General features: G+C 39.4%; 1 protein-coding gene across 1 annotated transcript; it reads left to right on the top strand.

Annotated features, from left to right (window-relative positions):
- Positions 1-2,675: 2,675 nt before the first annotated feature.
- CACUL1 (CDK2 associated cullin domain 1) lies at positions 2,676-38,210 on the top strand. Its single transcript, XM_010714910.3, has 8 exons — positions 2,676-2,822; positions 6,993-7,095; positions 16,841-16,936; positions 21,402-21,504; positions 31,036-31,125; positions 32,424-32,562; positions 34,593-34,636; positions 35,238-38,210. The coding sequence occupies exons 1-8, from the start codon at positions 2,698-2,700 to the stop codon at positions 35,276-35,278; spliced, it is 741 nt and encodes a 246-aa protein (XP_010713212.1). The 5' UTR covers positions 2,676-2,697; the 3' UTR covers positions 35,279-38,210.
- The last annotated feature ends 23,194 nt before the right edge of the window (positions 38,211-61,404 follow it).

Here is a 61,404-nt window from a genome sequence, read left to right as displayed (position 1 = left end):
AAAAAAATCTATTACCTGTCTTTTAGTGTGTAACTACTTGCAGCTTATGGCTTTTGTTTATGGTTTTAGTTGCAGACTGATGTGGTCTAGTGGGCCCTTTTTGGTCTGATTCATCTTGTAGATTAATGGAGGAAGAAGGTTAGAAAGATTTAGAAGTTTCCATCTAGAAGGTGCAAGTAAATTCTCCTTCTTTTAGATTTGGATAAGGCTGAGAACTGAGATGTGGTAATGTGTTATCTCCTTTAATAGCTTTTATTCAAGTTAGAGCAACATAAGAAAATCTTCCACGTTGTGGTGAACTTATAAGTAAACCTATTTCCAATTGATTAGATTCAATCCTAGCTAATGATTCGTAAAGCAATACTGCTATGAAAAATGTTTCCTCGTTGTCATAAAGGAGGAAGTAAGAAATTTTATTGCTTTAAGAGAAACCTCTTCCACACTGGTAACTGGGGGCATACTCTGGTTGTGGGGAGAACATACAGTCTTCTTTTTTCATCCTTTTCAAACGAGGGTGAATATGAATGTGTGTAATCCCAGTCCCATTTTGGGTGGGCACGTGGGGCTGTGAGTGTCAGCATATCCACTAAACCTCTGCCTGCCCTGTTGCATAATGTACAGTGCTTTGCACGTGGCTGCATCCACAAATAGTATGATGAGAGGAAAAAAGGAGTTTAACATTACATTTCCTAACCAGTCTTAGTGCAGATAGAGAAACCTGTCATTAAATACAAACGAATTGAAAGCTGCTATGATGCAGATCCATGCACTTGGCATATCCCCTGCCCAAGCTGTTGTGCTGTAGCTCAGCAAGTCTCTTGTCAGGCTGTGTGAGTACAGGAGAAAAGGGAGAAAAAGAAAGACATGGGTCTACAGCAATGGCTGCATGTCTGCCCAGCACTCTCAGGCGTCTGTCTGATGTTCTTATGCTTGCACAAAATGTTTTGGAGTAGTAGTGCACATTGCTTAACGTATTTTACTTCTGAGATGAAATAATCAAAGCTTCTTCAAGATGTCTTGCTTCTTTCTCACTTAAATTTTTCTTGACTCAGTAAACGACAGATGATGGACAGAGCACGAACTGCCTAGCTGGCAGCAGGTTGGGTTCCTTTATGCCTTCATCCCTTCCGTTTTCAGCCATGGCTTTAAAAGAAGGGTAGCTTTTCTGTGTTACTGTAGTAAAGTTTTTGGAGTGCTTTTCAGGTAAAGTTACCTTGCATAAATAATCCACAGGATCATTGATTGTTACTAATATTGTTCTCACTGTTCTGTGTATATGACCTTCCTAGCCCCCTTCCTGGGCTATACAGAAAATTCTTATGTTTTTCCTATCACTTAGGTGGGTGATAAATGCCTACTTTGGGATTTTCTTCTTTTTATAATTCTAGTGTTTTTTTTGTTTTTTTTTTGCCATCCTTCTGATAGATGGTTTGGAGAAGGCTGTATTTAGGTTCTGGTATGGTACCAAAATATTTAGGTTATGCTATGAAGCTCATGCATATTCTTTTTCACTTACATGATTTCACTGCTGCATTTGACTTGCACAGTTTTTCTTTTGAACTTCTCAGTGTGTGGAAAAGCAGCAGTTGCTTTTCTAGCTTTGCTTGTGAAATACAATTTGTGGAGAGTACCAGTGTCCATTGAATCAGATTTGGGTGGAGCAGGGAGAGAAATGGAATGTGTGTGTTGTTACAGAACCCACCACTTCCTACAAATTCGACCAATCTCAAGAAAATCAAGCTTGTCTTCTAGAATTACCCTGCAGGTTGGAAATGGAGACAGTTGGATGCATATTCTTTGAAATCTTGGATGCCTGTTCTAGGGATAGACCGTTAAGAACAGCATCCTGAAAAGATGGGGAAAAAGGGTTATAGGTGGTTTTAGAAGGGTTGTTGTAGTTTTTGTAAGGTGAGTGTGGTTCCTTTGCTTCCTGGTCCTGAGGTTGTTCTCGCAGAGCTTGCAGTAGCAGGATACTGCCTTCAGAAAGGCTGTTGCTGACTTGAGACAGTTGCTGAAACCTGAAAGTAATCTGGTTTCTGGATTAGAAGAACAAAAATAGTGATTGTTTGATGGGTTGGCCTTGGGCTCTTAGCGATGTAAATGTTGTGCCTGGCCTGTCTTCAGAACTGAAGTGTGGGAATCAAAATGCTTTTAGGAAGTTAGGTGGAACCCATGAATGTTTCTTATGCAAATCTGATGGGGCTTTTTTAGAAAGCATTTTATGCTTTAGCTGAGTAGTGTTTCTAATGGGTATGCCTCGATGCTGCTGCTTTCTCCTTCTGTTTGTATGCATTTATGGAATATATATATTATATAGGAAACATATAGATTAGAAATATATATTAGGAAAAGATCTTAACTATGACTGAAGACAAAGGAAACTGTCTTCAGTATGAAGGTTTAAGCTAGGTGAGGTGCTGGCCTCCTCTGGGGTGGTGCATAACAGCTGCTGGGAAGGGCACTGGAAGAGGCAATCTATCCAGGTACCAGTTGGCAGATTTTTTTTTTATTTTAAATAAAAATATGCAAACAGAAGTATGGGCTTTATTTGTAGATGAGGTTATCTTAGCAGAACTGGTGTTCCTTTTTTTTTTCTTTCTGCAAGCGAGAGGTATGATTTGAAATCACACCTCACTCATTTGCTTCTGATTGTTTAGCTAAAAGTCACTAAATATAATTTTCCTCTTCCTTGTAGTAATGAATGTTATAACGATTGAAGACTATAAGAGCACATATTGGCCAAAGCTGGACAGTGCCATAGATCAGCTTTTAACTCAGAGTCCTGGTGACTACATCCCTATCTCCTATGAACAAATATACAGGTAAGGAAATCTTTCAAGTGTTTTGTGACTTCCTTTTTGTATGTTAATGTTTGTTCTGTCATGCAGCCTTTGCATTTGTCATATTTTGTATTTATGTGGAAGGAAGGGAAGGTTATATAAAGTAGAACATTGTTTAAATCATTTGAATGGGTAAATATCAGATAAATAACTTGATATATTCGTATTGTCAGAAGTAAATACTGAAGGGGAGAAAATACATGAAATGTTGATGCAAGAGCAGTCTCCACCACAGCTGCTTAGTGTAATGCATTACGAAATGTGTTGAAGTCTCAACATCCCTTTCTGAAAGGGGAAGAGGAGAAGGGCATGGTAGGTGTCTGACTTAGTATTTCAAAAGGATTTTATGTCACAGCTAGCAGGAGTCAACCTGGTGCAATAGAAGTGCAGGAGTAAATTGAAGCAATTGGTGCTGAGGTCCTTTCAGATAAGGTGTCACTTGTGTGCTTCACATGAGATTGGGTCTGATTCCTTTTTGACCGGCCATCCTGCTGCTGCATGTTTGGTAGAGGCTGACATGGTTCAGTCCCTTATCTCTGTTTTCTTGTCTGGAGAACACCTGACATGTGCCTGGCCTGGAGATTTGCCTTGCTTTGCTCAGAAAGAAATCTTGTCACTCAGCAGCACTGTGCTGCAGACACAGTTAATGCTCGGTTGGTTACAGCAGGAAGGTTTGCTTCAAAGCCGTGCTACAGCTCCAGACAAAAATACTAAATGCTTTTTCATGCTAAATGTCAGTTTCTGAGGAGATTGACCAAAATGGATGTTTTTGTTCTGTAGGTGACAAGTATCCAGGTGTGGGCAAATAGGGCAGAAACTGGGGGGCTGCTGCTGTTTGCTGGTCCTTGCCTGCAGCACAACTAGTAGTGTAGTGTTGTACACTGAGGAATAACACAGGCATTTCAGTCAATGCTTGCTCTTTTCAGAAAGTTTCAGCTCTGTCTCCAACTCACTTGTTCTTAGCTGTTGGTCCATCTAGTTTGAAACTCTGGATTAAAGAGCCAGATACCAGATTGGCAGACCTTCAGTCTTCCATCTTAACTCCGTTAAGAACTTCAGTAAAATTCCTCTTTCCTCTTCAAGCTTCTGGAGCTGCTTTTGTCAGGATTCAGATATCAGCACATGTATAAATAATAATGATAGTCAATTTGACTTGGGGTGGGTTTTGCAACTGTAGTGTGGGTAATGAAACTCCTTTCCCCAGCTTGAAATTACATATGTGCAAACAGCCATCAGGAATAGTGAACTCATCATCTGCTGGCAGTCCTGTGTAATTGACATGATCCATACCTGGTTAAGATTCTCTTTAAAATTATCTATTAAAGGGATAATAGGTTTTAAGTTAATCCTATTGAACCCTTAGACATCAGAGTGAAATTTAATGCAGTATTTTAGTGATACACAGATGTCTGAAGCATGTATTTTTAGTATTATCGAAACAAGTCTGTAACATAGCATTGCTGAGAAAGCTGGCATGCCACTTCTGGAGTTTTCTTTTAAAGCTCCCTATGGATGTATTTACACTGACACAGCCTTTTCCAGCCTGGGGATTTATTTATTGTTTCCCTTTGCCTGAATTACAATCTAGACAAGATAGATTGAGGATGGAAGACAGCTCCTTTTTGTTGAATTTATTGATGATGTTTCCATGGAGTATCACAGAAACTAAGTAGCAGACTTAGGATGTAGATTCTCTCTCCTTCTCTATGCTAGTTCTTTGCTTTGAAAATTAAGGTGGTTGTTTTTTTTTCTTTTAGTCTCAAGCAGCTAGATATCTTTTTTTTTTTTTGCAGTGAAATTGAGCTGAAAATAGGCTTGTCTGTTTTGATCATCTTTGTGCTGAATAAAGGTATTGAGGTTTCTTTATTGCAAACTTGAAATGTCTTATTAGATACACAAGCTAGAGTATTTTCTGCAGTCAGTAACTGTAGGTGAATGCTCCACAGCAGTGAAAGCTAGGAGATAACTTCAGAGGTGTGTATGCTGATATTTGCTGTGGATCAGTTTACATATAAGCTACCAAAGTGTGATCAGTGACTGCTCTCATCTTTGAGTCCAAAGCTTGCCTGTTTATAGTTGCTTCCTCTTAAAGGAATGAAGTTAAATACTGAAGTTAGAGTTGTAACAAAGTGAGATGAGGAAAATGCGGGCAACCATGTTGTGTTTCTGACAATCCTTACAAGTGTTTCTTAAGGCTAATGCAAGTAGGTCACTGTTCCCCAAGACACCTTACAATCTCAAAACTTCATTCCTCCCACTAACTGTCCCACTTGAGTGGTGCTGAGCTATGCTAACGGACTAACAAGCCAGTGGCTTCTTTGGGGGTAATAGAAGGGCAAGGATGATTCACAGAGTCAGCCTACATCGGGAAGTGAAAACAGGATCTGCAAATGGGGAAGTAACATCTAAATATAAATGTTCAGATAAAGTATAAACATTTCCTACATGTGCTTATTAAAAACTGGTGGTTGACTACAGGATATGTTGCAGAAGTAAGTACAGTGATAGTGCATGTAGCAATAAGCAGACCTGCTTTAAAATTCAGTGTACTTATGAAGTTATAAATGAAGGTGTCAGCTTGAGGAAGCAGCTGAATACCCATTGGTGATGCAGCAAACAAACATCAGGCCGTTGCTGTTGCTGTTGTGCTGGCTGGTTTGTAAGAGATCACAGGAGTCATTCTGGCTTTTCTTACCAATGTTTCTTTCTTTGATCTAAATTAAATTGGTGTGTTTGCTGTTGCAGCACCATAACGAAATATCTTCTGCTCCTGATTGTTCCAGAATAGGACCTGCTATTGGTAGATTTCATGTGAAAGAATTAGGTTTTTTGACTTTTTTTTTAAACAATACCAAACCACCCACTATTTTCAAAATATAAGAGAGGGAGTGGTGTAGGGTATCTTTATTTCTTCAAAAAAACAACAGCAGTGGCTTTACTAAGGGTGAACAAAGTATTTTGGTGCATTTGAAGTTATCAAAGGGAATAAATATAAACTTGTAAAAGGTAAAGGAATATTAGATCTGCTACTGGTAATCTGCTTGTCAAACCTTCTTCCAGAAGGATTTGAGAGTGGCAGTTACTGAAGTAGAGTACTGTCTTGGCCCCTGAAGTCACAAGTGTTGGTGCTTTACCTCTCCTTTGCATTACAAAATTAGAGTAGCCCTGAGCTGTGTCAGTGCCACCTTTTCAGGTTTTTTTTTTTTCCTGGAATCACTTGCTGAGTTAGGAATCACATGTGATTATTCCCTTGGAGGGATGTGTTGCTTTTCTTTTGCCTGTAGGAACCATTAAGAACATACTAGAATTGTAGTCTGGGTTCTGGATGTCTCTGTATTTAATTTCTGGGCATGTTCTAAGGAACAGTTTTTGGCCTAAAGTACTTGTTCTTGCAGTACTCCACGTAGTCAGGGTGAGAGGGCAGGAAAGAGGCATGGGGAGGAGGTTTGGTCTGACCAAGGACCAGTTGAAGGCTTCATGTGCCTCTCAGTTTTTGGCAGCTATCTTTCAGGGGCTGACTTCAGAGAATGTAAGCACTGTAGTGAGGCAGAAGTTACTTGGTGCTAATAATGCCCTGAAGATGATTGCCTTAATGCTACTTGCTGCTTAAAATAGTGCGTGTATGTGTATTTGTCTTATAACCATTGTAAATGTGTTTTAAGTACTTAGACCTACTGCAGATACGCTGTTATTGCAAAATGGGAGCAGTAAAATGTTCTTAAAAAGCAAAAGTGACATTGAAGAGCAGAATTAATACAGCCAATCCATGAAGTGAGAACAAAAGTTGTGTTGCTCTTTGCACATCTTTGTTTATTGTGAAATATAGTTGTTGGTGGTTTTTTTTTTAAGGTTTTAAGTCACAGAATGACGTGCATAGGGCTTTATTTTCAGAACTTCTGCTGGTCTGTTCAGAAGTGCACTGTTAGGAGAGTTCATTGTAGGTTAAGCTGTAGTTAGGTGGGGGTGAAGGGTGATGAAGGCATGGCTGACTTAAGAGTCTACTGGAGTAGGGCTGCATTTAGAAGTTCAGCAGTCATTCAGTTAAGTCTGTTAGCATCTGAATTGAGACTTGAACGAAATATTTTGAAGTCTGTTACCCTTCATTGCAAACTGTTGTAAGTTCATTGTTTGTTCCTATATTTGTTTCTGCAGTTGTGTGTATAAGTGTGTATGCCAGCAGCATTCGGAACAGATGTATAGTGACCTAATAAAAAAGATAACTAACCACTTAGAGAGAGTCTCAAAGGAGCTGCAGGTAAGAAGCTGCACAATCTAATTCTATCTTTCCTGGGATCTGTGCTTATACTGGAGCAGCATGTAGATGGCCTATGGAGGGTGTTGCTGTTAATTCTAATTTACACCAGTTTACTAAATTGAGAACTGCCTCACTCAGTGACAGAATACCAACTACTAGGTCTGATTGGCTGGCACCAATTAGCCTTAGAGATACTGTGTGGACAGCAGTGCCTAAAACTTAATATAATACAGAATCAAAGATTTGAGAAGGGGAAATCTAAAGTGTAACCTGGTATGTAAACACTTCAGTCAAATATAATCTGAGCATGACATGGATATCTGCCATTGCTTTGTTAATCTTTATAAACTGCTTTATAGGCTTTGTGCTTCATAAGCAGTGCAAAAATAAAGGAAGAAATTAAAGTGAATTAAGTATGCAATAATTTATAACTGGTATTTCATAATCCATGTGAAGATTGCGTGCTACAGTTTATTCTGCATTTTCTCGCCTATCTCTAGATGTCAGTGGTTTACAGCAGTCCTAATACAACTTGTATATACACCTATCTTCTTTACATCTTATTTGTGCATCCATGTTTGTTTTCATGTGTCTTCCTCACTGAAAATCCCTTTAGGTTAGAATCTCCAGGCACGTGCTTGACACTGTCATCACTAGCAGCAACGCTAATTTTCTTAGTTTTTGTCATATTTTGACTGATTTTTGAGTTCTGTACTGACTTGTGTTGAGTCAAGCAGAGATGCCAAATGCATAAGAACCCTAAATTGTAGCAGTTATTTCAGTGCTTCTAATAACTGGTAGATAATTTCAGTCAGTCGTGAGCAGTCTTACTGCTAAGTGCATGAGGTACTTCTGGCTAAACTTGCATATCCATCAAAATATACCTCACTGTAATCATTCTGATGTTCTGCTCTCATGTCAAGCTTTTCCTCTTGTTGCTTTCCTTAAAAACACAGAACAAAAACCAAAAGAAGACAGGACCACACAATGTGGTGGATGTAATGTCTGGGACGGTCTTTAACTATGAAATATCTAGGTCATCTTGAATTAGATTTTTTGCTGCTTTTGTTTTATGATTTCTTTATTCCTCATACAGAGACAGTGTCAGCTGTTCTGTAACTGCATGTCAGTGCAGATAAACATAATGTTTAGATTGAAGTTTTCCCTGGGTCCCGCTGAACTGGTGCAGCCTGTACATTTTTTCCTCTGATTGTGAGAAGTAAGAATCATTGCAGCTGTACAGGTTTGGCCAGTTCTTCTGATACATTCCGCAGTAGAGTACTACACTGCTTTGAATTTGGAACTACCCCAAATTTTTTTCTTTGTAGCAGTCCTTGATGGCTTCCTCAGTTCTGAAACTGCAGGTTTTGATGTTTCCCTTGGCAAATACATGCATTCAATTCTTCTGCCTAAAAACAAAGTTGTCTTCTGAACCTGAGTTGAGGAAGGAATAATTGACAGCTATGTAATGCAACCTTTGTCTTGCAAAAGTTTTCATACGTAGGGTAGACGCACCTTATGGCAGGTGGCAGGAGAGTGGTAATATAACACTGTACCACCTTCAGGTGACTGTTTTTGGGTAAATGGTAAATACATCTTTTTGAGCTGCTTGAAGAAAAACCTGTATGCCTTAAAAAAAAATTGTTCTGTAAAGAAACTGTATTAGTTATGGATTGTGGCATTACTACAGTGCATTTTTATTATCCTGTGTCTTTGCTATTTGTACCTGTTGGTGACATGTAGTCACTTGGGTTTAGGGCTGAAGCATGGTGCTAGATCTTTACCCTACTATCACCAACAAAAAATGACTTTGTCAGTGTTGGAAGTTTCCAATTCACACAATATAAATAAGATGTATGCAAATCCTTTCAATGCACAGTATGTGATATTTCACTTTCTCTGATGTAAACTCATTCCAGTGGCCGACAATATTCAATTGAATTGTGGAGCTCTCTTGAGTTGGTGAGGTGTGGGTTTAATGTGAGGTAATATTTTTATGTATAGAGAGGCCAAGGTTGCTCAGGGCAAGCCAGGGTTTCTTTTTGTGTGAGAAAGCAGATCATCACAACAACTGAAATGGGGGGCAGTTGCAATGTCTTGTTCTGGACAAACTGAACAACTTCTTTGCATAGAAGTGCAATGGTTTCATGGCAGGTGGATTGCAGATTATCTACGTGTAACCAACATGCCAGAGCAAGCCATTCCATATTAGGAGGGCTCATCAGCAGCAGAAGCAATAAAGCTGTCAGATACCAAATGGTGGAAGTGGAGCATCTAAAGAGACCAGTCCGACCTGCTTTTGCTACTTTCTCACCATACTGAAGTTTATCCTCTTTCCTTGCTGCATTTATTGCAGCAACTCCCTGTGCATTTTTTTTTTTCCTTTACTTGTCTGGTAAGCCTGCCTTTGGCTGAAGTTGGTGAACGGATGGAGATGGGCAAGGTTGGTCTGGGTGCCCCAGGTACTGCTGAGGATGCACTGGGATACATGCACCTTCCCAGGCCGTCATCTGCTGACTTCTGCTCTTGCTGACTGAATGCTGTGTTGGGTGCACTGGTGTTTGTTACCCTGAGCACACCTGAAGGGCTGCCCCACACATTTTTCGGCTCGAGAAATTAATTTGTGGTGCTGAGGGAGGAGTTAGGAAAATATGAGTGGGCTGAATGCACACTCATCGTGTTTGGCATTGGGTGAAAAGCCATGAACATTGCCTCTGAGAAGTACATTGAAATAAGATGAATTTCTTGTTGCATCATCACTCTTTAGAGATGGAGGCTTGTATATCTCAAGACATGTCTAGCTCCCTTCTGGCTGTGCAGGTCAATGATCCTCTCCTCTGGCTGTTTCACTTAGGGAGAGGCTTTGAGCAAGGATTGCCTTCCTTTCTCCCAGCTGATGTTGGACCAGCTTTTCTGCATTAGTACAATTGAGTTTTGTTAGGAAAATGAAGGCTCCCTAACTCTTAGTTTGTCAGAATTCTGGTTTGTGTTTTAAAAAGAGTGATGGCAGAACACGCAAATGGATGTACTTGCTGTTGTCCTAAGGCCTATTACACCTGTATGCCTACTGATGATTCTTTTTTTCAAGATGCTTTATTTGGAAACTTTTTATTGGTAATGGACATAGCCCATTATGCTGTGGTTTAAAATAATGACAGCTGTTTTAGTGGGTAAGTGCTGAGTCATTCAGATGTATGAGGTGGAGTGAATATGCAGACATAATTTCAATTTAAATACATTTCCTTTTAAAAATAGTATAACTATAAAACTGTATTTGCATTAATGATGAGTGTTTAGCCTAAACATGTCTCTTATGCTTTGATAAAGTCATTTGAAATTAATTGCTCTGTCCATTATGTATCTCTTTAGGAAGTGACACTGGGAAGGATTTTGAGAATTGGCAATCAAAATGTACCCAGGCATTGAGCAGGCCCATGACAAAGTGCAAGTACAGTTAACCTATTATTGGTTTGGTGTGAAAACTCTCAGTTATTCGCTTAGGAAATGACAGTGAGGTGAAAAGCAATAGTTTGTTGTGTTCACAAGGCTTTTATTTTAGAGCAAAAGAGAAAAAGGGTTCTCTTGATTCTAAGTCTTTATCAGAAACAGTTCAGTTCACTGACTGTAATTCTTGTGTTCAGTGAAGTCCTGTCTTTCTCTATGTAAATAAACACTAGTTTGCTTGCATGCTGTTTATTTTAAACCAAACAGAGCTAAAATAGCAGAATTTCTTGCGTAGATTCCACCTGTCTAAAAGCACCATGCTGAGTTTGGAGCCAGTTGCTGATAGCCTCTTTACCCTCTTGGATGCTCTTGAGAGCTCAAGGTGTTTCTCCTTTATTATATGAGGAGAGGAGTGTGTTTATTACAAACAACACTATTTTCTTATGAATACAAGGGAGCTTAGCAGTCTGGTGTTGGTGGATGCTGTACACAATTGTTGCATCGTCCCCATGACCTGCAGGTTGAGTCTTTGCTGTGCAATGGCAGAGAGCTTTCCTGCCTAATATTAACCCTTACAGCTTCTGAGCTTTCTTTGTTGCCAGCTCTCAAACCGACTGGGGCTGCATGTGAAAAAATCTTTTCTCATCGTCCAATCTATTGATTACTTGGAAGAATATGTATTAGCATCTGGTTACTGTCAAAGTCATTCTGCTGTCTTAAGGACTGTCATCTCTAGGAACTGAGTGCTGTGCGTTGTGCTGGTGTCTGTCATCTCCTGTCCTTAGAAGTGTGTCAGCAGTATCCTTTGTAGATGGCCTGTTCCTTCCTTGCCTCTTCCTTTCTTTACTGTGTTTGTCTCCTGCTTGTTCCCTGTGATTTCAGGGAATTTTGTCTTCCATTGATGAGCGGGCTGTCACTTCCTTCCCCAGTTTTTTCTGAAAAACTAAGTTGATGATTACTAATCTGATAAACATGGCAAGGCTGTCAGATGCCTGATCTGGAACTTCAGATTATGTTCTGAACTTTGTTTTTGTTTTAGAAACTGTTGTGTAACTCAGTATTTCTGCTGATTACAGGAGTAGACTGCAAAGCTTTAGGTGGCTTGTTGTGTTTTGCTTATGAACTTTACTATAGTCACCACGGTGTTATAAAGTGCAAGCAGGTAGTGCTTTGAGTGCATGGTGAAACTGAACTGGGCAGTGTTAGGTACACAACAGTTCTTCTTAGTATACTTTAGTATACTAAATATACTTTAAGTTTTAGCGCAAACTGTTTTGTAGATGCTTTGCTTTCCTTCCAAGGTATGTTGAAGGTGACGTGTGTCAGAAGTTCCATCATACAGCCTGACAACACCATCTCTGCCTATTTTTTGTATGTAAGGTCAGGCTGTGCACAACACCCATGTGAAGAATCCCGTTCTTGTTCCACTGTTTGTATGGGTACTGCTTGGCTTGTTGGCGGAATGAGACGTAGCAAGCCTTCTTGGTTGCTACAAGAGATGAAACATCAGAAGAGTAACACTCAAAGTAGCTCATGTTATTTTAAAATATTTGATTCCATGGAATGCTTACCATAGTTACTAGCACTGATTTAGGAAAGAAATCTGCCATCTCTATGTTCTGCTTGTAGAAAAGAGCATAAATTGTGCTGGAAAACAAAGTGAGAACTTGCATTTCTTAAGTCCTCTTATGTATGCTGGTGTTTCTCAGCATTCTTCTGGGTCAGGTAATATATACGTATTTTTAAGAGGAAACTCAAACTGGCCATTTATCTGGTCAATGATATTTAAGGGGCAGAAGAATACCATTCTGCTGCTGTAGGTGTTCATCCAGCAGTTTTACCAAGGAACATTACTTAATTGCCTGTAAAACAGGCTGTTAATGCTCTGATCACACGGAACTGAATCAGATCAAATGAGTAGTGCTAGAACTTTGTCAGAAACCAGATGTGGTAGAAATATGTGCATCTTGGTGTGTGGATGTCAAAAAGATGAAGACAGTTATGACTATTTCATGATGTACAGCTCGAGGGCAGACTTTTTAATGGTATGACAGTCTTTGAATGAATTGTACTTTGGCTTGATAAGTGTCTTTCATAAGAAGTTTTGATAGTGTGTTTGGCTGGTGAGATAGACCTGGGAATTGCCTATGTCTGCAGGGCAAAGTAAGCAAATGATGCTTTACTGAGGAAGAACAAAAGCTGCTTTAAAAGAGTCAGAGTGCTTACACAAATAACGAGTTGGTTCATGTAGTTATAGCTGCACTCTCTTCTCACTTGGCAGGCATGGGAGAGATGCTGCAGCATGTGTGCTGGCATCCTGGCAGTGAGTGTTTCCAGGAAATTGGAACTATGCACCAGTGTAAGAATGCAAGCTTTACTGAGCATGTTGCTGATGGTGCCAGATGAATGTTCATAAACAGATGAGTTCTGTGTTCTGAAACCAAGATCTGTTGTCATTGTTTCTCTCTTATGAGCAGTTTTGTCTTGAGCCAGCAGCCTGCCTTCTGCTGCTTGTTCTTTTGTGTGTTTAGTCAAAGTATGATATTCAGATTGGAGAGAAAAAAAAGGTAACCCGTATTCACATATGTGCAAGTTCATGCAAATGACTAGCTATCAGAATAGATGTTAAAGTTTTAGGGAAGGGCACTTTAGTATACTGGATGTCATTGCTTGTTAGATGATGTCTACATCTTACGTGATGTAAGGACGTCATCCTTTCTCAAATGTGCTTTTAATTCTCATATCTCTTGGTGCTGAGATGTCTGTTATGTGGAAGGAGGTTTAACGATGTCCTTAGCATCAGTCTTTAACAACAGCCACAGTATTTTATGCTAGGAAAGTCTTCAAAAACAAGTTGAAGATGTTAAATGAATGCATCTCCATTTCAGAAATCTGACCTCAGTTAACATCTTCAACTTGTTTTTGAATACAACTCAATCACAGTTTGAGAAATCTGACCTCACTTTCTCTTTTGAACAGACGCATTAAATGGTTGCTGCTGGAAACAGTTCTTAACTCTGAGTGGTAGATGAGAGCTTTTGTAGGAGAGGATTTAAGCTGTTTTTCCATATGGAGCCTCTTGAAAGGGGAAATGAGTTGTCAGATTGATGGGTTTCGGAATGAGGAGTGGAGGAATGAGGGTTCCTCTTTTGGGAAATCCTTAGGCTAGCAGTACGTTTTTTTTCTTTCTCTATATGAGCAGCTGCTTTAATACATCCCTCAGGTATGATAGGAATGGTTTTTAAAGACTTAGTATTTTCTTGAGGGTTGTGAGGAATAAATATTCTTATCATTTTTCTCCCCGTGTAATTAAAACAGCTGAATGGATGTGTTACTGTTTCTGGACTAAGACCAAGAATAAAAAATCCCAGTTCAAGCAGTTTCTTTATTTTTTTTTTAATAAAATTACAGCAGACTGCATTGATTTTTAAATGCTGGCCATTTAATAGAAGAATCTTAGTAGCCTCTATTTATTCACAAATGCTTATGTTTGGTTGACTTAGTGCAGTGCTTTTTTTAATATAAAATTCTTGTTTATATGAAGCTAATCCCAATCCAGTTATTGTCATACTAACATGAATGTAAGTACATGGAGAAAGTTCCTATGCTCAGACAAATAATTGCTATCAGTCTGGCTGTTTTGAGCAGCTGTGCAACAACACAGGGAGCAGAAGAGACAGAGCTGGTTCTGTTTTCCCTGCACAGATTGCAGTGACTCATGGATGATCTGTGAAAATACTGTTTTTGAGTTCCTTGGCCTCTGCTCGTGAGTGGTTTTCTTTAAGTTTGCAAATCAAGCAATAATTCAGGAGAGTTTGGTTGTTGAGCTCTTTTTTTTTTTTCTTCTTTCTTTTCTTTTTTGAAACAAGTGGGATCAGGTTGTTGGTGCTCTTCTGTTTGCATCTCCAGCGCTGTAATGCTACCAGGAGAATAAAACTCAGTGGTAATGAGATGTTAATGCCATGATTTTGCTTTCCAGAGGTTAAGAACAAAACTGAATGCTTGCCTAGTGATTGCTTCCAGTGAAACTCTTAGGGCTTCTCTCACCCTCTTTTGTTCTGATCTGTAACCCTCATTTTCTGCTTGGTTATAGGGCAGTGGTAGCCAACAACTTCCTGGTATTTTCTGATTGAAGACTTGAGGTTGTTCTTGCAAGGCAGCTGGGTGTGCATTTTGATTCCTTCTTAACGTTCCTCTCTGTATGTCACAGGCTTTGCATGGTGAGCAAATGGTGTTTTCTTCTTCGGTGCAGCAAAAAGGTATCAAACCTTCGTGGCTCCTGTAAACAGGAGTGGCAAACTGTCATCCAGATGCTTTCTGTATTTTGTTTTAAGTGGAAAGTGTGGACTGTCAGTGTGAGAAAAGCAGTGCCCTGTGTAAGCTGTTGTTGTCTGCTGTTTGACATGCTCTTTGAAGTAGAATTTTCCTTCTTCTTTAATCTTAGAAGTTGCCTACCAAGCCTTTATGAACCAGGGAGTCTTAACCATATTTAAAGTTGAGGTTAAAAAGGACTGAAGCAGGAATGCATTTTGCTTAGAAATACAGATTTCATTGCATGTATGTTATTTGCAATAAATTATATAACTTCACACACACGTGTGTGTGTGTGTGTGTGTATATATGTATGCACATACATGAAAAGGAGTCCCTGGGGTTTGTCAACACTTCTATACGTTGTTGGCATTTTGCACTAATTTGTTTGGCTGTCCCTGAGAACGGAATCTGCAATAAGGTTAATAACATATATGGTTATTCCTCATTTTGATCGTAACCTTTGGCAACAGCAGTATAGAATAACAGTCTTTATTCCTCTGCCAAGTTTACTTTCCTTCCTGAAACGTGTGTTCTGTATCAGAGTTAGCTGTGAAAATTATTCATGTATTCATTAAATATATTAAGAAGGGGAGCTAAGGAAGCCAGCATAAAGAAAAAAAGTTTTGTAAATGGAGACCACTTAATAGAGCAAAACACCAATGTGAATTCTTACTGTTCTTTGGAGGTCTCTGCTGAATGTTTGTGCAAAGGTTGAAAAATCTGCTGCTTAAAGATAAGAGCTGTAAGTTGTGATAAGGTAGTCGTGTAGTCAGTCTTGAGCATTTCTCACATCGCAGATGCTTTGTGTAAGATATTAGAGCTTGTTTTCTTGCAAGCTTTTTGTTGCTGCTGCATTTTTCACCCTCTCGCATAGAGCTGTAGGACAGGAAGGTGATGCAAGAGAAAAGAAGCTGCGCTTCTTGTAAGCGGGCAACACTTTATCCTTGGCTGTGTGGCAGCAGAAGCTCAGGCAGCCAGCCCTACTCTAGTGAAGGGAGCACAGGAGGAGAGCAGGAGGTGGCCAGTGGTGGGGGCACTGGGTTTGCATGGTCAGGATGGAGTGCAGATGAGTGGAGGAATGCTTTATCCCAGCTCTGCAGATATATCCATCTTTGGCTTAGTGCACTCCTAAGCGCTCTGATGTGGCTCCCTGAATCTCCTCAAGTATCTGTAAAGCAAGCAGTGGTTAGTATTTCCCATTTTCTTGTTTCCTCTCACAACTTAGGTAAAAAAGCCTGTTTTGCAGTGAATTCCATGTTTTTCCTTTGGGAAAGATGGTGTTTTACACAGAAAAAATCAGCGCTGTCACAGTGGTGCTGCAAGGCCTGTCAGGGAGATGGCACTTCCAGTTTTTGTATGGCAGTTTTGCCTGGGGCTACAAGGTTGTGCAGTAGACTTTTGTGCAGGTTCCATATGCAGAGCTCTCTGAAGATTTTACTTCACAGTCCTTCTGACTCAACACCCTGAATATTAGCCCTGCTCTGTGTGACCAGCTGAAACAAAAAATGCTTTCTGGGAAGGACAGTGCTCTCAGAAGCTGGATGATCTGCTCCATGCCCACTCAAGTGCCAGGCAGCTGCTCAGCATCACTTTTCTGTCTTGAGGCAGCAGGATCAGTGCACATACTGCAATGCTGTGAAATCTGGTTGTGGATCGTAGACTTGATAGAGAGCGTTTTCAAAAAGAATATGTACTTTTTAATAAGTGTTTTTATTTGCATATGCTAAATATTATTTTGCTACAGGCATGATCTTACTGAATGCACCTGTTCTGACACATAGTCCTAAGCAAAATCACTTAGTGGTGAAAACTCTTCTTGCCAGAGGGAGTGATAGTAGAAACTCTGGAAAGATGTGTGGCTTGCTTTGTACAGACTTAGTGGATCACATACTGTGTAGTTTTTGAGTTTGCTGTGAAAGCGTAGCCCATGCTGTTCCAGATCTTTCTCTTGTTCAAATTACAACGTGACTTTTATGGTTTCTTGCAGGCCAGCCCTCCAGATCTCTATATTGAAAGATTTAACGTAGCTCTTGGACAATATATGGGAGCATTGCAGAGCATTGTGCCTCTTTTCATATATATGGTAAGTTTTAGAAAATTATTTTCAAATAAGATATGTCCATGCACAAGATTGTGACTAAAAGCTGAAAGGAGTAAAATGCAGCTCTAACAATTTTTCCATTCAGGTCTGGTTTTGCTATCTGTATAGCAGTTCTGATAAAGATATGTGGGAAGTAGAAGGGGAAGCTGTGCTTCTTAATGCAGACTTCTGGAATTGATTTTCTGCCCTAGTATTCTATTATTAGAAATAGGAGGAATTACTTTTATTTTGACTTGAAAGCAGCCTTATCAAATAGGCCATTATTTATATCTTTTTTTTTTTATATGGTTTATTGACTTGTTATGTATTGGCTTGGTAGTTTGGGCAGGTTACAAGGAGTATTTTATTGCTTTTAAATTGCACAAATTAAGACAAGGTGGACACTTTGTGCCTGAAAGAAAAATTTCTTTCAAAAGTTTGTATTGGTTGATAAAGCAACTCTGACTCCTGACTGGGAGTGGGCAAACTTTCATAGTTCTGTCAGGCATGCTTGTAGAGGTTCAGGAGGCATTGACTGTAACTGTTGTGCAGATTATGTATTTTATGATGTCTTCTGTATCTCTGAGAAAGTCTGCAATTTGCATAACTTTAGTCAAAATGCCAAGATTCTTATTGCTTTTTTTAATGGTAAGGAATAATTAAAGCTTGGTGTTGCCTTCCTCCCAGAAATTATCCTTACATTGATGTTGCTTAGAAATAAAAAATTTTTAGAAAAGAAATGCATTAAAAATCACATTGCTTTAGATTACATAACATTACTTCAAACTCCTCAGAAGTTATTTTCATTGGTAGCATCCCAATGTTTGGGAAGCAAAGACCTACATTTTAGTGGGTTTACCTAAAACCAAATAGTTTGCTACAGTCCTTTGGCATAATTTCACCATGTAGATTTGTTGCATTACAAAAGGAAGTTGTCTTTCTTGAACTGGGTTTCTTCTGATCTACTCTTCACCTAGTTCATACAAAATGAAATTCAGTTGCTACAGCGTCACGTGTAAGCCAAGAAATGTGTTCGTGGTGATAATTTCTGTTTTTCTCTCAGTTCTTGTCATGAATTAATATCACAACTTAGTACCTGCTTACAAATGGAGATAAGTTGCTCAGGTCTGTACTTGATTGAATGCTCAGCTCTGTCTTGGAGGCTCTTCAATCACAGAGGTCAAAATCTTCAAAATTAAGACTGCAGTACCTGTAGCATCCAATAATGTTCATGGTAGACACAGACTATCTTTAGCATTATATGCCTTGCCTATATAACTAAGTTAGAATTGAATAGATTTCCATATCCTTCTTTGTACACCTTCTTAATTTTTACAGATTGAGTCTAACTGATAGGTGAACATAGACAAAATCACTAAAGAGTAATAAACAAATCTCTAAAATGAATACTTGCATAGTAATTGTAAAATATAATATTTAAAAAAAAGTAAGTACACAATTGATATTTTAAAGGAGCAATGTCTTTGAAGCAAGAGTAGAGATTTGTTCAGGCAGTAAAACTCTGTTCCTGCAAATGAGAATAGACCTGAGAGCAACTTCTGTGCTTGTTCCTCTATCTGGCAATTGCAGTCCTGTTGTATCAGTTCTATAGTTATTTTGAAGGATAATATCAACTTAAGACTCAAACTTGTTCCCTGATATCTTAATCAGTTGCACGTGATGTGGAAGATGCTGCTAGAAAAGTCAGGATGGAAAACATTCTCTTCTTAGTTTGTGTATATTTGGAAGTATTTATATGTACACCCATTTCTGCAGTCTTACATTATTGCATCTCATTGCGTTTTCTGTCATGCAGCAGCAACTTCCTTTATTTAGACAAGAAAATAAGATTACAAAACAATTGCAGGAGCTGAAAGCCTAGTTATTTTCCAGTATAAATTCCAGCTTTGCAGTTGGTTTAATAGGTACTTCCAAGGAGCATTTAATGGAAGTGGACTAAGTTGTTGGATTCTGCCTTTTTATTCACAATGCCAGTGCTTTACTTTTTTGATAGTGATGTAATTGTTTTAATCAGGAGTTTCTGAAGCTGCTGATTTGCACTAATAAGCTTTGTTCTGAAAGGATGGTTATATTAATGCTTGGGAAAACTTCAGACATGCATTTACATGTTTAAAAATCTAGGAAGCCAAGGAAAATATAAAGGTTTTTAATACAGCTGGAATGTGTTTTTGTCTCTTGTTGGCTACGAGAGATGTAATTAGCCTTAGGACTCAGTGCTGTGCATTTGAAATCAACAGCAGTACTTCTCTTTGCTGGTCTGTACCAAACCATGTTCTTGTGTGAATGGTGGAAACACAGGACGGGGGTTTTCTTAGTGTGCTTTTATGTGGTGGCCGAGCCCTTGGGTGACAATTAAGAGGGCTGACTTTGCAACTGGGGAATTGTTCGTTCTTTCTTTGCTAGGAACATTAGTGGTTTTCTAATGGTGATGCTACATCCGTTGCTACGTTGAACATTTCAAGAAAGCATGGAGAACTAACTTCTGACTCTAAATTCAGTGGGTTTAATCTCCTTCAGAAGTTCTGGTACAGAAATGCAGATGAAGCAAATGAAGCTAGAAGTCAGCTTAGCACAAAAGTCAAATAATTGTATTTTGTATGATCAATAAGTCTAAATGAAGTTATTCTAGATGCTTGCAGCCCTTACATATGACAGTACACTGCACAGGTGAATGAATAAGGATATGTATTCAAAGAAAAATTAAAATCAGTGTTTAGAAGATAAGTTCTTGCTGGCTAATTACAGTTAGGTAGATAAAAATCTATTCTAATTCTTGTGAACCCTGTGGATTTGGATTAGTTGAGATTAGAACCTTATTTATCATTTTCTAAAATGTTCTTATGGGTGGCTTTGCACTTATCAGCTGGGGGCATTTTGTGTGTGTATACATACATGAATGAGGTAATAAACACCCATGTACTGTTTGTTTTTTTTCTTTCTGAAGTGTGTTTTACTCTCCTTTTAATGATATTAACGGAATTGTCTTCTAATGTTAGTCAAGATGATTTCTAGAAGAAATGCTTGCATTATATCAGAGTTTCTCAGGTGCTGGTATCTATTTGCTGTTTATTTATCTGTCTGCTAAATCTTGAAGTTAAATCACTTTTCAATAAATACTGATAGAGCCAAAGTAGTGACATCTTATGTGAAAGGTGTTCCTGGTTTTCCACTAACAAGAGTGAGACATTTATTCTGATATCTCCTTTCAGCACTCTGGACTGGAAATGAAGTACTTGCTCTAGGTTTTTCAAGTGCTGAATAAGAAAATAACATCACTTTTTGCATGTCTTTGTCAGCTGCATTTAATATAAGACAGCTTTGAGGCTATGAAAATAAAGAAGGTAGCATCTCCTCTCTCGGCTCTTAGGAGGATGTGGTTAGCTTGACATCGTCCTGTGTTGGTTGAGTCAGTGTGTGTCGTAGAGGAGCCTTAAGAAATCAGACTGATAGAAGTACAGTGTGTAGGCTGGTACTTCCTAGTAGTAGAGCTGCTTCTATTACTGTGAATTTCTGTTAATGACAGTTAACCATCAGTGGAAAAAGTAGTATCATGTAAGTGTTCTACTGTGTACCTTAATCCTAAGTTGATTTTCTAATAGCATGGCTGCATAATACTATGCAAGTTGTCCAGATGAGTTCAGTTGGCCTATTTCCAAGTTAGTACTGAAGTGATAGATTTTTTTTTTTTCATGGAACAACTACACTTTTAGGTATTTAATGCCCACGCATAAAATACAGTCAGGAAATCTTGCTATTAATTGCAGTTTTGGAACTGGAGAGTAACGCCAAGTGGTACGTTGGGTTTAAAGTCCCTCAGGGAAATCATGAGTAGAATTTTTTTCTGAGGGCTGAGGAGACAAAATTATTAATTCTGAGTGGATCAAGCTAATTGAATCCTGAAATTTTTAATGTAATTTAGTTTAATACAGGTTTGTATATATCACTTATTTTCACAGTACGTTAATTTTGAATATCTGTCCTCTGAGACTATCAATGAACTGCAGGAGTGAATAGCTCCACTGGTAATTTATTACTATAATATACCTATTTTAATGGTTTAATCACAACTAGATATTTTAAATGTGATATCCAGCGCTATTTTACTACTTACGGTGTTTATAATGCTCTAAAACACACTGGGTTTTTTCTACAGATTCTCATCTGGATCAATATGGTAGATGTATCTGTAGATGCATTAAAAACTAAACATCTACATCAGTAGATATTTAACTTTATTAGTGCTGTAGTACCACATGCAGACTCAATTTTAAATACGTCTTTTTGTTGTACAGGACTGTTCTATATAATATAAAAACGAGCAACAAGGAAGCATTTTGGAGGTTAAATATTCTACAGTTCTAAAAACATAAACTATTTCATTCAGAATTAAAAAGGGTTTTATTTCCTATCATGAAAACCAAGCACTAATATTTGTCTTATTTTCCAGAATAAATTTTACATAGAAACCAAGCTTAACAGAGACTTAAAAGATGACCTTATAAAGCTGTTTACGGAACATGTTGCAGAAAAGCACATTTACAACCTAATGCGTAAGTACCCTATTGACTTTTTCTTATAGTGGGAGTCTGGAAAACTGCAGTGCTTTCAGTATTGCAGAAATTCACAGTAAATAGAAAATGGTAAATGGTTGAGAGGGCTCAAATACAAATTCCATTTGAAGGCATAGGAAAGACTGTTGTTTCTTCTGTGTTGTTTTGCATTTCTGGTTGAAAATTAAGTGTATTAAAATTAAGTTTTTGTTACAAAATTTGTGATTTCTGATATACCACATCAATGAATACAAGTCAACAGTTATTTTCAAATGTTTTTTTTTTTGTATGAAGTAATGGTTGGTCTGGTATTTACCTTGATGCAATTGGTGTGTGTATGCTGCACCCAGATGATGAGTGCTAAGGGTTGGGTTTTCTTTCTCATTTCTCCTGGTTAGTAATGCCCTTCTCCTTTGACTGAAGGGTTTGAGGTACACCAGAATAATGGGAGATCATCAGTTTAATTTCATCTTTTTCTTGCTGCCTGGAAAAGTCTGTGATACAAAGCTTTTAGGCATCATCAGATCACCTAGGAAATGTGAGGGCCGTGAGGAAGGTCCATCCATCACCTAACATTTTATTTTGGGCCAAAGACATTTAATGAAATGTGGTACGATGATTCCTCCAACAAGATCATGGAAAATTCAACTGCTGTTAGATTTAAGTGTGTGCATGTTTCAAGCAATGAAAATACGAATGTGATTTTTTTCAATGCTTTTAGTCAAATCTTCAGAGTAAGTAATGTCAAATGTGTTGCTGTGCAGTTTTCTGTGAATTGACACAGGAGAATTAAGTAGAACCTACAGATAATGTATTGCAATGGAAGGGCTCTGTGGTAGTTACAGAAGTGAAATGGAAGGAAAACACTGAAAAATCATCTGCCACCTGTCTTGCTCTATATGGAGAGTGTTGTTTATGAGTACCTTTCTTGGATTTTAATTCAGTCTACTTCCAGTTTAGCAAAGCTAAGTCGTTTCATTACTGTTTTTCTCCTAAGACTTGCATAAACTCTTAACTGATCTGACTGGTTAAATCTTGAATAGTGGGATCTTTAAATTGAGATAAAGTATGCAAAATAAAATTCCAAACTTATGAACAAATTTTGAGACAATTACTGAATATGCACAGTATATGTAATACAGTTGAGGTACAGAGAAATTCTAGTGCTGTATTTTCCTAGCTGTTGTAGATTGCTGATTTTTCATATCAGATTGATATTTCCTTAATTTTCAGAAATACGACAACTCTGAAAATAAGATATATGTATATACGGGTTTTGTGACTTTGAAACATCATTTTCAATATGTGATACTGTTTATTCTAAAGTTTTATACAGATTTGGTTCAATAGAGAAGTGTTGATGTGTTATGAAGGAAAAAAATAACATTTTGAGTGGGCATACATAAATCAAATTCAATGATTTCTGACCTGTACTGAAAAAATTGAGTTCTGGTTGTGCTTAGCATGAAGAATTGTGTCCTCCACAAAAGAAGAACCAAAACACTTGTTGAATCAGCTTGTGATTTAGACTCAAGGAAAATAGTAACACCTGCTCTCGAATTTGTTGCTGTGTTTTTCACAGGCAGGCATTTCTGTTTGTAGTGCCTTGTCATTCCATCAGAGCCTGGCAGCTGGCACTTCCATCCAAGGCTGTGCTCGGGAAGCAACTCTAGGGAAACTGCAGTTCCATTTACAAGTTCCTTCTCTATTTCAAATTAAAAGAGAGAAAAAAAAAGTGTCAGGAAATGAGTGTAACATACATCTGTTTCTCAGTGTTTGCTCAGGCTGCCAGGGGCTCCTAGTCCTCGTGCTGTGGTTGAAAGCAGGAGGATGCAGAAGGGGCTTCTGACAGAATGGAGAGTGTGTCTGAGTGCTTAGTTGCAGAAAATAAAATCCTTATTAGGTGAGAATTCTTTATTTGCAGAAAAAAAATGCAGGGTAAGTGACAAGATCTTGCTTGCAAAGCTTGGGCTTCGTAGCACTTCTGAGCTCATTTACAATTTATGTAAATTACATAAAAACATGGTTGTGTTTTTGTGAAGTATGTTTACACTGGCACTTGTTTATCAAGTCAGTGCTTTTCAAATTAAAGTGATGCATACAAACTACGTGAAAATAACCTGGTGATTTTCCTTATGAGGCCTAAAGCTGGCTCTTGCTGATAAGGGTACTATATAAAATGGCTTGGGAGAAGTTGTCATGTGCAGAACTACTTAAGTGAATGTAACAAAGATAAAGCATCTTATTTACAAGAAGCCTCAGAAGTAAATAATGCAGAGGATACCTACTTGTCAGTAGGAGAATGTTGCCTTTACTCATTCTGGGTTCCTGCAGTCACTGTCACCTCTGGTGGCTCTTTGGGTTGTAATTGCAGTGCCCTGGAAGCACCCTGCCTTGTGTACTAAAAAAAAATAAAAAATGAAAAAAATAATAAAAAAAGCCATTACTGAAGTCTTTAAATGTCTTCAGTTGTGGAAGTGGCTAACAGCTCCTCATGCTCCCTAATTTTACTACTTGACATAGGTAAAAATCAGTGGGGGGTGTGTGGTTTTAACTAACTGCTGTTATTATTCCATTTTAAGAGTTTTGTGAGCTTGGTACCAAAAGCAGGGTTGCTCTATAATAGCTCTTTTTGTTTGTTCCATTTGCAGTGTACTGTTGTTTCTGCTTGGTGGATAGATCAGTTGGCTTTAATTGCCCCTGTTATCCTTACGGAACCTAAATGAAGGGAGCTTTGGGCTGGAATCCTGCTGTGGAAGTTGACAAGATCCCAGCTTTTCAGTGTTGAGAGGAAAAGAAATAGTAGCTTAAACAAGTCATAGAGAAGAAAGTAGCTTCAGAAAGATCTGTCATTTGGATTCAGTGAAGGTGAAGGGATTTTGTTGTTTCATCTCTTAAATTTATTTTTTGTTGTGGAGATATACTTCAAGAGAAAAGTCATTTATGTTACAAAAGGTTCATCCTTTCAAGTGACAGGAAAGGTATTTCCTGTGTGCGTGGTTTCTGCAAGATACTACGAAAGCTGACCTGGAAGCTGAAGAACAGCTGCTAACAGCTTCTGGTGATGTGCTTGTGAAGTCTGCTTTTTGATTGCAGCAGAAACAAATGTAATAGAAAATGACAGAAAATGAATGAAGCTATGGCTGCTGTTCTCTGCTGCAATTATCAGTGTCTGTGTTTGCCTTGCAGAGGTGTGTGTTGTTTAGGCTGTGGTTAAGCAGGGAAAGTGTGCTGGCATGTACATCCCTACGTTGCTAGCAGCTGATTCTTACTGACCTCCAGAAACACCATAATGGCAATGAAGCAAGGGGCCCTCATCTCTTTGGCTGCTTACTGCTATGGCATAACTTCTTTAGCAACAACATTCCAAATCAGGCTTTCCTTTGTGAATACTCCAGAACAGTGGTACTGCAAAAGGTCGAGAGAAAGACTTTGAGCCAGGTTTGTAGCCTGAGAGTACAGCTGTGACACATAACATGGGCTTCAGGTTGGTGTGTTGGTTTTTCCTTTGCTCCCCATGCTTCACCCTTTGGTAGTTGGATAAGAAGATGCAAATTGACTTCTTCCCTCCTTAGGGTGGTGTTTATTTTTTCTCCATTCTAACATTGATCTCAAACAACCCGCTTAAGAGCGGCAGCTTATCATCATCTTGACTCTCAGACAGCAGAGAAAATCCCCTGGGAGGAGAGAAGCACTCTACTTTTGTGTTTTTGTTTTTTTTTTTTCCAGAAAGCATTGCCCACAGCCTGGACTTACTCTGAAGAAGTCTTTCTCCTTTCACTATTTAAGCTACATCTGCATCATCAGGTGATGATCTAGAGTGTAAACAGCCAATATTCTGCTGTTGAGAACCTGGTGTTGGTTCACATTTATGTGCATTTTGGGGAGTTTTACTTCACATGGTTATATCTGTTCCCATGGATGCAGTGTTATTTGAGTGCTTGAGCACAACTGGTTTAAGTTTACACCAAAAGAGTTGAATTTGTGCTCCGAGGCACCTCTGTCATATGAACCGAAGTGCAGTAAATGGGATGATCAGTGAGTTTGCTTCGAAAGTATGTTTCTAATCTGAACAAAAGCATTAATGTAGAATAAGCCCTTAAGGTTTTGAAATCACTATATTTTTCTTTCAGAGAGACACAGCAACAGCTGTAATGGCAGAAGCAGTGTGGTACAATAAGGAAAAGATGCAGCTCCATTGCTGAGGCACTTTCCTTCTGTAACACTGCATGTTGCTCTGCCCCATGATGCTGCTTTCCTTTTCCTTTGTGTGCAAAATCAATAGCAGAAGAGAATCTGCAACTTCACCACGTTCATACAATTTTCTTGTTTTTTTTTTTTTTAAGTTTGATACGGAAAAATAAATGGTAGGTTTCTTAAAAGGAAGTTTAAAAAGGAAAAAGGGAGAATAAGTCTCTTGTGATGTGACTTGTTGTGTCTGAAGACTCAGAGTAGGTGTCTCTAAGTTAAACGGGATTAAATGGGATGAGGAGATTCCTTTCTAAGGGTCTTAAAAATAAGGTGAGGTAACACAGATGAGGAGAAAACACTGACCCTTTCCAGTGTGTTTGAACCTAACAATAGTTGACAGTAAATTCTATGGGAGTTGCAGGGATTCTATTGTATAAAACTTAAGGTCCTTCTCAAGATGTGTGGGAAGAATGCATATGTTGACAAGTTATTTGCTGGAAGTCACAGAACTGATTTGGTTTGCAGTGTTTGATTTCTAGGTTAAGATATGTAGGCAAGCAGTATCATCCTATCACCTCAATTTCAAATTTCCATTCTAAACCATCAAACAGTATCTTTTTTATTCAGAGGCAACCTATTTTTGAGTTCTTCATTAAAAATCTCATGTTCTTCTTTCCAAATATTGGAAGACACAAGTGATTGCTAATGGCCACCAATTGCAGTTATGCTCCATTTCTTTTCCAAGTGTGCTGGGGCACTGCTACTGCAGGATAATCAGCCATTCCTTCCTTAAGACATTGAACTGACACATTTATGTCAGCCTGTTCTTAGACTCAGAGGGTACTTCTGCACTCGCAAGGGCAATACAGAATACTTGTTCAGCTGCCAGTATTCTTTGTACTTTGTGCTCTACAGACCTGATGGAATAATCAAGAGGGACACCCACCAGTTTAAGAGTGGTAACAGCGGTGTTGAAATGGTAGTTGTGATTTGGCAGGGCTCAGTAACTGTAGAGAAATCATACTGGTAGCAGTGCTGTTAGCAGGTACTATGCACTCATGTTTTCTAAACAACACTTAAATTACTCACAAATTTTGTCACTGAAGTAAACTTTTAATTAAAAAAAAAAGTTCCTTTGGAAAGTTGCAGTTGTTCCTTATTTTTCTTGTTTCGTGTTGCAGCACCACAAAGCAAGGAAATTTTTTAATCAGAAATGTTATTCCCAAGTAATGACTGTTGTGTTTAACCTGTCTTATTGTAAGGGGATAACAAAAATGTTCCCATTTGATAAACCTTCATAAAACTGTAAACGTGAAAAAAACTCTTCTCCAGTTCCAGAATTCCCAAAGTCCTTATTTTTCCATTTTGTTTTTCATACTTATTTTTTAACAGCACTGAATATTTTCCATGTGATTAAGACTTGAAAGCTTTAGTTTGTAGCATTTTTATTAGATATTTAATAAAGCTCCTGGGCTATAGTATGAATATTTTAAAGTAATCTGTGGCCTCATTAGAATGCCTAGTGGCAAATGCTTAGTAATAGAGGAAAACATGAAGAAGTTGGATCTAACTTAGTTTTAGCTTATTTCAGGCTTCTGAAGAATTTAAATGACCAAAAACTATTTTGATTTAATTTCAGGAAATACAAATGCAGTATCATGAGGGATTTGGTGTAACTGCCACAGTGAGGGTTAAGCCAGAAGGAAGGTGCTTTCATGCAGAAGGCTTTTAAAGATCTAAATCAACGATTAATGTGTACAAATATGTTAATACTGAAGAGATGATATTTCTCTAATATGATTATAAGGGCACATGACAATGCCCTTAATAGCAGGTATAGTATTTGGTTACCCTTGAGGGGGTCAGAGAGTTGGACTCCTATCTTTGTGGCCCTTTCCAACTGAGCTGTTCTATTCAATTATACCCGGGTTCAAGTAATGAACAAGTAATAAGTGGTCAAGCTTCATTAGATAATTTAGTAGCAAAACAGGCAGCAGGCTTGTGAAACAAAACCAAAAATCCAATCAACCAAATACAAAACAATCTAACAACCCACATTTTGTGGACTTGTTCATAGCATTCCCTTTCTATTTTGTTCTGCTGGGTGGGATGCTCTGCGTGGACTGGGTTTGAGAGTAAGGACTGAGATTTGAAACCAAGGTGAATCTGACATCGTGAAGGAGAAGGGTGTTTGGGATCAGATGGATCCACTTGGACTCAGCTGGGAGAGGTAATTTGTTATACTGTTGAGTTGACTGTGTGAGAAGTGATGATATTTTGAAAGGGTGAAAGTGCCAGGTAAGCCTCTGCTAGTAAGCTTTGTTTAAACTGTGCAATAGCAGTAACTCCCTTTCTGTTGCTCTGTGTCTCTGTATTTCTCACTGATTTCTCACTTAGAGCAGTGGGAGGGCTCTAACTCTGTGGGAATATCAATTTCTATTCTGCAATGTCAAAGATTGTATACATTACTAAATTTAAGTACTAAATAGTATACTTTGCATGATGGAATAAGAAACCTCATTAATACACTTATTTTGTAGCTTAGATAAGCACTCAGTTCTGTTTAAGAATTTATAATTTTTAGAGCACTATTGAGTAATTACAACTTTGAACACATCTACCTAAGCCAGACTTAAACATGATTCCTTAGAATATCTTATTAATGAAAGTTCTAAAGATTTCATGTGCTAACATACAAAGCCACACTGTTTTCCTAGAAAAATTACATCTGCCAAGCAAAATCAGTATTTTGAAGAAATGTTGAAGGACACAGATTTTTTTTTTTGAGTGGTTAACTCTTAACTTTTGATAAGTAAATCTTGAGTTGCGTACAGTTGAGTGTGAAATTGCAATGTATCATCTACTACTCATTTAATCCTTGGGTCCTTGGTCTTGCCTCAGGTGCCCCCTGTAATTACAAAGTAACTTGAACCTTTGTTAAGGAACAGGCTGTGTGAGCACTGCTATGGAGAGGTGGGGAAACTTGATCGCTGCAGAGTACCTGAAGGGCTGTGGGATCAGTGACAAAAGTCCCAAGGTCCTTACAGGTACTGGCTTCCCTCAGGTTAGCGGTGTTCCAAAGCATCTCATATCTCTCCCTCAAAGCATTTCATCATGGGAACCCACACTCCACTTCTTTGATTCTGCTGCGAGTTATTTTCAAGACTATTTGCAGGTTAATTAACTTCTTTACATGTTGGTTACTTAGTCTGTAAGATGCAGTATTAGTTCAAAGGTGCTGGGGAGGTAGTCAGATGGTATCATGGAGTCATTACTGCTGTCACTCACGCAAGGCTTTACCTTGTCCTACTCTGTATGCGTGCCACCTCCTGGCACTGGGTCATAGAATCACAGGTTGGTTTATGTTGGAAGGGACCTTAAAGACCATTGAACTCCAACCTGCTGCTGTGAGCTGGTTCCCCCCCCACCAGATCAGCTGCCCAGGGCCCCATCCAACCTGGTCTTGAGCACCTCCAGGGATGGAGAATCCCCACTTGTCTGGGCAGCTGTGCCAGTGCCAAGGGTTGAAGGAGCCCATGCAGCTCCGGTGTTTTGGATTCTCTTTAACTGCTCCAAAAAGTAGGAGTGAAAGTCTTCATATCTGGAGATTTTTTTCTAAGATCAGTATTGTAAAATAACAGCATAGCATTTTTGGTGTGACTGGCACAGCTGTTTCTCACTGTTAGGTTTAAGTAGTGCTTTTAGGAAGTAATAGAGGAGTGAAAGTTTGAGTAAGAAGTGGTTAGGTCCCATTGCAAAGCTGAAGGTGAGTTTCTGTGCAAAGCAGTTCCCCATTGTTGATGTACTAAAATTTTTGTCTGTAAACCTGCATTGAGATTTTCAGCCTATCTGGAAGCATTGGAGTTTTATTCATTCTTATGGAAATCACTCTGAAAATATCTGTTCTTACAGTTGTGTTGTTCATCCTTAAGGTATTGGTATCTAGCTTTTGGAAATGCTGTGGGCCGGGTCATGGCTTTACCCCTCTGTCTGAGATGGTGCAGTGAAGGAGCCAGGCTCTTGTCAGTGGTCCCAGGGCAGGACAAGAGGCAATGGCCACCTGCAGGTTACAGAGCACAGGCTGCCCATACACACTGAATGGATTTTCCATGGCTGGCTATCTACAGATATTCCTTACAGAGCATTCGTTCCTTTTTGATATGACAACCTGTAGCTTTCTTGGCTGTCAGGAGATTAAAGAGTAGGAAATGGGCTGTAAATATGTCATTATAAAACAAATCCCATGCTGTCACCACCTCAAGCCTTCATTTAAAAGGAGCAAGCACTTTTAAGATAGATGAATTTATTTTACACAGAACTATAACAGTTTGATTACTTGGAATGGGAGGTTAGAAAAAAGCTTCAGTAATCTGTCCCTTTGGTGAGCCACTTACACAGCTTCAGAATGAGCAAAATGTAATACTGCAGGTTTTTCTTCTTCTATTTAAGTACTATAGTGATAGGTACAGAAGTTGGAACCGAAGAAGCAAAGATGTTTGAAAACCAGTGACTGTAGTGTGTAGGTGCAGGAGATAAGCACTTTAGGTAGAGCTGTAACAGTCGTTTCTCCTCTGCAAGGGTTTGTGTACTATTCAGATGCTTCATAGAGGTGTAAAAACTGAGAAACAAAGCAGCTGGTTTAAACCACAGTGATCTTTTTTTTTTGGTGGTTTTTATAATTAAATGTAAGTACAAACCTTGAAGAAAGCACAGTGCAGGCTGAAGGTCTGGCTAGCTTTGTATAAGCGATGCATATCTGCTACTGACAGTTATTTCCATTAGAAAAAGGTGCAGTTATTGCAATGCTTACTACAGGGCGTAGGTATCAAGAATGAAATAGAAATGTTTGTTTTGGTTTAAAAGAACAAATGACTCATTTAATCTGTACATTTTTTTTGTGCGCTGCTTCATTCATGCACTTTCAATCCAACTTGAGTTTTATAGGCAAGATGCTAAATAATACAAAGGGAGGATTTGTGACTCTGCAGGTGTTTACCACACTGGTGAGATTACTTCTAATAATAAATTGTTTACTTGTGCATCAGAGTACTTCAAGCTGTTCCTTGCTTGTTTTTACCTCACAGCTCCCACTGCTTCTCTGAAAAGGGGTGAAAAGTAAGTTTTCACGTTTTCATCTTGTATGATTTGAGCTGAATGCTTCTACAGAAAAATGAAGTTTTAATAAGAACTAAGTTCAAATAGGTGGCTGTTTCCTTTGAGGACATCTGATAACAAAAAGGGCACAGCTGCCGTATTTCTTTCAGACTAAAGTATGTGAGTAAAACCCTACTTTTTAAATTAGGAAGATGGGTACTTATACTTCTCTTCATTTTATTTCAGCTTTACTTTTGGAAGCTCAGTCAACACCCTTTCAAATAACTCCATCAACCATGGCAAATATTGTGAAAGGCCTGTATACACTAAGACCAGGTAAAAAGAGAAATGCTCCAGTCTCTCAGTACTGTTGTTCTGATATATTTCGCTGGATATATATGTTGCTGCTAACTATCTTCTGTATATTTACCATGCACACGTGTTGTGTTCTGACAGTCATAATGCTTAGTTGCACTGTGTAAAGAATCCAAGGACCCGGTGGTTCTTGCTGCCCATCTCTGTGACCTGCACAAAGTGAAATGGTAACTACCTGGGTACCAAACTTTTGTAGTTTGTTTTGTTTTTTGTTTTACCCAAATAACAGAGCAACAAACTCTGCTCTGAAGACTGTAGGAAGATCTTTTTCTTGTGTTCTGTAGCAGTAAAGTTTTTTTAATGAGTCGATTATGACAGAGGTTTTGAAGGTGATTCATTGAAATGAGAGTTATTGACAGCAGCTCTTCAAAAGGTCAGATCTTTGATGTAAAAAGAATGACAGTTTCTTCTCTGAAGCCATTATTTGAATGGTATTATTTTATGCAGGGCCTTAAATTCGTTCCTGAGTACATTGTGGCCATCTTATGCATCAGTAACTATATCTATATAGGAGTGTGGATAGGAATATCTTACAGAAAAGCCCCTATTTTTATAGTGCAGTATTCAGTATTTATACAGGCCAGAAACATAGTGGACCCTCCGTTTACAAAATTAATGGATAAATCACTTTTAGTAAGCAAGATCTATCTTTACGACAACAAGATTATCATAACATTTTAAAAATGAAGAGCATAATTTCAGTAATTTCAGTAAACTGCTCAGTATCACAGAAGGGGAGAGTATATATGTAAGTATAAAAGTGACTTACTTTTAAAGCAGTCCCAAGTGGTTCTGTTGTATTGCACTTAATATGATAGATGTTGAGCTTGTGATTTCCTTATTATCCATTTCAGTTGCTTTCTGTCTTGCCTGTTTACTTCTCAGGCTAGTTTGGGTGGTATCATGGGCCGCATCAGATTTTGAATAGTTGTCTTACATCTGTATGGCTGTACCTACAACTTGTGAAATTTCCTCTGTGCAGCTGGGTAGGAAGACCTGGGTAAAAGATGCTGTAGTCTTTGAGAGATGCAACAAGAACAGAATCTTGTTTTGATCGTGCGATTGACACACAGAAAAATCCTACATCTACTTGCAAATGTGAATATTTATTCTAAGGCTTTGGGTTTTTTAAATTCAAAGTTCTAGAAGTTATTTAAGATATGGCAAAAGTACATAGCAGATCTGCTGGTAACTTCTAAAGAGTAAAATTTCACAAATGATCTCGTCCATATATTTTATTATTGTTTTCCTTCTTACAGAATGGGTACAGATGGCACCAGCTTTATTTTCTAAATTCATCCCAAACATTCTACCCCCTGCTGTGGAATCTGAGCTTCAGGAGTATGCTGCTCAAGACCAGAAACTTCAAAGAGAACTTATGCAGAATGGGTTTACTAGGTAACAATTACTAGTCTTCTGTAGTAATTGTGATGGACAGTAGAGATGAGTACAAGTAAAATACTGAAGGATTAATTTAAGAGTTAATAAAGAACCTTCAAAACTCAGTATCTAAAATACGGCCTAAATTTGCACATGTTTTGAGGGCTAGCAACCCTGCAGATGGAGTTATAAGCCAGAAGATTGGAAATCTTAAAGTATTTTCATGAAACGGACTAGTTGTTATTCATGCCCCCTTGTCCTTTGATTGTACTTCCAGTGCACAATCATGTTCTTTTTCAGGCTTTTATGTTGGTCATTTATTTTGTTAGTTGGTGTTTTTTTCCATGGTGTTCCTGAAAGTGTCATTTAATGACTTCTCCATATTCCGCTTTCAGAGCTATTTATACAACTAAGGTATTTATTTTTAAATGAGAATTTCCCTTCTGAGCCTTGAGCTGAGGTGGAGGGGTGAGCAAAGAGTAGATGAAACAGTGGAGAACTTTTCTTCTTGTTCAGCCTGGGCCGTGCCAGTTGCTTTATGCTTTTTATCAGACTGGTTTGGTGGAGGTCAGAAAGGATATTGGCCACATAAAGGGCATTGATATATCTTGTGAGTTTACAAAATTGCATTAGCCTGTGCATTGGTGCAATTGCTCTTTTAGCGTAGCTTGTTTTCAATTTAATAAATAAAAAGTGCAAAATACAACTTTGTAGTGGCATAACTGACAGCACTGAGTCTGAAAGTGTTTTGCAAAGTATTCTTTATGGGGTTGTATTGTCAGGGAGTTGGTGTGATCTAGTAAGAACAAATGGTACATAGAGTCTGTCATCATTAAGAGATAAAACTAAAGTACAGTTGATATATTTGCTTCATTACGTTTTGCATTGATCTTTGAAATGCATTTTGCCATGAAGCACATTTCAAGATGTAATATGCTGGTTATATTCCTATATATGTCTATATGTATATATATATATATGTATGTAAGGGTTGTTTTTTTTTGTAATGAAGGAGCATGTCAAGTCTGTTCTATTCTGAGTTCTCTGCTCTCCTCTCATGACATCAAAAAACGGTGATGTCTTCGCTGCTGCATTTCCTCAACACTGAGGAATACAGCACAACAAAGAGTCTTGAGCAGTGTTAATGACCTGCCAGGCTGCAGTTGGGATTGATCAGCACCATTACATGCTGTTGCTGCAAAAAGTGGGAATGCAAGCCAATCACTCGGTGATTGGCTTGTGAAAGACCTTAATCAAGGTATACACAGCAGGTCTGTCACTTTAGGACTGGTTTTAGAGGAAGAACGCTTTGTATTACTAGAACTCCCAATTTCAACCAGTTTCCAGCACTTAAGTGTGAAATTATAACTACTGTCTGTGATGAAAACATGTTTGAGTCTCTGTTCCTTGTATAACAGATTCAACAGCAAGGCTATCATCACGAAAAACTTGGGAAAACAGCAAGATTTTTCAGCTTTGAAAAGCTTGTGTGCATAAGAACAAAAGGAGGTTTTGAGGGAGATTGGTTTTTTTTTTGCTTTTTTCCTACATGGGTACTAATATTGCTTGGAGTTTTTAAGGAGGAATGATGTCAATCTGCATTTATAGAACTCTGCAGTTATTGCAGTATTCTGCTTGGAGAGGGAGTGCTGTCAGCTTGGACTGACAAAGTCTGTTGGGTTTCCAGGCACACCTTAATGTTTTAGGTTGATAGATGGAGATTTCTCAAAGTTTTAAAATTTCTCAACCAAACCTTATAGAACCAAAGAAAGCAACTTTATATGTGACTCAAGGAAAGTGCTCACATACACCATGGTGTTACCTACAGTTTGTTAAAATATACTATGAAATTGAACTATTTTTACTGATTAAGTAAATAAAATTAGCTAATATGTATTTAGTAAACTGAGAATCCTGAAGTCATTTTGTGTAACTCCTGTGTTTGTAGTTAGTTTCTATAAGTCCATAAGAAGTTGATTGTGCTGAGGTATTTAGTTATTGTTTTGCTTTTGGCAAATGAACATACTTCTCTTGCTCCTCTTTTCTAGAGGTGACCAGTCACGGAAAAGAGCTGGAGAAGAGTTATCTTACAGTAAGTATGAATTTTCAGCTCTGATGACATTACTGAGCTGGGTATAGTTCCTCCCAACAAATAAGAGTAGGGGATATTTATCTGTGTGTATTTCTGTACCTCTTGAATTATGCTGTTGGTACTTTATAACAAATCTGGTTTCCTTTTATGGTAGACTTTATAGGCAGCTTAAGAGGTGGTGGTAGTCATGGCTTTATTTGGCTTCAGTGAGAGTTGACTGTATTGCCCAATCTTGTAAATATTTTGCCAGGAGATGATCTAGTCCCATATATTCTAGATGGGGTCTTGACTGCTTATCATTAGGTAACCCTGGAATTTGGTAATGTATCTATTTCTGGTGCTGCTGTTAATTTCAGTCTGTTTTATTGCATTCTCTCCATTAAGACTCTTCCTCTCCTTTCAGCAGAGTATGTTCGCTTCCTTTCCAACTGTAAAATGTTATACAGTTCTATTGTGAACACTTATTACAAACTGAAAATCATGAGTGTTTACCTAGTGTATCATCTTCAGGTTAATGTTTTGCAGGCAGTGCTGTTTTTAGGGTTGTAATGTGGAACCTTAATGTGAAAATATCTTGAACTTTATTTTTTTATGATTTCAGATGGCTCATCAGCTTGTGCAAGCTCCAGGGGATACAGATAGTGAATATACTGGATCAGCTTCTATTCCTGGCCACAACAGACACTGGAGGAGCGCAAGTGATATCCGGAGCCTTCTTTGGCAACTGATGATACTTGAGCTCTGACATGAACTATGCCTCGAAGAAGAACTTTGGACTCTCTTCTTCATATAATGTCAGTTGCTGCTACAATTGGGATGACTTTGAAAGACATATCTCCTTGATCTAGTCTCTCAACAAGTTCATGCTCTACAATTATTGTGAGGAACGCACCTTGAAAAATAATCCTTTCAAAGTGGGAATGGGCAGCCAAAATCAGCAGCTTCCAAAAGCATTAGAATGGAAGAACCTTTTTTGCACTCTTTTCTTAATATTAAGGACGTTCTTAAAACTAGTTAACATGTCAGTGAATTAGTTTTTAAACTTCAAGGTATTTTCTGGAGCTTTTGATTAAATAATAGGAATAAATTTTCATTATTTTGCAGTATTTGTTTGTTAGTATAAAAATTGTCACCTTTTAAGAGTTGGTCCCATATAAATGTATCTTCTGTCAGGGAGTCTTAAATTCCAGGTTTTTTTCTTATTTTGAACTCTGCTTTCCTATATGTTTGTACTCTGTGCCTTCAGCTTGTGCACTTTGCAACTTTATAGACCATATTTTGTTACTGCAAAATGTGTTCTTGAGGAAAAACTTGATGTGAACAAACATGCTGCAAAGTTGCACTTTTCTCTTGCATCAGTAGGAGGTGAATTTAAAGAGGAAGGAAGAAAAGTTGAACGTATTACCATCACTAATCATGATTCAGAAGTTTGTCCCTTTTCATTTTTCGTATGTATTAGTGTTCAGTGCTGGGACCAACTCTTGTAGAACCCCTCTCTAACTCTTCATTGGCCTCTGTAATTGCAGTTGTTTGAGATGTGAATTCCAGACTGAAGAAAATACCATGATGTATTTTAGGCTGTGTCATGTGGAAACATTAGTTGCCACGGCTAAATTTTTTTAGAGTGGATCGTGGAGAAATTCTCCACTGTAGTAGGTCTGTAAACTACATCTCCATCAGCACAAACCAGATTTACACCTGGTTGATCAGTGAATACCACCTTTCCAAGATCACTGTGTGTCTCCTGTGCCATTTCTCCTGGTGCAGGGATGTGAGGGGGGTGTGATGGTGGATGTAGTCAGAATCAGGGAGTTCAGAAGTGGTGTAACACATGCATGTGTACCTGCTTCCAGTCCTGTGTGGGCTCAGCAGGAGGTCCAGCTGAGCCCAGTTCTAGGATGTCAGGACCTATGGTCTGAATCCTAATGATTGTGACATGAGTTTTTATCCATACATGGCTAATGTAATTCCTTTGAGGGGAAAAACATACTTGAAAGAGCAGTTTGACTAAGTTTTTTTTAATTACTATGGATTTATTTTTATCACTTTTAGTTATAAAGGTAAATGAGTTGGTAATATAAAATCTTTCTGAAATGAAACAAAAGTTTATTCAGTTGTCTTGCACAAGTCTTATTCCTGTTTAAAAAACAAAAACAACAAAACAGAAACCCTTGTATGCTTGCATGTGTTCATTCTGAAATGCAGGAAAAAGATTTAATAATAATATATGCGGCAGGGATAAACTTTTTTTCTTTATGCTTTGTAGCCAGACTTCATGTAAGTGAGTTTAATGTTATCAGTTTCACATCAACCATTTTGGCAATACCTTTAGTTTGGAGGGGGGGAAAAAATGGAGAAGGAAAAGGACACCGTGATTGACACCATGATTGATAGTCTGATTATACCTATGTATGGCTTTGCATGCTTGCAAAGAAAATTTAATTATGAGGAAGTTTTAAAATTAAAAATGAATGCATTAGTGTTTTGTTTTCCAGGGAGAGCAATGCCAGCAGTCAGACCCCATACCTAACAGTGGAAAAGCAAACCAAGCTGAAGAGGGATTTTCAAATGCTTGTAGCATTTGTTTCAACTTTCTACCAGCCACTTAAGTTGAAGCAACATTAAACAGAATCGGGTATATTTGTTGCTGGTACGTGGTGGAGAAGTTAACGAGTGCTAGGAGGGAATAAAAAAAGATTCGTCAGCTTCCTGATATGTATCAGTTTTGGCTTTAAACAAAAATAAAACCTCTCTTAGTGTCCTTAGCTTTAAAAATCACTCTGTGCTGAAATGACAACACTCGAATTCAGAGTAGATGTGTTAACCTAACTTGGTTAAAGTCTGTTTACAACTTAATTCTCGCTCACACAGTACATACAGTAAGCAAGCTCTGTCATCTTTGTCAACTGATTACAACTTTTTCTGTTTTTCATATGTTTACTGGTTTAGGTTTGTAAATAACACAGTGCTTTTGCTTCGTTTGAGGCAAGAGTTTTAACATTTTATGTCACGATATGCTTGGGGCACAAACTTCTAGGACAGCAATTCCTTCAGAACAGAAAGCATTCCTGTCGGCGTGGTTCACTTCATACGCACTACAAGCAGTGCTTGGATGCTTCTCAGTCCTGTGCAGCATTCTCACTCGGCCAACATACAGGAGAAATCTGTTTGTTAAGCACTGTATTACGTTGTAAATTTGGCATTAAAAATTGTGTGTTTTGGCATTATTAACATAATGCTGAAATCGTGTTTGTCTAAGACTTTATCATTGTGACTGAGCATGAAACAGAGTACAACGTACTATACTAAATTATTTGTTTCTCTGTAAACTTGCATTTTACAGTAAAACTAACTCAGCCACCTTGAGCATTGGTACTGTAAAGCCACAGCAACTATGAACAGCATGATCCTAACTGCAGTATTTAATTTAACCAAATAACTTGTGGTAAATCCGTTGCATCTGTAGCTTACTCTGTTAAGATTAAGCAGTAAAGTTGGTTATGCAATGGGTGTCCTCTCTATGTTGCACTGGTTCTATAGCCAAACTTGCTACATTAAAATATTTTTAGATGAATTTCAGTGCTTGATTTTGAAAGTTGAAATATCGAAGTTCATGATGATTGTGATGGTAGGGGATTGCCAATATATATTAAAGATGGGCTTTGATACAAATGATAGCAGGGAATCCATGTAGATAAGCACTAGTCTCTTCTATAGTTGCATTTCCTTGATGTCTTTCAGCAGTTACTGAGGAAGTGTTTGTAAAATGAATGGTTTCAAGCAACAATCTTTTGACCTCAGGTTTAAAAACAAAATAACCAGTAACACAAAGGTCATGCTCTGAGTGACAGACAAATATCTTTCATGTGTGCTGTGGCAGCCCTGGGGAAAGGACTGTTTTGTAGAACTATGGTATAGTAAAAGAAACACCCACCTACTTAAATCTCTACTCTTGTCATAACCCCCAGCTCCTGCTGAGAGAAAACCAAAGGTGTTTTGACACTTGAAATGCACCAGGTGTCATGCAGTAGAGCTCACAATATGTTGGTTTGAGTACCTTTAGGATTGGTACAGTTTCTGACTGCAACCAAGAAGTACTGCTAGTGAGGAATGGTCTCTGCTTTGGGTTGTGAATTTCCTTATCTGTTCTGCTGGGATGGTGCATGTAGCAAAAATGCTAAGTTGTGGCTTAAAGCAGTGATTGAACACCTGGTGGGAAGGCAGGGCCAACCCAGGGGGGCTCAGGTGTATGCAATGCAGATGAATGACTGGAAGGGCTGGAGCCAAGATCCACCCCTTCCCAGACCTCATTTAAGGGTTGGCAGTGGAGATGAGGGGATCTTTCTAGAGATCCCTGCATACTTGAGGCCTTCTAAGGGTAAGCAATTTTTTTTTCCTTTGTTTCTTTGTCTACTGCTGCTGCGTTTGGGCTTGTCCTTACTTGCTGCAGCGTCGGACTTTGCTACCCTGCTATCATTGCTGTGTTTTCCATCAAGTTATGGCATTACAGAGAGGTAACATGGGAATACTTACTGTGATATTAGTTGGGTATAGTAAAATGTACCTCACCAGAGGGTGGCTGGGCACTGGAACAGGCTCTCAGGCCAACGGTTGCAGAGCTGAAGTAGTACTTGGGCCCTGCTGTCAGACGTGGGATTTGAAGGTAGATTCTCAATCTATAGCTATTATGACTTTTGTGAAAGGAAATGCGGGTCATATTTAATGAGGAGGATTAGTGGGTAATCAGGGATCTTGCCTTCAAAGCTTTATCTTGAGGTATTCTCTGGCTGGTAGAAAAAGTTATTTCTTTCATGGCAAAGCTATAGGTATTTGCCTGTTGGTCTCCAAGGTAATGGTATGAGACAGTTGCACTGAGGGTACTGTGCTTGTAGCACTGCAGCACTTGAATTCTGGATTTAGATAAATGATTTTTCTTTTTTGTAGGCTTACAAGCTTCAGATAAAGTGACAACCAGGGAATATGTGTACTGGAGTAGATTTCCCAGTAACTATAGTAGAGGAAGTTATTTTGTCCAATAGGACATTACTTTTTATATCATCAGTTGGTGTGATATGGTCCCAACAAAGTATTTTTATGCTCCAGTGTCTGTTAACAGAAGTTGTTCAGAGAATCTAATCTTTATTGGTACTTAAATACTCTGCCTTTGGCTTGGGTGTTAAGCCATGTCTGAGAGTGTATGGTAACTGCTGAGCCTGAGCCTGAACCACTGATTGAGCACCTGGGTAAAGGACCTGGTCAGCCCTGGGAACACAGGTGAGGGCAATTCAGCTGTGTGACCAGAAGAGGTGGAGCCTGGCTGCACATCTCTTAGACCCCAGTTAAGGGCTGATTGCCACCTGGGGAAAGATCTCTTTCTGGAGATCCCTCCTCGGTGAAGCTTTTCCCTGCAAACCTAGAATCTTCTGATATGGGTGAGCCATCTTCTTCCCTTCCTTTATAGGACCTTTCTATTGTGCTGGTCCTTCTGTCATCACACCTCTGTTGTAATGACTTTCCCGTTGTATTGATCTGTCCAATTGCTACAGAGGGGAACCTCAGCTTCTGTCAGGGGGTGCAGGAGAATGATGCTCCAGCAGTACAAGACAGACCATCTTGATTTAGCCTCAGTTGAAAGTTCCCTGACAAAGCATTTTGTGCTTCACTGGAGGGGGGAGGGGGGTGGAAGGATTAAATTCAAGTATCTTGACCTAACCTGAGTAACTGGTTTAAGGGGATTCCAAAATTTCATGGGCAATGAGCATTCTGAAACCCCTTCTGGCTCTCCCTCTCTCCATCCTGGAAGTGCTGTGGTGCATCTGCTTAGGTTGAAATTACTGTCCCATAGAAGCACCTAGTGACTGAACTGAATTACTCTGTGAGCATACACCCAGAAAGAGTTTGCAAAGGCAATTACCATGGAACAGCTGATGTACAAATTCATATCTTATCTTTGCAGTAACTACGGCAGATAAGGCTGAGCATCACCCTTGAAATGGGTCAAGGTGTGAAATGTTAAAATTGCCTATTGTAGATGCCTGATGTGAATTTCCTCTGTGGACAAAGTGAAACAAACAAACAAAAAATCTTCAGCAGTTCCTACATAGCACTGAATATATATGCTTCATGATTTCAGCTGTTGAATCTGTGCGTTGTTAGCCATGGCATGCTGGTACCAGAACTATTCTCATTAAAGGAGTGTCATTGAAGCAAATCTTGCCAGGCAAGACCTGTCTGACCATGCAAGGAAACAGGCCCAGTTGGTTCTTTTTTCATGAATGGATTCTGTGTTTAGTCTTGAGGAGACACCTGCTGCTCCCTGTTGCTTTTTGTGGCCCACATTTTTCAAACTACACAACTTTGACTGCTACGCGCCTGCAGTTCCCTTGAAGTTCCCTTTAAATTTTATTAGGTAAAGACTGTGTGGTATATAATTGTACCAAGAGCTTTTCCTGCTATGTCTTGGTAATGGCCGTGGTTGTTTTAGCTTGTGCTCTGCTTTCATGCTGACCACGGTTTGATCTGTTACAATGAATGTTAGGCAGAAATTCATCCAAGCTATGGAACCATTTTTTTAAAGTACAGAGATGCATCATACCTAGTGGATTATTTGATTATAACAAATAAACTGATCATCATATTTATTCCCTGGGTTACAACGTCTGCAAGCATGTTTGAGTGATTGTATGTCTTCTAGTTATGGCTCCAGTCTTCTGCTTCAGAGAATGTCATATTTAAGTACAGATAAGCAGGGGAGACCCATGAATCAAAATAAGATCCTTGAGCCATGCTTCTGTTCTGAGTATTCCCCCAGGCAGCTGTTGTGACTTGAAAAACTGTACATGCTCTTGCTGATATAAATCCTTTATCTGATTCATGGTTTTAAATGGAAATCTTTCCTAATAATTCCCACCATAAAATTTGTCTTTTCTTAATGATTGCTGTATGTGGTGTTAATGCTTCTTAGAGCTGTCATAGTCCCAAGATCTCATTTGTGGGTAACTGTAACTCAGTGCTCCTCCTTGTGAAAAGAAAACGAGGATTGGGTTTTTAAGATGTGTCATTTTTGACATTTGATGTAAAAATGAGTAATCTGGATTGCTTACCCTGTTGCTTAGTGTAATGTTGTCCTATAGCTCTTTGTAGTCAATCTTCTTTACTCCCCTGGGTGCTAGGTTTGCTGTTCCCTTTTTCAGCTTTTGGTGAGCACAGCAGTTGGCACAGGGTCTTCTGCTGGTCATCCCTCTCTCTTGCAAGAGCTGCCTGTGCCTACTGCATAGCTTTCAAATGGCAGTTCATTAATATAAGCTTCCCCATTATCGCTATCAAAGGCTCTTGCCACATGCTTGCTGAATGATTTGTAACCCAGCTATGCTTATTGCCACATGAATGTGTGTCCATTCTCTAAACTATAGAATCAAGCCTCCATCGTTTGTGCTCACTGTTTTAGCACGTAGGTGTTGCTGGACAGACTCACATCTGAGCTTGGAGATGACTAATTCAAATGGGAATTTGTGATACCGTGCCCTGATTCTGCTGGTGAACTGGGAGTTAGCAAGTTGATTCGTTCAGTAGAATTAAATAGGAGAGACTTCTAGCATGAGAATACTTCATTTTATTTAGCAAATGGAAATTGCACCAACTACTGCAGATTCTCTGAGATCATCTGGACTTCATGATTATCCGTTATAGGATAGCAAGCAAGCTTGTAATTTGCCAAGTCGTCTTGCCAGCCCAGCAACTCATCTTCTAAGTATCTATTTGCTTTCTAAGTATTGTTTGGATCTGAAGATCCAAACTGAGCAACTTGATCTTTAAGATCCCTTCCAGCTGAAGCCATTCTGTAAGCAGGGCAGTTCAGCAGCAGCTCAGCTGCTGTGGCTGAAGTTTGGCTTTGCAGTTATTGTTGCAGAATGGTCTCTTTCATCTACAGGGTGCTTTAATTCCTTGCCATTTAAATTGTCACTACACTTGCACCTTCACCTGTTAAATTAAACCGCAGTTCAAGTTTCAGGAGTTGCCGTTGAGATGAATTTATTTACCAGGGTTGCTGTGTCTTCCTGGAGCGTGTCATCTCTAGGCTCTGCTGTAAGAAATCAGTCATGGCTTCCTGCTTCTGAAATGTCAGAGAGAGATGGGCACAGCTGCTCTGAGCTCTCCAGTGCAGCGTGGGAGGGCAGGGTGAGCAGTGAGACCCACAGCCCTGATGCTGAGCTTTTAATTAATGGTGTAACAACAGTGTGCATGTGGCCCATGGCTAACCTTTGGGGTTAGGGGCTCCTCTGCCTTATAAGCAGGGAGACAGAAGATTGTCCTTTGCCCCTGGATTTACTTAACTAAGCAGGTAGGTGTGTACTGGGCACTGGAGGACATTATTAGTTGTACCACCAAATGGTGCTTATTTCAGTTCAGCAGTTCCCAAGGCAGAACAAACCTCCGCTCTTAAATTGGTTTAGCTACTTTGCAGCAAATCTCTGGTTGTATTTAAAGCATTTCAAGAGCGTTATTGATTTTTTTTTTATTTTTTATTTTTTATTTTTTTTTTGAAAGCATTCTGGAAGATAATGCATGTGAAGCTCATTCTCACTGGAGCTAATTTAACTTTGGTTTGGGCTGCATCCTCAGAGTGAGTGACTTCAAGCTTAGCTCAATCTGATGAATTCCTTTTGTGTTCAATACAAATGCTTTAGCGATTATTAAGTTACTTTTCTTTACCCACAAGCCATTTGTGCACAGGAAAGAAGTCAGATCGGGCTGTTTTTAATTAAGCCAGTGTAGCTTTAGTTATGTATCAGTCAAATTGAGGCTTATGAATGGAATTCTAAACCACAGAATGCAACTGGCTCATGGATACTGATCTCTAAGAATTTTCAGAATTGCAGAGAGGTGAAAATAAAGCTGCCAGGTCATGCGGAACATGACAGCTCATGAACAGAGAAGGGAGTGCAAAAGGTGTGTGCCTTCATAGGCTCAATTTCAGCATCCTTTCTCTTCTCCAAAGCATTGCCTGGATTCTGCCTAAAGTTCATAGTTTTCCACATAATGTCAAATGCCAAGACTGTATTTCAGCTCTGCAGCATCTTCTGAGTTGCAGCTGCTGAGCACCTTTACAAAGTGCTCAAGCCAAGTTGGATGGGGCCCTATGCTGTCTGATTTTTGTGGGTGGCAACCTTGCCTGCAGCAGGGGATTGGAAATGGACAGGCCTTGAGATCCCTCCCGGCCCAAGCCATTGCATGAGATCCTCCTGCTCCACTCCTGGGTTTGCTCAGGGAAGGACAACAGTGCAATTAGTAGGGCTCTGTCCCTTTCAGAGGAGAAAGATTATGACCTGAATTCCCCTAGGCTTAGTAATCTCCCTGCAGTTGCAAAAGCAGGTTTGATTGCTCTCTCCTGTGTGGATGAGGTACTGGCAATCATTTAGCAGAGTGGCATTTTAATTCCCCTGAATAGTCATGTTGCAGAAAGGATTAAAATGCTGGTAGCATTTCCAAAACAGATAGAAATCTGTTAGGAAGAGCGATGGAAGCGCTGCCTGTGCTGTCCCAGGGAGGAACTGCCCTGTGAAATCCTAAAGGCTGGGAGTTTGATATAAGGTGTGTGTTCAGTAAGTGCTCAAGTGTGTGACTGCACCCACTGTTGTGCAAAGATGGAAATGGAATTTGTTCCTTTAAAGGATACACCAACTGAGTAGGGATGTTGCGTGAAACTGTGACTCGAGTCAAGGGTTCAGCCATACTGAAACTGGGTTGCACAGTAAGTTAGGCAAGATAATAGAGTTTGCTGGAGTTGTGGCCCTCAGAGGATTCTGGCAGATCAGTTCCTTCAGCACAAAAGGGTGGTGGAGGTGACATGGGCTCTGAAAGTGGGTGTAAGATGGGAGAAACCAAGAGAGGCTTCGCATTCCAGTCACAAAATTGTTTCCTTTGCTAAAATGAAATTTTTCTTTGTGTATTTTGCTAAGTTCTATCAAGTAAAACTGTTCATGAGCATCAAAACTGATGTAAATGCTAGAGTAATGCAATTTATAAGCAAGTTTTAGAAGTGTTCACCCCTAGTTTATGATGAAGTTATAAGTTTAAAAAAAGCTTACACTCTGCTTTTCCTCACTCTGATTGCTGGTATGACAGCCTCTTGCACAGCAGTTCCACACATCTTTCTGGAATAAGGCAAATACCCTGTTGTGTTGTTTTTTTTTTTTTTTTGGTTCAATGATTACATATGTACCTGCTGCACTGTCCATCTCTTTCTCTGTTGAGAGAGCACATCGGAGTGTATCGTGTATCGGAGTACCCCATGCCACGTACTTTGGAATCTACACTGACTATGGAGATTTGAACGTAATTTTTTGAATTTAAATTATGAAATGACAGCATGATAGGAAGGAGGACGGTGGTGATCTGGGGGATTTGTATTCCACTTCTTGCTGCACCTCAGCCAGAGCCTCTGATATTTGCTTCAACTTCAGGAAAGAACATCCTGGTGATGGAGACGTGCCTGGTATTGGGTAATGTTAGCCCTCTTCTGTCTAGTAATCTAGATGCTTTTCGGAGTATTGAGGTACTTAACTTTAAAAGTACTTTTTTTTAATTCATACTATGCCTCCATTTCTCATCCATGAAGAGGCTATTATTGCTTTTCCTCATCTCCATTTTGGATATTTCACAGACCAGGGTAAAACCTCAGTCTTGCCAGCACTGATTGCCCTCAAGTGATGCTGCACAGATGATAAATCTCTTCTTGCCTTGTTAAGTATTTTACAAGCTTGAAGTCTTCCATCTGCCTTTGATGTCCTCTGCCTTGCTGTCCACCCATTGTCTGGCTTGTCCTGGAAGTTCTCCGATGCACAGCAGGATTTTGGTGTGGATTGCATCCTGCAGCATGGGTCTGGAGCCACTTGATTGCTAGAAAAGGCATTTTGGTACAGAGATAATAATCTATTTCCTTCAAAAGAGCAGTTGCATAGTACAGCTGGTAGAAATCTCTCTATTGTACCCTTGGCCTGCGTTTGCCATTGTGCCTTGGTGTTAAATGAGTTTTCTGAAGGCTGATTGAGCTTTTAGCAAAGATTCCCCATTGGATTTCAGTAGCCTGTAGTGCAAAACCAATAGCAGGCAGCTGGACTTCCTAATGTTCTGGCTCTGTGTTCTTGTTTTACATTAACTCACCTTGTGATATCTGTGTTTATTCTCCTGTAATGCTCCTGGGCCACCTTGAAGGAGCTCTACGTGTATTAACATCCTTGAGAGGTGCTGCTTATTCATCACCGACTATGTAAACACATGACTGATGCGCAGAGTGATGATATTGATGCTTTGTATGTTTGGTTCTGGGGTAAGCAGCTTCAAAGATCTAAACCAACAAAGAAACAGGTCAACAAAAAAAAGGTTATTTTCTAAATTTTCTAGTTGGGTATCAAGAGACCAAGACCAGAAGTTGTTGTTTTTTAAGTGAAATGGCTTTAGCAAAAATGATTCAGTATTTATTTTTAATGAACCATTTCTTTTGAGTTCATTTTATCAACTCTCACATTGCTTTCTGATGGTGAAAAGATGATGTAAAATGGCTTGCTGCAAGATCCCAGTCTCAGCAAGCCTTGTTGTCAATTGAAAGCAGGTGAGCAACAGTCCAGAGGATGCACCATCTTGGTCTGTGTTCAGAAATAATTAGTTGATTGGCAGCTGGAGGATTGCCCAGCATGAAGTGGTATCTGTATGGCTTTTCCTCTGAACTGCCAAAATCACAAGAAAAAGATTCATGAAACGTATTGCGATAAATGCTGTTCTTAATAAATGCACAGCTTTGTCTTGGACCTGTAGCTATGACCTTCTACAAAATGCAGGCGGATGAGAATCACTGGACAGATGTTTTTGTTTGATCAAAGATAAGTAGAATGCTACACTGAAAATCTGGCATGACTTCAGTTCCTATGGACTAGAGCAGTGCCCAAATTTGTGCCTGAAGTGGCAGCTTAAATAGATGTAGCAGGTAACCAAAGGCCATTAAGTTCTTCATGATTCAGAAATGTATTGGTCTGCTTTAGAGACTTTACAATGAACAGTCTTTAGTAATTTCCATGGGCTGTCTTTAGTGCAAACATCGTTCCAGTCCAGCGTTCTTAATTTTTTTTTTTTTTTTTGTGGTGCTGACTACAAATTCTTCCTCTCTATTTTTGGCATTTATTTAGTATTAACAAACTTCCTGGTCCCATGCTTCTTACTAAAGATGTACTTTAAAAGAGTGACACAAATTGCTATTAGTTTCCCATCGGCCGTGAAATAGCTTTTAATTAGTAGTTGCCACAAAAGCAGTGCTTGCTTTAATCAACTGTAGTCTCATTGTTTGGAAAGGCTTGCAAGGTTGACTGGCTTTCTCTACTTGATCTGTGTTCAGAGTAATGAGGCATCAGGCTAATGAGACCACTACCATTACAATTACCATCTTATTAAACCCTAATTAAGGACCCAATTCTGCTAGGTGCTCAGTGCTCTTTGTAAATAGCTGAATATCTTCATATACCCATTTCGTGATTGCTAGTTGAAAGTGATACTTGGAGAAGATTGAAGCTCTCTGTTCGCGCGTAAGGTTTGTTTCAGTGCTAATGGGGTAATTGACCCTAATGATGTTGGCTGCTATGTAATGGGCAGAACTGCCTTTCCTTCCTCAGAGCAGCCCAGCATCGATGTCACTGTTAAATGGGCTGTGATCCACATGGCAGAAGACTGCATGTCGCTGGATTTCCTATAAAATGCTTAATGGTAGACTGCCTTCTGCATGTTCATGCACTAGTGAAATGAGTTTGCAACTTTATTGTTCATCAGAGCCAATTACACGTGAACCCTACATTAGCCAGACCTGCTTCGTTCTGAATAAATAACTCAATTCTGTGCTCCTGAGCCTGGAAAATGTTAGCTGTAGTGTCTCTTTTAGAATTTAATTTCAAAATGACCTTTCCACTGCCTGTTTAGTGTGCGTGTTGTTGAGCTGGGCACCTTCTAGAAGAACACTGAGAAGAACCCCTAATTTTTGTCTCAGGCTGGTAGTTTTGTCTTGTTTCTGTTGAGAAGTTTGTATGAACTCTTCTGAAATGATCTTGTGGAAAGTTTTAGGCCTGCCTTTTCTCACCTGAAGAATTGTGTTGTTCACAGTGATGGAGACGAGCACTTCTTGGCAGGAGCTGGGGCCTCCACTAGCTCTGCTGGCCTTCTCCTTGTAACAACCCTTGTGCACATCTGTGACCTTCTCCATGGAGGATAAGTAAGGCTAAGGATGAGTGCTATTCCCTGTGATGCCGAGCGAATATACAACACCATGTGTCTTGTACTTCAAGCAGCAGCATAAAAACAGCCCTCTTTCATTTCAACCTGGCCTGATTTTAACATTGGTGTATGTTAAGCTGGATATCCTTAACTTGTGCTCTGTTTTCTCAGCGGGATCATCTGCAGCTCTAAAACTGAGCTCACGTGGGGCTCCCACCAATTCATTGCTCCAAAATGCTGCCCTAATCACTTTCCAAAAATTAAGAATTAGGCTTATTTTACAGGCTTAATCACAGTCATAAATTTTTTTTACATTGCTTTTGTGATACAGATGAAAGTTAGTTTCTTGAGTTTAGTCTTGATATATCTCTTAGAGGGCTGTCTATGCCTCTGAAGAAGTGCTCTTGAGGGCCTGAAGTGCCTGGAACCAATCCTTGGTTGTGGAGGGCTGTTAACATCAGATAATAGAGCATTCAAACACTTGGTGTTAATCACTGAATCTTTACTTTCTGTGTTAATTAGAAGAATGATTTCTTTGCTGTGTTGGGTGAATGATGAATTGAATGCTGAATGTCAGAGCCAATTTGCATTGCTGCTTAGATTTAGAGATTCATTGCAAATTTTGTCAGCTCACATAGTTATTGGCATTTCTTTTGCATACACTTTGTGACCTTCAGAGGCTGAGAATTCTTCCTACTGATTGTCTGTTAGCCTTATACTTTGCACCTGGTCCTGCTGAATCTGAAGTTGGGTGGCCCAATATTTCACTTAGCAACCTGCTAATGAGAAACAAGATCAAGACTAAATGAGCATTTTCCCTCTTGGGAGCAACACATCGATCAAAACTCCCTATAGAAAGAAATAAAAGCTGGTTTGGACTCCTACCAGACCTGGAGGAAACTGCCTGGCTTCTGTTAAGAGAATATCTTAGAAGTGTGCACCTGTACCTTCACATCCTCGATGTTAACCTTCTTCCTGAACAGACCCAAAGAGTGCAAAGCAGGTAGAAATCTCTATCTTAAAAGGCAGTTCCAAGAGGTGACTTCAGGTTTTTATTAATGGAAAAGGTCTTGTTTATTTGTTTTCTTCTTCCCCTGCAATATGAAATGTGAACAATGCATTTAGCTGTTACGATAACTGGGTTTTAAAGCCTTTTGAAATACCATTAGTCCTAAAACACTAGATATCAGAGGAGAGGTTTTGAGCTGGGTATATTCCTAAGGAATGTCCAGCTTGCTTCATAGAATGGACTGGGTTCAAAATGACAACAATGATCATCTAGTTTCAACCACCTGCTATGTGCGGGGTCACCAACCACCAGACCAGGCTGCCCAGAGCCACATTTAGCCTGGCCTTGAATGCCTTCAGGGATGGGGTATGATCCAGGGGATGAGTTTCCTGGGATGGTTTCCTGATCTTGCTTTGTAAATAGAGATGTTCCTGGCATGGTGCTAGCTCTGCTTTCAGATATCCTTTTGGAAAATAGAACAAAGATCTGATTTCATCTTAGAGAAGTATTGCTGAGTGAAGTCATATGTCTTATAGGATAGCAGTGTTGCTTTTCTTCTCCTTCACTTACGCTTCTTCTACTATTTTGAATTAGCAAAGCTGTAACCTTACATCTCCTCTACACTCGTGTAAAGCCAGAGTGGGAAAAACTGGACTTGATGTACTCATGCTTGTAAAGCTGAGGAGTCAGAGTTAGAATGGCTTGGGTTGGAAATGACTTTAACGATCATCCAGTTGCAACATCCCTGCCATGGGCAGGTTGCCACCCACCAGATCAGGTTGCCCAGGGGACAGCTGTCGTGTTAGGCACTGAACAAATCTCTGGGAGAGATGAATCTGTGATATCAACTTTTTAATCATGGTTGTTTCATCTCCTGAAACCTTTATTCTCTAACATCAGTTTGTTAGAAGACCTTGGTTGCAATTAACCTTTAAATGCTTAGGCAATTGTAATGACTGCTGAATCCACTTAATGCATTAAGAGATTAAGGATGCCTTTTGATGGTGGGAATTCACCTTCTGGGCTGTCTGGGATGGATCATTTCCATTGTCTCTCTCATATTTAGATTTTCTGCTGTGTGCAGCTCCTTTGTACTTATTAATTTCCTCCAAGTCTCTGCTGTCACACCTTTGTCCACGCCCCTGGGCTGGTTGTTGCAGCCAAGGTAAAGCTATTTAAAATCATGCATGAGTGGATGCTGTCCAGGATGTGCTTTCGGAAAACCTGTGGGTTTGTTTTTGTCACTGGCAAGCCTCTATATGTAAAGGGGGACTTCTGAACTCCCAGACAAGGCACTGAGCTGGAGGCTGCCAGATATGTGCATCCACTTCTATTTGCTCTATGTACAACACACACTACAAACCATATCTTTTCTGTGCTCTTAAGTTTATCAAAGAACCCACTTATTACTTGGAAGAAAGCTATTTCCAGTCTGACGAGTTGCAGTGTTCAGAGACACAATTTATCAAAATTAACATTCCTAAAGTTTTACAGTTTTACAGCAATTTGACTGCAGCAACTTATTCCAGTAACACATTTCCTGCACAAGAGCACAGCATAGGTGTTCCATTAATCAAGGAAAGAAGTCCTCAGGTGTATTTGTTGCTGGAATGACATGTTCTGCCTGTAGCTGGTGCACCCTTGGCTCTGCTGGAGTGGGTTTGGTCCCCCCGGATGTAGGGGGAAAGGGAGGTAATTATTGAGGAGAAAAAAAAGGGAACAGTTGGGGTGAGAAGGGGAAGGAAGGAAGGATATCAGCTGTTTGCCTTGCATTTTGCTTGGAGGCCTCCAGCACACACTACAGTGGAACACAGATGGGCAAAAGGCCCAGATTGGGTCCCGTGTCTCAGGATCTGGTGCTCTGTGTTTGAGCAGATATTCTGCTTGGTTGCCCTCATCGTGAAAACATCACTTTGAGCCAAGTGGATGTCACACTTCAGAAATTGAAGAGTGGCCCACTATCAGTGTTGTGTGTTTCTCCATGGCAAGTGGTGCCAAGAGAAACTGAAGGGCCCTGAGGTGTTGGATCCAGATGCTGGGTTTGGCTGCTGCCCTCAGGTGTGAGGGGATGTGGTGTTAGGTGGGAAGCACTGGGTGCTGAGCTGCTCCCTGGTTTTGAGGTGTCCAGGCTCACAAAGTCTGGCAGAAATGGCTTGCTTGGCAGTTAAGCACTTCATGCAAATGCATGCCTGGCTGTGTCAGCACTGGGAAAACTAGCCTTATTGAAAAACAAACTAATAAAAAGGCACAGCCTTTGGCAGGAATAAATCTTTCAGAGTTTTGGGATGAGCAGGAGACGAACACTTCTGTAGATCCCGCTAGGAGAAAAAGCTGTGCAGGTTTATTCTCTTGTTTTGCACATCCTTTTTGTCTCTTATTCCTTCTGAAAAGCCAGCATCTGGTTCCCTGTGCACCATGCCACATGTCCATGGGGGTACCCGGATGGGATCTGTCTTGGAGTATGTGTATATCAGTTCTCCCAGATCCATCCCACTGCTTGTGTTTACATGCTGTGCTCCCTGGCTTGCACACACAACCTGGGGGACTCTGTATGCAAAGACCCTTTTTCCCCACTTTGACCCCACAGCCACGATGAAGTTATGCAAATTAAGTTATGCAATAGTGCATAATCACCAAGGTGTTTTTCCCGTACTGTGCAGATGGACAATCTTCCACACCCCAGCATGATGCTCCTCTGTGGGTGTTGTCTCTGTGCCCATGCTGGGAGCAGCTGGCAATGGCATGGAGCTGTGGGAGCTCAGAAGGAACAGTTCCTCCTCGGGGCCATCGGGTGTGGGTCACGGGCACTCCCCAGGCCTGCAGGGCTGTTGCACAACAGGTGTGCACAGTGGGATGTGCTGCACCATGAGCATCCTCTGTGAGCTCTGTAGGCACAGCCAGCACACACCATCCTTGCTGTACCTCGTCTCAAAGCAGGAAGCCAGGTGATGGATGGCCCTCAGCTCTGTGTTCTTGCTGTGACTGGCTCCTGGGAGGGAGGTGGATAAGGCTTGAGATTTGGAAAGAGCCAGATAGCAGAGAATGCTGATGAACAACATGACTTTCCAGATATTGTTTTGTTTCTAATCCTGCACGGCTGTGGATGGCATTGATTACACTGATCTTGTCTGAACTGGAATTTATAAGGAATCTTGCTTCGTAGGACAAGCTGAAAATCCCAACGCCTCAAACTTAGGCAAATTCAGTGCAAGATTTGCTTTAATTTTTATATTATCATCGCTATTTGCAAATGTCCTTCTTTGGCCTTGGTTTGTTACAGGGACAAAACACATTTATGCTGGGATGTGGATGCGGAACCAATTTTCATGGTGGCAGAAGGCCAGCCGAGGCTTGTCTGTCTGCTGGCAGCCTCTTTGCTGGGAAGCAGAGGACATTGCTGAGTGCCAGGCCTGGGGTCAGGCACCAACTGGTCCCAGGTTGGCTGTGCAGCCATGTGCAGACTGAGGCCTGTGATCTGTCTTGTCACCCCCAGTCGCCTCATCGGCCAGCAACAAGTTTGTTTCCCCAAGGGACCTCAGCTCTGCTCCCATCCTGGCTAAGATAATGAATGTCAGTACTGAGCCTTTTAGACTGAAAATGTGATTCCTGAAGATATTTGTTAAGTGCAGCTTTATTCCATGAGAGAAGTTGCAGTGTATATTTCCCATACATATTTGCAAAATCACTCTAAATGTATGCATTTACTTTTACTAGCTTCTTGTTATCACAGAAGGCTCTGATAGACAGCAGTACACATCTATAGACCATCTCTGTAGCAATCTCCTGAGCAGCTTAATGAGTTTATAGCCCAATTAAGACCTGCAGGAAACTCATCTGATTTCTTTCAGCTGCAAAGATGGAGACCACCCTTCATTTGAGAGCAGAGCCCTTTAGCTCTTGGCTCTTTCTTCTGCCTCTGGTTTCCTCACCCCTGCTGTAGTGAATGTCTCAGATGATGCTCAGCCAAACTCTGGGTGCTCTTATTGAATGAGAAACATGTTGGAGTTTGGTAGACATACACAGCCAAGCTCGTCTGTTCCATTCAGTTTGGATGGTGTTCATGCAATGGTGTTAGAAAACAAAACTGGTGAGGAAACTCCTTGAAAAGTGATTTTAGCTAGAACTGGGTGAAAAGTCCATAACAGAGTGAAGTGATCCAAAAATGAATGTCGGCTGTGAATTTAGAAGAGCATTAGTGAATTGTGTCAACTGAGAGGAAAACAGAATCATTTCCATTCTTAGTTCCTTATTTGCAGGTGCTGACTTTTCTTATTTGAAAAGAAACCTGACATTTTTTTTTTCTTTTTCAAACAGCTTTCCTCATTTAGAAATTGATTCGTTAATAAACAGCTTTAAATGACTTTTTAAGTGACAGCTTGAGAAGTCTTAAGTTTTATTTATCTGGAACCAAACCATTTTTAAAAATTCATTATCTATCAAGTTTTAGTTGTTCTTTGGAAAACAATGTTATTTTAATTTGACTAATGTTAGTTTATTGTAAGTGCAATTAAAAAAAAATAAGAATTAACCCCGGGTAATTTTTACAATTCAAACCATTTTATAGTGATATTTTGTTAATGGCACACAGTTTCACTGGACCTATGTATTTTATATATATATATATATATATATATATATATATATATATATATATGTGTGTGTGTGTGTGTGTATATATATATATATAAACTATATATATATATAGTTTCTAGAGCCGATTGACAAATATACCAGCATCTTTCAGTAAGCTTTATGACTTGAAGTTTTCTAGTACTGACTTAATGAAAGATGAGATCGAATCAGAGTGAGTTAAAAAAAAAAAATCTGGTTTGTAATTCTCTATTAAAATACTCTTGAATTACTCAGCTGTTAGAGATGGAATGGAATTTATTGTTGTTACTCACTGAAATAATAACCTGTGGCTTTAGTTGAAGAAGAGAAAAAAAGGCAGTAGGATGCCATGTGTGACAAGCTGGTTTCTTGGTAGGTTTGTTTGGGATTATTTGCTTGTCCACCCTTTGAGGAGGATCCACTGACCTTCTGCTTTTGATGTTTTAACTCTGTGGTAGATGCTGAACACTGCTCTGTGACAATGAGTCTTGTCCATGGATTCCTGCCTTGATGTGCACCAAGGATGTTTTCAGGAAGACCATTGGGTTTCTGTTGCTGTGCCTTGTGGCCTCTGTGCTGGAGGAGCCCTTCTGTAGAGGGAATACGATCAGCATTGGGGACTTGTAAGCCAGAGGGCATGGCTGAATGAAGGCATTTAGAATTATTTTCACAACACCTGCATGATCTGTTCTAAAGTTAATATTGTGAAACGTGAGGAAAACCTAACTATAGAAAATTCTGGCTTATAAGAGAATGAGAAACTTCTAGCGCTAAGATGTTTTGACCATTAGTAATGTAGCAAATTCTGTAGAAAATAACTAGATACCTTTGATCAGTATTAGACTTTCACCACTTTGGCTTTTATATCTGGCTGCAAATTAGATGCCACGTAAGAAATCCTGATCTGTTGACATTAGGGCGATTCTGAAATGATGTGATCTTTCTTTTAATTAACAGGATTCATGAAAGCAGAAGTTGATAATTTCAGAGCTCTCACAGGGTACTTTAGTGACTGAATAAAGCAGCGGTTGTTAGGGTGGTATGGTTAGGTTGCGGTTGGACTTGATCATCTTTAAGATTTTTTCCAACCTGAGCAATTCTATGATTCTGTGATCCAAAGCAGGCACAAAGCTGTATGCCCAGTGATGGCGGTCATCCCCAGAAATCCCAAGCTATACGCTAAGCCTGTTTATTAGCCATACATGGTGGCATGTGATTATTAACGCCATCTTACTTAATTTTCTATTAGGATTAGGAAGGATTTTTCTCTTAATTATTTTATTCAACAGTTTTATTGCAAAACATGGGAACTAAGAAATTTTTGGGAAGGTGTTTGCTCTGAAATTTGAAATCTGCACAGGAACAGAACAATTTTAATTACAAACGAAACAAATTAATAAACCCATGAATGTTTCTGATGAGTTTTTATTTACATTAGCAGGTCTCCGGCCAAGTCTCTGTTCTTTGGTATTTAGAAAACAGCAGTTTCTGTTTGTTCCAAGGAAAAAAACCAAACACATGCCCGAATGTCTGGAAGGAATGAGATTCACTCCTGTGAGGGAACTGATGGCAATGCAAAGTAATACAGTGACCTCCTTTGGTTATAGCACAAAAGATTAGTCAAATTACAGGGGCTGCTCATGTACAAAATGTACATAACAACGTGTAATGCAAATCATTGTTTTGTTGCCTAAGTGAGAGAGAATAAGCATCTCCATTAGCTTCCTTTTGTTCTCAGAATAGTCAGTATTTGCTTTTACATAAGGTGTTGCAGCCTGTGTGTGTTTGTGCTCCATAGGAACTTTGTGCTGATCAGTTAAGACAGTTGCAGGTATGTTCTTGGGGCTGCTGTGATATTACATGGCTCTGAGGTGCTCAAGTAAAGTGCTACGAGAACAATGAAATCACTGTTTGTTCACTGCTTTATTCTAATTCCAGATTTTCTCCTGTTAAGTCAGTGAAAGAGAATTTCCGTTTTCTCCCAGCAGAAATCCTTCATCCTGATGCACATGTGCTGTGAAACCACCTCTGATGACAGCAGCCGAGCTGCTGGCTGTGCAGCCCCACCAGCGCCCCGTCCCAGCGTGTCTGCCATCCAGCTGGCTGACATTCTCATGTTGGCCAAAGGGGCTCATAGAGTACACAAGCCACAGGGGCTGAGCTGTCCCAGCCTGTGAATTCTGGGATATTTCATGATGGAAAGTCATGACAGAGACACGATTGCTGTACTGATTCAGCTCTTCAGTATTTATTCAGATGAATTCTCTCTGCTCTTTGAAGGCAAAAATGGCAATGTCATCTGCTACTAGTCATGAACATATTGAACAGCCAACATGGTGTATGGTCCTCCCTCACGTACATGCGCCAGCATGGCTGTTTTTCAGCAATAAAAAGTAGAGGTGCAAAGTAGTTCTTTGTGAATGATGGGGGAATTCTAAGTCCTAAAAACAGTGCAGAATATTGCAGAAGGCTGTGCTCCAGCCAGCTCATATGATTGATGACTTAGTAGCTGTTCTGATCTACTGCATCATCTTAAGCCATTATACTCTGCTTAATGGGGTAGGTTGGAAACCAGATTGTTGCTTTAATGGGTAACTCACAAATCTGATAAAATGTGAAAGTTTCTGGCAGAAAGAGATTCTTCAAGGGAATTTCAAATTAATGGAAAATTTTAGGTAAAATTGGAAGGTTATGATTTTTTTTTTCTTTAAATGATGGAAACGCTCTTGACAATTTCTAGATAAAAGGTCTTTCGGTAAAAAGAATGAAAATGCTTTCTCACGGGGAAAGCATTTATGGAATTATTTTGTTTTTCCTGTTAGTAATTGAATCTGCTATAAAATTCAATTTCTGAGGATGAGCTATGGATCAATGTGTGTGGAACATATAGAAGAGCAATCTTTACTACCCACCACTTATAATTTATAAGGGAAACTTATTTTTTTTTTTCATGGGGTTGAAGTGTGTTTTCTTTGATTTGTTCCTGTTGGGAGCAATAGAACTTTTAATGAAAATGACAATGAAAATCAGACTTGGCTATTGGATAAGCTATCTTGCTATTTTAGCTGTATTTATTCTCAATCTCATTCCCATAAACACTGGAGGATGTGAAGTTCCACCGTGGGAGATGCACCTAGGTGCACTGGTCCATCTGTTTCTCTTCATTTAGAAACAGAAAGGAGCCACCATAATCTCTTCTGTCATGATTGCTTCGGGGTCTCTAGCTGTGCCTGTGAGCTCCAAGTGTGTTACTGTTATGACAGTTGATTTAAACAACTCAGAAATAATGCTTTCCAGGACAGAACCCCATTTCTAAAATCATAGAATAGAATATGAAGTGTAAAGGTATAAACTATAAATCCTACATAAATATTCCCTTAGGAAAACATTTTCTCATTATTTAGTGAAGAAGATTAGTGTGTTTCTGAGCTGAACTGTTATTAGCTCACAGCTCAAAGCTTTCAGCACCATAAATTGGGCTGTGAGTTCACAGGTTAAATGACTAGAAATGGGAGCATTAAGTACAAATATATTTGAGCAAGAAAGGTCCCCAGAGAAACATGCTTGTAGCAAAAAGATCCTTCTTAGCTTCAGCTGGTAATGAAAGAAACTGGCTGCACAAGAATGGTCTATGTAAAAACCACATACAGAACAGGAGACCTTGAACAGTAATGTAAATCCCCGAATGCTTTAAAACAGGAGGAACTGAGGCATACGATTGTATCCAGCACTTCTACTGCTTTCTTTTTTCTATTACTTGCCTAACTTATGAAAATCCTCCTTCTCCTCTCTGTAGAATTGTTCTGTCAGAAAAATCAATATCCTTTGATCTCTTTAAAGTAAGCCTTGTTAATACAGCCCTGATATGCAAGGCTTGACTGTATTTCTCTGCCTACGTGTGTAGGTTTTCTTCTTATCTGGGGTATTTTATCTCTGGAGCATCATTTCTCATTCAAAGCAGCAATTGCTTTGCTTGAGGTGATTTGGCTCTGCTTCCTGACAAGCAGCATTTCAATGGTTTAACTTCTGTCCAAGTATTGAACACTCCAGGTGCTATCCCTCTGTTTTGAATCCCTAGACACAAAACTCGAACACATGCTGGTTCTGTGGGCCTTTCTAGTGGCTTCCTGTAGTTGTTAAATGCAATATTTCCTGACCTGGTGTGAAAATATGAACAGTGGTACCTCTGATAGCTGTCTTCTGATTTGTTTTGCATGACCCTCATGTTTCTGCTTGTACCCACACCTCTGTACTAAAAGCTTTCAGTAGGAAATACATGCTTATGGCATAATATAAGGGACAGTTGGGACTTAAAAGCATTTTAAGAGGTGTAATGAGTGACCTGAGGGATTAACTCTTTGTGTCAAAATATCTGTTGCAAATCAAATAGCAGTCAAACCATTTCATTTGGTCATCTGTGTTGGCTTTCAGCAGATTCTGAATTTGTTCTAGACTGACACTGAACATTTATTGTAAAGTTAATTGCAGAACAAGTGAGAAGCCCAACTCAAAGGCTTTCCTCTTAATGAGTGTGCTGGATTTACTCAGAAAGCTGGGGTGGTGGGATGTTGTTCTGGAGAGAGGGAAAAATTGGTGAGGCCCATAAAAGGAGAGCATCTGAGGACCAAGTGTAGCGTTGAGCTAAAGAAAGAAGCAAAGAGAGCAACCATGTTCAGAAACACTACTGAACTCTGAATGATGGTGAGGAGCCAGAACTTCAGCTCTTAGCAAAGAAACATTGTCTTCAGAAGCATAGGCATCCTCTGGCCATCAAATCATTGGAAAATGATAGCTTAGATTTGGTAAGGCACAGTCCCTACTGATTGTAGCCTCTTTGCTGATGCAGAAATTATATGGAGATACTGATTGGAATTTATTTATTTTTAGTCTATTTCCTTTGGCCAGGGACATTATCAAGATGGAGCATGAAGAAATTAAAGAAGGAGTGTTTTGAAGATGGTAGACTTTGCTTTTCCATCTTATTCTTTTACCATGACCTGTCCTTCTAAATTTATTCATGGCTCTATTGCACTTCATGCAACTCAGTCCTGAAGGAGGGAGTTAGAGGTATGCATAATTTTGACCCCAACATGGAATCCCTATGGGTGGAAAATGCTATATTATGTGCTTCGATGAAATCATGTTAAGTGAAGGGTTTGGGAATCTATGGCACAACGACTGTAAACTCAAAGTCTTGAGGCTCATATTAGAAAAGTGGTTTATTGTATAAGCCTTTTACCACCCTAGAACGTGGTGTGATATTTTGGAAAGAGTTGCTTTGTGTATAAAGGTTCTTCATTCGCCCTGTGTGGTTCCTAATGCTGCTTTGTAGTGGTTATGCTTGTGCTGTTTCTGTTTATGATCCATCCACGTTTCCATTCAGAAATCTATTATAACCTAGCTATAAAATAGCGTAAGAAGTTGAAACTGCTGCATGTGTCTGTTTAGAAATGCATTCCCCATATGCAGAAGGAAATGCCTGTCTGCATGAATTATGAATGTGTACATAAACCAAAGGGCAAACTTTCTTTCTTGTTTTATTTGCATCACAGGTCACTGGGCTTTGAGATGAGTTACTCTCTTGAGTGAATATCAATAGAGTTGACACTGAACTTCCACGTGGCTGGTGATGCACCAGACATAATTTATTGGACTTGTGTTATCTTCTTCAATGCAAGGCCAACTCCTGGCATAGGCAATGCCTAATCTGTTCCCTTCACGATTTGGAGGAGAATACATTGGCTCAAATATGTAGATTAAAATTGATTTTGTAAGAGTTATTTATGGTGTTAGTATTCTGAAGCTGCACAGTCTGTAGTGAGCTGTCAGACAATGCTTAGGTCAGGCAAACCTGAAGCTAATAAAGTCTGCCTCAAGGAGGATTATTTTACAGATTTATGGCATTCGTCTAGCAGCCTTGATCACTCAGATTGACTGAGCTGCCTGATCACAAACACAATTCTAACATCTCTGGCAGCAGGCATAGGTAGCAGTCTCAGTGTGCTGTATCTGTTTTGGGGTGTGCTGGTGAGACAACTCAATTCCCCAGACCCCAGGTGTTTCTTGTATATAATGTATATAATTTTAAAATTTTAGTTTACTGCTTGTTAAGGTGCCTTGATATGTAATCAGTCCAGGAGGCACAGCCAATTGCAATCTATCCTTTGCTATCAAACTCATGCTCATGCAGAAAAATCTTGGCCAAAAGCTCCCAGTCTTTTAAGACATCAAAGATCACCCATCATTGACATGGCTTCTCTTCAATCTCCAGGAGTCCTCCTTTTCCCATGGTCAGCTGTTCCTATGGTAAAAGGAACTTCTCCTTTCTCTAAATTCCTGTTTTGCTATGGAAATCCTTCTCATGTTCTATGCTTTTTAAGAACTATACGTTTACTCTATTGCAGGGAGGAGGGGAGACTTTACCTACAGAAATGAGAAGTTAGAAGATATGAAACATGAACTGTGTGTAGTTTATCTCCCAGGCAGGATTTGTTTAGCTGTTAGCATTCATAGAATCATAAATAGAATGACAGAGTCATCACAATTGGAAAAGATCTCTCAGATCATCAAGTTCAATTGTCAACGCATCACCACCGTGTCCCTGTTATGTACAGGCATGTATGTATCTCTGCATGCACGTACACATGGAGCCTTTCGTACATTCCTTACCACTCATCTCAAAGGTAGTGTGTCATGAGCTGTGCGTAGGTTCCTGAGTCACCCAGAAGTGCTCTTTAATTGCAGTTCAGGGATCCTGTGGTTTGGACTCGATTGCTCAGATAATCAGATAACCGTTACTGTAATGTGTGTTGCTTATTTAATGTCAGCACTTCAATTAAAAGTGAATTACCATGTCTTTTACACAAGGTTTCTCAATTAGATAAGGGCTTGGCTTTTCTTTAAAGTATAGAGCAGTTGCTTCCAAACCAGGGTATTATGCAGGATATCTCAAGTGAAACAAGAGAGAAAGCCTTGCCTTGCGTTCATGATGACAAAACAGTGGAAGGAAATGTAGTAGAAGAGGCAGCTCCTGGTGTGTGTTCTGGTGTAGCTGCCAGCACTCCAATCTCCAGGAACACAATTCACCTTCAGATATTAGAACTATTGTTTTGGGTTTCATCAGCTCAAAAGTAACTTCTCTCATGCTCTTTAAAAACTTCACATTTTTAAATGATTAGCGTAATATATATGGGGGTTTTCTTGGGCCTCCTTTTTTTCTCATGGATTTTTCTGTTTCTCTAAATGTAGTTATAATGCAAGAGTCACCTTCCTTTGTGGGTTACTCCAGGTATCGCAGTTGCTTTTGCTGATGGGAGAGTGGAATTGTGAAGAAGATAAGGTTCAATCCTCATATAGCACCAAAGCAATGTTTCTTTGATCAAGTTATTTCAGTTTTATCTTGAAATAATTGTTTATTCCTGGAGGTGCTGACTCCAAATGCTTCCCTTTAATGATATTTCGTGTTGATAACAGAGACCTTTTAGTTGCTTATATATAGTATTTTATATAGTCTTATATACTAGCTTCTTCTACATGATCCTATGAATTAGGTCTTAATTCTATTGCCTTAATAAAGGGATATAATGCCCTTTTGTGCATCTTTCTTAGCAGCCAACTGTGGCTCCAGGGTCACCCTTGGTCTTGCATCCTATCTTCTAGCCCCATATGTTTTGTTTTGTAGTAGTGCCATCAGCACTGAGTATTTAGGATCCTAATCACTTGAAGTCAGTGGAGACACTGCGATCCATTTCAGTGAATCTGAAGCGGAGCCATAAAGACTAGCTGAAACAACTGCTATCTTTTATGGAAAAACACAAGTTACGTAGCTGAGCATTTAAAGCATGTAATTAATTACTGAAATTCAGTACCATATTGCACAATATTTGACTTAAAA

The sequence above is a fragment of the Meleagris gallopavo genome, chromosome 8 (genome assembly GCF_000146605.3).
Source record: "Meleagris gallopavo isolate NT-WF06-2002-E0010 breed Aviagen turkey brand Nicholas breeding stock chromosome 8, Turkey_5.1, whole genome shotgun sequence".
Classification (NCBI taxonomy): Eukaryota; Metazoa; Chordata; class Aves; order Galliformes; family Phasianidae; genus Meleagris; species Meleagris gallopavo.
This window is presented reverse-complemented; position numbering and strand designations above follow the sequence as displayed.

Bases quoted from the DNA above. Each gene is read 5' to 3' on its own strand.
- CACUL1 (XM_010714910.3), top strand. From the start codon at position 2,698: ATGAATGTTATAACGATTGAAGACTATAAGAGCACATATTGGCCAAAG. The intron at 16,937-21,401 runs GTAAGTTTTAGA...CTTATTTTCCAG, and splicing joins TGCCTCTTTTCATATATATG to AATAAATTTTACATAGAAAC. The intron at 34,637-35,237 runs GTAAGTATGAAT...TTATGATTTCAG, and splicing joins TGGAGAAGAGTTATCTTACA to ATGGCTCATCAGCTTGTGCA.